The sequence below is a fragment of the Rhinoderma darwinii genome, chromosome 4 (assembly GCF_050947455.1).
Source record: "Rhinoderma darwinii isolate aRhiDar2 chromosome 4, aRhiDar2.hap1, whole genome shotgun sequence".
Classification (NCBI taxonomy): Eukaryota; Metazoa; Chordata; class Amphibia; order Anura; family Rhinodermatidae; genus Rhinoderma; species Rhinoderma darwinii.
Genome location: NC_134690.1, coordinates 131,237,454 through 131,309,379, shown reverse-complemented (window position 1 = coordinate 131,309,379; position 71,926 = coordinate 131,237,454). Strand labels below are relative to the sequence as shown.

Here is a 71,926-nt window from a genome sequence, read left to right as displayed (position 1 = left end):
CGTAGCTCTCAGTCTGTTACCTCTCCTCCACTCCTGTCCTCCAGAACACCTTCACATGATTGGCAAGTCACCACGTAATGGTAAGAGCAGAGTTCACAGCAGCACAGAATATTTCAGGAGATGAGCGTGCAGATCTTGTGCGGGGTGGTGACTTGCCAATCATGTGAAGGTGTTATTGAGGACAGGAGTGGAGGAGAGGTAACAGACTGAGCTACGTAATGGTAAGAGCAGAGTTCACAGCAGCACTGAATCTGCACGCTCCTCTCCTGAAATACTCTGTGCTGCTGTGAACTCTGTTCTTACCATTACGTAGCTCAGTCTGTTACATCTCCTCCACTCCTGTCCTCTATAACACGTTCACATGATTGGCAAGTCACCACCACGCACAAGATCCGCACGCTCATCTCCTGAAATACTCTGTGCTGCTGTGAACTCTGCTCTTACCATTACGTGGTGACTTGCCAATCATGTGAAGGTGGTGTTCTTGAGGACAGGAGTGGAGGAGAGGTAACAGACTGAGAGCTACGTAATGGTAAGAGCAGAGTTCACAGCAGCACTGAATCTGCACGCTCATCTCCTGAAATACTCTGTGCTGCCTTAAACTCTGTGGACAGGTCAGGATCCTGTTTCTTTTAAATGCTGCACTGTAGCGTAGCCTTATATAGTGGATCGAGCGGGTTCCCTAGCAGCACTTAAAAGAAACAGGATCCTGACCTGTCCACAGAGTTTAAGGCAGCACAGAGTATTTCAGGAGATGAGCACGTGCAGCCGTTCGTTTTTCCGAGCCGTGCTCCCATTATGCACACGACCGTAAAAACACCCGTTATTGCGGGTCGTAATTACGACCCGCAATAACGGGCTCATAGACTTCTGTTACCCACGGGTACCTTTCCGTTTTCTCACGGGAAGGTGCCCGTGCCGTTAAAAAAATAGAACATGTTCTATTTTTCTATTTTACGGGCCGTGCTGCTATAATTATAATGACAGCATGGTTCGCAAAAGCGGCCAGCTGCCCGTGGTCGGCCGGCCGTGCTCGTAGTTACGAGTCGTAATTACGAGCACGGCCCGTAAAATAAAAAAATAGAACATGTTCTATCTTTTTAACGGCACGGGCACCTTCCCGTGAGAAAACGGGAAGGTACCCGTGGCTAACAGAAGTCTATGGGCCCGCTATTTCGGGTCGTAATTACGACCCGTGATAACGGGTGTTTTTATGGTCGTGTGCATGAGGCCCCGTAATGACGGGTGGCTACATGTGTGCACCCGTCATTACGGCAGCGTAGCTAGGCGACGTCAGTAAGGGTATGTGCACACACACTAATTACGTCCGTAATTGACGGACGTATTTTGGCCGCAAGTACCGGACCGAACACACTGCAGGGAGCCGGGCTCCTAGCATCATACTTATGTACGATGCTAGGAGTCCCTGCCTCTCCGTGGAACTACTGTCCCGTACTGAAAACATGATTACAGTACAGGACAGTTGTCCTGCAGAGAGGCAGGGACTCCTAGCATCGTACATAACTATGATGCTAGGAGCCCGGCTCCCTGCACTGTGTTCGGTCCGGTACTTGCGGCCGAAATACGTCCGTCAATTACGGACGTAATTAGTGTGTGTGCACATACCCTAAATAGTCACTGTCCAGGGTGCTGAAAGAGTTAACTGATCGGCAGTAACTGTTTCAGTACCCTGGACAGTGACTACCGATCACAGTACCTGTAAAAAAAAAGACGTTCATACTTACCGGGAACTCCCTGCTTCCTCCAGTCCGGTCTCCTGGCCGTTGCCTCAGTGACGCGTCCCTCTCGACATCCGGCCCGACATTCCTTGATGACGATGCAGCCCATGTGAGTGCTGCAGCCAATCACAGGCTGCCGCGGCCTCTGCAGCCAATCACAGGCTGCAGAGGCCTCTGCAGCCAATCACAGGCTGCCGCGTCAGAAAAGGTCGGACTGGAGGAAGAAGAGGGACTCGTCACCAAGACAACGACCGGGTACGTATGAAATGCTTTTTATTTTATTTTTAATCAGCAGCCTCTTTTCTCTATCAGTGATTGATAGAGACAAGTGGCTGCCGATTTGTATAATGTTTTTGACCGGGTTCGGTCAAAACGGGTTCGGCCGAACCCAGTGAAGTTCGGATTCGCTGCGAACCAAACTTTTCCGGAAGTTCAGACCGAAACCGGGTTCGGTTGTCCCGGTTCGCTCATCTCTAACCACCACCCTTGCTGTCCGTTGGCTACCTCTACTACCACCAATACACCTCCACTGCCGTCTGCTACAAGCAGGCCTGCCGCACCACAGGGCTTTGTCTGTGACTGTCCAGTCTGTTTTAATTTGCTGCTACTACTACTACTACTACTACTACTACCACCACCACCCGTGCTGTCTATTGGCTACCTCTACTACCACCAATACACCTCCACTGCCGTCTGCTACAAGCAGGCCTGAGGCCTGCCCCACCACAGGGCTTTGTCCTGTGACTGTGCCGTGTCTTTTAATGTGCTGCTACTACTACCACCACCCTTGCTGTCCGTTGGCTACCTCTACTACCACCAATACACCTCCACTGCCGTCTGCTACAAGCAGGCCTGAGGCCTGCCCCACCACAGGGCTTTGTCCTGTGACTGTCCAGTCTCTTTTAATGTGCTGCTACTACTACTACCACCACCCTTGCTGTCCGTTGGCTACCTCTACTACCACCAATACACCTCCACTGCCGTCTGCTACAAGCAGGCCTGCCCCACCACAGGGCTTTGTCTGTGACTGTCCAGTGTCTTTTAATGTGCTGCTACTACTACTACCACCCTTGTTGTCCGTTGGCTACCTCTACTACCACCAATGCACCTCCACTGCCGTCTGCTACAAGCAGGCCTGGAGGGCTTGTGAAAAGCCATTGCTTGTTGCTTTTACATCCATGTATGGATGAACCCCGGCAGGTATCTGCCAATAAAAAGGGTACATTTTTGGAGGGCTTGTGAAAAGCCATTGCTTGTTGCTTTTACATCCATGTATGGATGAACCCCGGCAGGCATCTGCCAATAAAAAGGGTAAATTTTTGAGGGCTTGTCAAAAGCCATTGCTTGTTGCTTTTACATCCATGCATGGATGAACCCCGGCAGGCATCTGCCAATAAAAAGGGTAAATTTTTTGAGGGCTTTTCAAAAGCCATTGCTTCTTCTTTTACCACCTTATATGTATGAACCCTGGCAGGCATCTGCCGACAAAAAATGGTTAATTTTTGTACCTTTTTTAACAATGCATTAAGCATACAACATGCACAAGTGCAGTGGTTTCTGTTAGTTATCACCGTGTCCCATCCGTTTTCCTATAGCCATACATGTTGGCGTAACTTTGACACTAAGCCTTAAAGACAGCTCAAAAGTACTTGGATACACTCATGGGTGTCCTAAGATTGTTATACAGGGCTTCTGGGGCTTTAAAACAGTGTTATACACGATTTTTAGGGGCTTTCTTGTATTACAAGTTCGGTCAGGATCAAACTTTTTTGCTCATCTCTAATTATGGCCCTATATGGACAGCTAGAGCGTTCCTCACGTCAGCAGGCACACCTATCAAAAACTCAGACCTGGTAAAAGTCTTAATGGAAGCCCTAATGGAACATACTAAGGTAGCCATTATAAAAATAAAAGCAAACACTAAGGTGAACAGCATGGACTTAGCAGATAGAGCAGCAAAAACATCTGCCCCCCTTGCTGCCACAATGACTGTACTACACCCGGAGGATGTGCGTGACTTTGTTAACCCTAAACTGTTACAAGTTCTACAGAATCAAGCCAGCCCAGAGGAACAGCGTACATGGCAGGAAAAAGGTACCATCCAAGGAGGAGATGGGTCATGGACTTTGAAAGAAGGCTCTGCCTACCCAGAACGTTACATCCTATGATGGTCCAGGAAACTCACGGTAAGACACATCAGTCAAAAACAGCCATGAGCGACTTGGTAAATAGACATTGGTTCGCCCCTGGTTTCAGTCTGATGGCCTCAAAATACACCCAGGGATGTATGCTATGCGCTCACAATAATGTGGGAAGAACTGTAAAAGTACCTCAGAAACAGACCCCAAGACCTTTGTATCCTTTTCAGAGACTACAGATCGATTACATCCAATTACCAAAGGTTGGAGTTTATGAATACGTACTTGTGGGCATTGACTTGTTTTCAGGTTGGCCAGAAGCTTTCCCAGTGGCCAAAGCGACTGCAATATCCACTGCCAAGAAAATAATGGCTGAAGTGGTATGTCGGTATGGAGTACCCGAGGTAATTGAGAGTGACAGAGGCTCTCTCTTTACAGGAGAAATAATGATTCAGCTCATGACAGCTTTAGGAATAGATCAAGCATTCCACACACCAGACCATCCACAAAGTAGTGGGAAGGTCGAGAGGTTAAATGGGACTCTAAAATTAAAAATCCAAAAGGCAATGGTGGAAACCGGGAAACCATGGACCGAGTGTTTACCATTAGTCCTCTTTTTGGTGAGATATACAACCAACAAAAGTACAGGGTTGAGTCCCTATGAAGTTTTATTTAGCTCGGTACCTAGGATAGGATGTTATTTTCCACAGTTGCTCCAGATGCAGTACGGTAGGTTAACCGATTATGTACAATCTTTACATGGGCACCTCACTAAAATACATTCTCCAGTTCTCTTAGATTCCAGATCCCACGTGAAGGCATAATAAGCTTCAGCCTGGAGAGTGGGTTGTGATAAAGAGATCTCGACCCCAGATGCAAAGGTCCTTTCCAGGTATTGCTAACCACAAGTACTTCGGTGAAACTTGAAGGAAAACCCAACTGGATTCACGCCAGCCACTGTAAAAAGGTTCTACATCCCGAGGAGAAGGACACGGAGGAACTCTAAAATTGTGAAATTGTTATTTACTTACAAGTGCAATGTCTTCAATATAACGGGCTCAAGATCTGATTGCCCCTGGTACATTGGGAGAAGAGACAAACAAGGAGCCAAAATAGACCAAGGAGTATTTACTTTAACTTATACCCTGCATGTTAATATGACTTGTTGTGATTTCACCTATAGTCAAACGATAGCGCAGTTGAAAGTCACTTCAGCATTGACATTTGCTGAACTAACACAGGTGTGTCTGAATCACTGCATACCAAGTCCCCTATTATTGAATGAGACCATACAAATATTTATGGGCACCCATATTGACACCAACAAGACGACACATAACATAGACTTGTGTAAGCTAACAGACCAGGGTATGTAAGTAACTAACAATCCTCTCTGTATGAACCTTGTGTAATGGAACACGTAGATAACGTATGTGCATTCACAATAATACCTAGTGAATAACTACATGTATATGTCGAAATCAGTCCACAGCATATATGTATAATAACTAACACACCAGAAATTCTGTCACCCGTCTGTAAAACCGGAGCCTTTTCAGGATGTATGTATATTACACACATACAGTGGAACAACCAAACTGTTGTGTTTCTTCCTAACTAGAGGAAACTATTAGTACAGTATGGGTAGCAGAACCTTTACCCTACCAAAATCATGTTTTGCCCTTGAATAAACTTAGGGAAACATTACAAGGGTCTGACCAGGTAAGGAAAATGGAGACAGCGCACAATGTGACTCTACAAACGGTAAAAATGGCAGCCACTATTACTGGAGGACATTTAACATATTTGGCATCGCAACTTCAGGATGCCACTACACATCATTGGTCTGACATCTTTACAGGGTTCTCACCCACGGCCCCCACAATATTAACCCCTTCACGACCAGCCCACCTAGATGAAACGGGCTGCAGTGCTGAGCTTTTGTCCTGCAGCCCGTTAATCTATGTGCTGTCAGAACAGTGTGCACAGAACTCTCCCTGTGCTCTGAATCTCTCAGCACACGCTGCTACTAGCAGCCTAAGTGCTGAGAGAAGACATCAGGACTGGATTGGTGTCGATCCCAATGACGTGATCACCATGATAAACCTATCATGGTGTTCACAGCAAAGTTTGTTGCAGCAACAAACATTTGTGCTGTTTGTTACAATGTTTCTCCTCCCTCCCTGTCAGATCATTCTGAGCAGTGGCGGATCCTCATATGGGCGGTTCGGGCGGCCGCCCGGGGCCCAAGGCTGTACGTGTGCCCATAGCCGCCCAAACCGCACACAAGTTAAAAAAAACTATCCAGGGCTGCTGCCGGCCGCATTCTAGCGGTCATCGGTCCCACGTGCGGATGAAGAGGAGGAGGAGGGGGGATGTGCAGGGGGAGTCAATTGCGGCCAGGGAACAGGGGCACAGCACATCAGCTGTAGAGAGCAGACTGTCAGAGATTGTGATTGGCAGGTGCTGGAGTCTTCCTGACAGTCTGCTCCTCTGTGCTGCTGTACACTCTCCCTCCTGTCTAAACCTCCAGCAGCTGCCTGATAATGGCAAAACTGCAACCAGAAGGTGAAGGGCCTGTGGTGACGTCACAGTCACATGATTAAGGTCCTGAAGGCTGCCAGAGACAAGCACCGCAGAGGAAGAGGCTGTGGTAAGTGTGTGTGTGTGTGTGTGTGTGTGTGTTTGTGTGTCATAATGTAAGTCTATTTAGTGTGTGCTGTGTATATAGTCTGTGCTGTGTATATAGTCTATATAGTGTGTACAGTGTTTATAGTGTCTAAAATGTAAGTCTATATAGTGTGTGTGCTGTGTATATAGTGTGTGCTCTGTATATAGTGTGTGCTGTGTATATAGCCTATATAGTGTGTACAGTGTTTATAGTGTCTTTAATTTAAGTCTATATAGTGTGTGCTGTGTATATAGTGTGTGATGTGTATATAGTGTGTGCTGTGTATATAGTCTATATAGTGTGTGCTGTGTTTATAGTGTCTATAACGTAAGTCTATATAGTGTGTGCTGTGTATATAGTGTGTGCTGTGTATATAGTGTGTGCTGTGTATATAGTCTATATAGTGTGTGCTGTGTTTATAGTGTCTATAATGTAAGTCTATATAGTGTGTGCGTGTAGTGTGTGTGGTTTGAATATATAGTGTGTGGTGTTAATGTGAATTGTATATAGGGTGTTTAATTTCACATTTTTTGTGTGCAAAATAATTTCCCACCCATAGAGCCCTCTGCAGTACGTCAGATGCTCAGAACCCCCCCTGCAGTATAATCTCCCCCATAGAGCCCTCAGTAGTTATTATACTGCAGGGGGGGGGGGTCAGAGCGTTTGATTGACTGTTGAGGGTTCTATAGGGGAATAACTCTTTCCCCCCTAGAGCCATAAGGGCGGATTTACACGAACGTGTAATACGTCCGTGAAACGCGCATGATTTTCACGCGTGTCGTACGGACCTATGCTAGTCTATGGGGCAGTGCAGACTGTCAGTGATTTTCACGCGCTTCGCACAGACCTATGTTAGTCTATGGGGCAGTGCAGACTGTCATTGATTTTTGTGCAGCGTGTGTCCACTGCGTAAGACTCACGACATGTCCTATATTTCTGCGTTTTTCGCGCATCACGCACCCATTGAAGTCAATGGGTGCGTGAAAATCATGCATGCCACATGGAGGCACCTCCGTGGGACGTGCGTGATTTGCGCAACAGCAGGCAAACTATGATTGCAAACAGAAAAGCACCACGTGCTACAAATATACAAACAGAGTGTCACGAAAGGCATCATATGGCATCATATGGTGATGACACACTGAGCTGTTAAGTGCCTTTTGCGCGCGCAAAACGCCGCATTTTTTGCGCACACACTCGTGTAAATCCGCCCTAAGTGTCAGACGCTTAGACCTTCCCATAGGGCACTCAGCAGTCAGTCAGATGCACTGGGGAGGGGTGTCTGACTGCTTAAAGGGTAACTTACTAAACTTTTTAAAAAAAAATACATGTCATAGTGACATGTCAAATGTTCTAATCGGTGGGGGTCCGGGCACTGAGACCCCACCAATCGCTGAAACAAAGTGGCAGAAGCGCTCAGGTGAGTGAGGAGCCACTTTGTCTCTGATCGTCTTTCCTCTGATAGCCGAGCAAGCGGTGTACGGGCACAACAGAAAGTCTATGAGTCCGTATACCGCGCCGCGGAAAGACAATCAAAAATTAAGTGGAACAGCGCTCACCCGAGCACTCCTGCTGCTTAGTTTTAGTGATCGGTGGTGGTCTCAATGCTGGAACCCCCATCGATCAAAACTTCTGACATATCACTCTCACTATGACACGCCAAATGGTTTTTAAAAGTTTAGTTACCCCTTGGGGACTGAAGTTATTGGTTTGAGTTAATGTATGGGCCTGGGTCTTAATTTGCTTAGGGGTCTGGGGTATAAGACAATATATGGTGTTTATTTCTGAATTTTTATGTTGCTATAGATGCTGAAAATGGCTACAGAATCAAGGGGAAAAGATTTCTCATCAGGAAACCCTGCAGTCATCAGGAGAAGTCGCCATAACGGTCTGTGTCAGATGGAGAAGAAAAGAGAACGACCCATCAGTGAAGACATAACCTGTGAGTCATTGCATTTATAGATCTGTCTCCTTTCCTGACATGTCTGTTATCGGAAATCCTTGTATTCCACATAAAGTCTTTGTGTGCCCAGGACTAAAAGACAAATGCGTGTTACCATTCCCCTTGTCAGAAGGATATGCCCCTACACAGTGTGATACTGTCAGCGATGTTTGGAGACTGTCAGTATGTAGGGACACAGCCCTTTGACAAGGGGAATCGTAGCACTCATTTGTCAATGCTTGCACAGAAAGGTGGTGTTTAATATAGACACGGCGTGGCAGGGCGGTGGTGGAGAAGGGGGCCCTAGCTTGTGGAACAGCCCAGGGCCCATGGTTTACTTAATCCGCCACTGGTTCTGAGACAGTGGGGGAGAAGCAGCACTGTGCCGAGCAGCTGCTGTGTGTCTCCTATAAAGACACACCGACTGTGAAAAACACAAAAAACACCTCCACATAGATAGTTTAGTGTAGGCAGCTAGTTATAGTTTAGGTAGATAGTACTCAGACTGGGACAATTAATTAGTTAATTAATAATCAATTAGGGCTTATAATGTGTGTGTATATATATATATATATATATATATATATATATATATATAAATATATATAAATCATATAGATATTTATATATATATATATATATATATATATCTATATATATATATATATATATATGTATACACACACACGTCTATATTATATATATATATATATATATATATGTATTCACACACACACACACACACACACGTAATATATATTATATATAGACATATATTTGAAATTTGTTAATACTAAAAATGTATAATTAGGGATGTTATATATCTAGAACATCATATAGATATATACGTACATGTAATATATACGTATACACATACACTTCTATAAATCTCTTCATATATTTTACACGTAAATTCTAAATACATTGATTCATTGTTAGGCTATGTTCACACTGAGTTTTTTGCAGGAGGAAAATTCCTCCTGCAAAAACTGCTCCAGACGTTTTTTGCACAGTGGTTTGACAAAAACTCGTCAAAACACTCGTCGAGGTGTTTTTTTTACCCTTCTGACTGATTGAAATGGCGTTTTGGACGTGGAAACCACCTCAAGATAGGTCATGTCGCTTTTTTTTACCGCAATGTGTTATTTTTTGCTCACGGTAAAAAAAGCTCGTCCAACTCCCATTGAAATCAAAGTTTTGCGGAGCGGTTTCAATGCCGAAAAACTCGTAAAAAAACTCTGTGTGAACAGGGCCTTAGGGTTGTTCATAAATTTATTGATCAATGGATTAGTGGACTTTTTCTTTGTTACTTGGTCTAAAGTAAAAATACGCCCACTTGGGCATTAAGCAACTCATTAGCATAAATCAAAAAACGCTAATAAAGTGGTAAAAATAGATAGTTTTTTTTAAATAAAAAGCACTGCTGTCACCTACATTATAGCGCCCATCTCCTTATGTAGGAGATAGGCCACTTATAATGTGGTGACAGAGCGTCTTTAATTCCTGTGAAACACCTAAAGGGTTAATAAACTCTGCTAAATGCTGTTTTGAATATTTTGAGGAGTGTAGTTTTTGAAATGGGGTGATTTATGGAATGTCTAGTTGTAGTGGTAATTTTCTTGTACATTTGAAAAACTGCCATTAACCCTTTCAGGACAAAGCGTCATCGATGCCTCAATGACCAGCCCCAATTTTTCAAATCTGACATGTGTCATGTTATATGGTAATAACTCTGGAATGCTTTTGCCTATCCAAGCGACTCAGAGACTGTTTTCTCATGACATATTGTACTTTATGTTAGTGGAAAAATTTGGTCAATAAATTCATAGCTTATTTGTGAAAAACACGAAAATGTAAAGAAAATTTGCAAAAATTATAATTATTCTAATTTAAATGTAATCTACTTGTAAAACAGATTGTAATACCACACAAAATTGTTGCTAATTAACATCCCCCATATGTCTACTTTATATTTGCATTGTTTTTTGAACATTATTCTATCTTTCTAGGATGTTAAAAGGCTTAGAACTTTAGCAGCAATTTCTCACATTTTAAAGAAAATTTCAAAAGGCTATTTTGTCAAGAACCAGTTCAGTTCTGAAGTGGTTTTGAGGGCCTTATGTACTAGATGGACCCCATAACTCACCCCATTTTAAAAACTGCACCCCTCAAAGTATTCAAAACAGCATTCAGAAAGTTTATTAACCCTTTAGGAGTTTCATTGGAATTAAAGCAAAGTAGAGGTGTAATTTACAAATGTAATTTTTTTTTGCCAAAATTAATTTGTAATACATTTTTTTCTGTAACACAGAAGAAATGCAACACAACATTTATTGCCCAGATTCTGCAGTTTTTAGAAATATCCCACATGTGGCTCTTGTGTGATAATGGACTGAAACACCGTCCTCAGAAGCAAAGGAGCACCTAGAGCATTTTGGGGTCTCCTTTTTTTAGAATATATTTTAGGCATCATCTCAGGTTTGAAAAGATCTTGTGGTGGTAAAACAGTGGAATCTCCCAAAAAGTGGTATTGGAAACTACACACCTCAAGGAATTTATATAGGGGTATAGTTAGCATCTTGACCCGACAGATCTTTTGCTATATTTATTGGAATATGTCCAGGGGCGTAACTAGGAAAGACTGGGCCCCATAGCAAACTTTTGACTGGGGCCCCCCCTCCCCTGGGTGTCACACAACCCCCCCCCCCTTGTAGATAGTGCCTTTTTTACAGCCCCCCCTGTAGACAACGCTATACAGCCCCCCCTCTGTAGATAACACCATAAATCCCCCTGTAGAGAACGCCATACAGCCCCCCTGTAGATAACGCCATACAGCCCCCCTGCAGAGAACGCCATACAGCCCCCCCCCTGTAGATAACACCATAAATCCCCCTGTAGGGAACGCCATACAGCCCCCCCTGTAGAGAACGCCATACAGCCCCCCCTGTAGGGAACGCCATACAGCCACCCCCCCTGTAGGGAACGTCATACAGCCACCCCCCCCTGTAGGGAACGTCATACAGCGTCCCCCCTCCCAAAAAAATGCGACCTACAGTGTGTCCTACAAAATACATGTATCCCCTCTCCACAGGATCTCCACAGGATAGGGGATACATGTGTGATCGCTGGCAGCGATAGGGAGAACGGGGGACTGAAAGTCCCCCTGAACTTCTCCATGACAAACCTCTGACTTCCGGCGCTCCATTCATTTCTACGGAGCTGCCAACACAGACCCCGGAAGTCCGAGGTTTGTGATGGAGAACTTCAGGGGACTTTCAGTCCCCCGTTCTCCCTATCAATGCCAGCGATCACACATGTATCCCCTGTCCTGTGGAGATCCTGTGGAGAGGGGATACATGTCCTGTGGAGAGGGGGGGATACATGTCCTGTGGAGGGGATACATGTCCTGTGGAGGGGATACATGTCCTGTGGAGAGGGGATACATGTCCTGTGGAGAGGGGATACATGTCCTGTGGAGAGGGGATACATGTCCTGTGGAGAGGGGATACATGTCCTGTGGATATCCTGTGGAGAGGGGATACATGTCCTGTGGATGTCCTGTGGAGAGGGGGATATATGTCCTGTGGAGAGGGGGGTATACATGTCCTGTGGAGAGGGGGGGATACATGTATTTTGCTCTATTTTGAGCCTTCAGGACCAGACACCGTTTAGCCATTTTTAGCACGTGTTCGTTAAATGGCTATAACTTTTTTTTTGTTGGGCTAACGATGTGATTTTTGCAACGTTTTCTCCGTAGACAATGCAGGATTCTTTTTTTATCGTTTTCATACGCACCTTTTTTGCTATTTTAGAATTTTTATTCATAAAGTTTGAAAATAATAGTAAAAAAATAAGCTTTTTTACATTTCAGCTATTTATTTTTTTGGTAATAACATAGTTTTACCCTAAAATAGACCTTTTATTTGTGATCGCCATTGTCTACCGTAAATTTTTATATATTACATGTCTATATTAGGGTAATTGGGTCAGCACTAGCGTTACAACAATGATTTGCGGGGGGGGGGAACGTTTTTTTTTGGGGTGGGTATTTTCTGTGTGTTTATTATTTACATTTTTTTTGCACTTTATTATTTTTTTATTACTATGGTCTGTCTCCCAAAGGTCAAAGAAGACCTTTGGGGAACTTTATATTTTTTTGTTCTTGCTTTTACACCATGTTTTTCCACTGTAACTGGAGCTGCACAGCAGCCTCAGTTACAGGGGAAATCAGCCCTCTCATAGTGACAATTGTCACAAATAGGGCTGTGCTGGGTCTAGTAAGACCCAGCAGCAGTCTGCTACTAACGGCACCTGGCGATCATGTGACCAGTCACATGATCACCGGGAGGAATAGAGACAGAGCCGCTGCTGCTGTCTCTATTCCTGTACACAGCGCTTTCAGCGCTGTGTACAAGTGATCAGAGAAGACAGAAGCAGCGAAAGCTGCTTCTATCTTCTCCTCAGGGTCCCCGGCAGTCACTGACAGCCGGAGACCCGACATTCAGCTGCCCGATCGCGCGGGCAGCAAGTTAAAACCCGAGCCGTAGAAAGTCTATGGCTCGGGTTTTAAGGACCCTGACCGCTGGCCGTAAAAATACAGCCAGCGGTCTGGAACCAGTTAATGGCAGAGCGGGGAGATACACGGGTCCCCTCATGCCGCGGGCCCCGTAGCAGCCGCTACTGCTGCTACGGCGGTAGTTACGCCACTGAATATGTCTGTGAAAATGAAAATCTACTTTTTTTATGAAAAAATATTTAAAAAAATTAATTTTTTACAAGGATTAAAGAATAAAAAGCACCCCAAAACTTGTAAAGCTATTTCTCACGATTACGGCAATACCCATATGTGGTCATAAACTGCTGTTTGGACCAACGGCATTGCTCAGAAGGGAAGGAGCGCCATTTGGCTTTTGGAGAGCAGATTTTGCTTGGTAATAGTTCTGTTTGGGGTTTTGCTGGTATTTCAGTTTATAATGTGGAGGCATATGTAAGCTGGGCAGAGTACATCAGGGCATAATAAGAGGGTATAATAATGGGGTAAATAAATAATCCATAGATGTGTGGCCGGTGTCGCACTGAAAAATGGTGCCCAATCTTATCCGCTTTTGGACACTCTGCACAATTTCTGTCGCTATATTCTGAGCGCCAGAACTTTTTTTTATTTTTTCTCCACTGGAACCGTGCGAGGGCTTATTAGTTACGTTACAATCTGTAGTTTTCATTGATACCATTTTAGGGTACATGTGATTTTTGATCACTTTTTATTTGATTTTTTGGCAAGCAAAGTGACAAAAAAAAGCATACATTTTGACAACGTTTTTTGTCTTTTTTTTTACATTAATCACTGTGCGCTATAAATGACATTTTACTTTATTCTGCAGGTTGGTACGATTACGGCGATACAATATGTATACAGTTTTTTTATGTTTTGTGGCGTTTGAACAATAAAATCACTTTTCTATAAAATTATTTATTTTTTGTGTTAACATATTCTGAGAACCATAATTTTTTTTATTGTTAAGTCAAAAAAGCTGTGTTAGGGCTTGTTTTTTGCGGGACAGGTTGTAGTTTTTATTGGTATTATTTTGGGGTACATGCAAATTTTTGATCACTTTTTATTCTATATTTTGGGAGGGGTGATAACCAAAAAAATAGTGATGCTAGTATTGTTTTTTAATTATTTTGTTGTGGTGTTCACCGTGCGGGAAAAATAATATAATAGTTTTATAGTTGGGGTCGTTACGAACACGGTGATACCAAGTATGTGTACTTTTTTTTAACGTTTGATTTTTTTCCCCTATAATAAAAGGCTTATTATAGGAAAAAAAGCATTTTTTGTTTTTGTAACTTATAATTTGTTTTTACATTTTCATTACTTTTTTTTTTTACTTTTTTTACTTGAATACCTGCAGCACTGATGACTGCTATAATACATTCTACTACCTATTTAGTGTAACGTGTTATAAACTGTCAGTGTGACGTTGACAGTCATACTGACAGGAAGACTTTGAGGACCAGCTGGTCCTCATAGGCTTCCGTGAATGGCAGACCGGAGGCCGTTGTATGGCCTCCGATTTTGCCATGCAACCGACGGCAGCACCCGCAATCGGTCCTCGGGAATGTTTGTTGTAGCAACAAACTTTCCAGTTTGTTGCTACAACAAACTTTCCCTGCGATCACATGACCGGGACCTGAACCAATCAGGTCCCGATCATGTTTCCGGGACCAGAGGCAGGGGTTAACAGCATGATCCAAGTGTCAGCACTACTCTGAGACACCCTGATCGCGCTTTTAACACCCACTGTGAATTCACGTCGGCGCTGCACAGGGCACAGCAAGCGCCGACGTGCAAAAGCGCTACTTTTTTAGATGGTGGTGAAACATCGGTTTCACACTGAAAAAAGAGATCTGTAATGACGGGGGTGGGGAGACAGACAAGTGAGCCCTAATCTACTCACCACTAGGTCCCTGCCAACTTGCAACGATCCGCCCTAGGCGACGGGGTACAACTGGGCGACGATCCCTACACTCAATAAGTGCACGACAGACAAACAGACAAGGGTACACAGAGCTAGGGGGAGAAAGGGGCAGTTGCCCACGGCAACACCGTGAGCAACAAGAGAAGTGAACAAGCCGAGTCAAACAAGGAGAGTACGAGGTGCCAAACTCAGAGCAGAAGAGCAGTAAACAAGCCGAGTCAAACCAGGAGTGTACGAGGTACCAAACGCAGAGCAGGAGAGTAGTCAGCAAGCCGGGATCAATATGAAGCAATGACAATGGTACAAGAAGCTGCAGCAGGGCCAGGAAACCAAACGAGAAGAATCACAAGCAAAGGAGGAACAGGAAAGGCAGGTATAAATAGACAGAGGGCGGTAGCTAGCTCCGTCTGGCCAGGCTGTGTTAGGTTCTCCCACTCCTAAGCCTGCCACCCTAAATGGTGGAAGATGGAGTCAGTCTCACAGACATAGAAACAGGTGCAGACTGATTATCTATGGGCGTTAACCCCGAAGCTGTGCCTGGCAGATCCTTTATAGTACCCCTCCTTTTATGAGAGGCCACCGGACCCTTTCTAAGTGGACGTGGTTTACTGGGGAAACGAAGGTGAAACCTCCTGACCAATATCCCAGCGTGAACATCCCGAGCGGGTACCCAAGTCCTCTCCTCAGGACCGTATCCTCTCCAATGGACCAGGTACTGGAGGGAGCCTTGGACCATCCTGCTGTCCACAATCTTGGCCACCTCGAATACTGCCCCCTCAGGGGTGAGAACAGGGACCGAAGGTTTCCTCGAGGGAGCCAAGGACGGGGAGCAGCGTTTAAGGAGGGAGGCATGGAACACGTCGTGTACTCGAAAAGATGGGGGCAACTCCAGTCGGAAGGAGACAGGATTGAGGACTTCAATGACCTTGTACGGCCCTATAAACTGGGGAGCAAACTTCTTGGACGGGATATTAAGGCGAAAATTTTTAGACGATAGCCACACCAGATCCCCGACCATAAACAAGGGGTTAGCAGAACGTTTTCTATCTGCCTGAGTTTTTTGTATGCTCTGGGAGGCCTCTAGGTTCTTCCGAACCTGAGTCCAGACTGTGCACAGTTCTCGATGAACGACCTCTACCTCGGGATTGTTGGAACTACCAGGTGAAACGGAAGAGAACCGTGGATTAAACCCAAAATTACAGAAAATGGGCGAGACCCCTGATGAGTTACTGACCCGGTTATTAAGGGAAAATTCGGCGAGGGGAATGAATGAGACCCAATCATATTGACAGTCAGAGATAAAACACCTTAAATATTGTTCTAGAGATTGATTAGTCCTCTCAGTTTGGCCATTAGTTTCAGGATGGAAGGCAGAGGAGAAGGACAGATCAATCTCCAACTTTTTACAGAAGGCTCTCCAAAACAATGAAACAAACTGTACCCCTCTATCAGAAACAATATTGACAGGGACCCCATGGAGACGCAGGATGTGTTTGACAAACAAGGTAGCTAACGTCTTAGCATTGGGTAGTTTTTTGAGGGGCACAAAGTGGCACATCTTACTGAAGCGGTCTACTACAACCCACACCACCGACTTGCCTTGAGATGGAGGCAAATTGGTGATAAAATCCATGGAGATATGGGTCCAAGGTCTCTGGGGAATGGGCAAAGAACATAGTAAGCCCGCTGGTCGGCACCTGGGACTCTTGGACCTAGCACAAACTTCACAAGCGGCGACGTAGGCCTTAACGTCTTTAGGCAACCCAGGCCACCAATAGTTTCTGGCAATTAGGTGCTTGGTACCCAGGATGCCTGGATGACCAAATAGTGCAGAGTCATGATTTTCCCTAAGTACCCTTAGCCGGAATTGCAGGGGAACAAACAGCTTGTTCTCAGGAAGGCTCCCGGGAGCTGAACCTTGATCAGCCGCAATTTCAGAGACTAAATCAGAATCAATAGCGGAAATGATTATACCTGGAGGCAAAATACAAGCAGGATCTTCCTCCGAAGGAGGGCTGGCCATGAAGCTACGTGACAGTGCATCAGCCTTAACATTTTTAGACCCAGCCCTATAGGTAACCACAAAGTTGAATCTGGTAAAAAATAACGCCCAACGAGCTTGTCTCGGGTTTAGCCTCCGGGCAGATTCTAGGAAAACCAGATTCTTGTGGTCGGTAAGGACCGTTACCTGGTGCCTAGCCCCCTCCAGGAAGTGGCGCCACTCTTCAAATGCCCATTTAATGGCTAAGAGTTCGCGGTTGCCAATATCATAGTTACTCTCAGTGGGTGAAAACTTCCTGGAGAAGTAGGCACAGGGACGGAGATGGGTGAGGGACCTGGTACCCTGGGACAAGACAGCCCCCACTCCCACCTTGGACGCGTCAACCTCCACGATAAATGGCTCAATTTGGTTGGGCTGAACCAGCATCGGGCCGAGATAAAGCACTTCTTAAGGACCTCAAAAGCCTGGACAGCCTCAGGAGGCCAGTGGAGGAGATCAGCACCTTTGCGAGTGAGGTCCGTAAGAGGCTTAGCGATGACCGAGAAGTTAGCAATAAATCTCCTGTAATAATTAGCGAACCCAAAGAAACACTGTAACGCCTTCAGGGAGGCAGGTTGGACCCATTCCGCCACAGCCTGGACCTTGGCGGGGTCCATGCGGAATTCATGAGGAGTGAGGATTTGGCCCAAAAATGGTATCTCCTGCACCCCAAACACACATTTTTCGGTCTTTGCAAACAGTTTGTTTTCTCGAAGGACCTGGAGCACCTTCCTGACATGTGGGAGGACCAGTCCTTGGAAAACAGAAGTATGTCATCAAGGTACACTACAAGAAATAACCCCAGGTAGTCTCATAAAATCTCATTTATGAAATTCTGGAAGACCGCGGGAGCATTACACAACCCAAAGGGCATGACGAGGTATTCGAAATGACCTTCGGGCGTGTTAAACGCAGTCTTCCACTCATCCCCCTCTTTGATGCGGATAAGGTTATACACCCCCCGTAGATCAAACTTAGAGAACCATTTGGCCCCCTGAACCTGATTAAAGAGATCAGGAATCAGAGGAAGGGGATACTGGTTCCTTACAGTGACCTTATTCAAGCTTCGGTAGTCAATGCATGGCCTAAGACCACCATCCTTCTTCCCTATGAAGAAGAAGCCAGCACCTACCGGAGAAGTAGAGGGGCAAATGTAACCCTTGGCCAGGCATTCCTGGATATACTCTCTCATGGCTTCACGTTCGGGACAAGAGAGATTAAATATCCTACCCTTAGGGAGCTTAGCTCCTGGTACCAAATTGATTGCGCAATCATATTCTCTATGAGGAGGTAACACTTCGGAAGCCTCCTTAGAGAAAACATCAGCGAAGTCCTGAACAAACTCAGGTAGCGTGTTCACCACCTCAGGGGTAGAATTAGAATTAACAGAAAAACATGACGTCAAGCATTCATTACCCCATTTGGTAAGGTCCCCAGAATTCCAGTCAAACGTGGGATTATGCAACTGCAACCAGGGAAGGCCTAAAACCAAATCGGACGATAATCCCTGCATTAACAGTACAGAGCACTGCTCCAAATGCATGGAACCAACAAGGAGTTCAAAAACAGGGGTATGCTGTGTAAAATAACCATTAGCAAGAGAAGTGGAGTCGATATCCACTACCGGGACAGGTTTAGGCAAATCAATCAAAGGCATAGCTAGAGACATAGCAAATTCCACAGACATGATATTAGCAGAAGACCCTGAATCCACGAAGGCACTGCCGGTAGCAGACCTACCACCAAAAGAGACCTGAAAGGGAAGCAAGATTTTATTACGTTTCATATTTACGGGAAATACCTGTACGCCCAAGTGACCTCCCCGATGATCACTTAGGCGTGGAAGTTCTCCGACTGCATTCTTACGCTTGTCATCCCCACAGTAGAAGCAGAGACCATTCTTCCTGCGGAAATCTCTACGTTGTTGGGGGGACACGGAGGCCCCGAGTTGCATCGGTACCTCCGAGTCTTCCGGGGAGCAACGAAGCAACGGAAACTCGGGATGCATCATGGGGGAGTCAGAGGAGAAAACATCAAGACGTTCAAGTCGTTGTTCCCTGAGACGTCGGTCAAGTCGTACCGCTAAAGCCATAACCTGGTCTAGGGAGTCAGAAGAGGGATAACTAACTAGCAGATCTTTCAGGGCGTTCGACAGACCCAACCTAAACTCGCACCTTAAGGCAGGGTCATTCCACCAAGAAGCTACGCACCACTTCCTAAAGTCAGAGCAATACTCCTCAACAGGTCTCTTACCCTGACGTAAGGTCACCAGCTGACTCTCGGCAAAAGCAGTCTTGTCAGTCTCGTCATAGATGAGTCCGAGAGCAGAAAAGAAAAGATCAACGGAGGAAAGTTCAGGGGCGTCAGGAGCCAAGGAGAAGGCCCATTCTTGGGGCCCTTCCTGGATCCGGGACATAATTATACCCACCGGCTGGCTCTCAGAACCTGAGGAGTGGGGCTTCAAACGAAAATAGAGCCTACAACTCTCCCGAAAGGAGAGAAAAGTCTTCCGGTCCCCTGAGAACCGGTCGGGCAACTTGAGGTGGGGTTCAAGAGGTGAGGTGAGGGGGACTACCATGGTAGCATTCAGGCTGTTTGACCCTCTGAGCCAGGGCCTTGACCTGTAGGGAGAGACCCTGCATTTGCTGAGCCAAGGTCTCAAGGGGGCCCATAGTGGTGTCAGGGACCAGGGTAGACTAGGTATGGGCTAGTGATTATGTAATGACGGGGGTGGGGAGACAGACAAGTGAGCCCTAATCTACCCGCCACTCAGTCTCTGCCTACTTGCAACGACCCGCCCTAGGCGGCGGGGTACAACTGGGCGACGGTCCCTACGCTCAATAAGTGCACGACAGACAAACAGACAAGGGTACACAGAGCTAGGGGGAGAAAGGGGCAGTTGCCCACGGCAACACCGTGAGCAACAAGAGAAGTGAACAAGCCGAGTCAAACCAGGAGAGTACGAGGGGCCAAACGCAGAGCAGAAGAGTAGTAAACAAGCCGAGTCAAACCAGGAGTGTTCGAGGTACCAAACGCAGAGCGGGAAAGTAGTCAGCAAGCCGGGGTCAATATAAAGCAAGGGCAATGGTACAAGACGCTGCAGCAGGGCCAGGAAACCAAACGAGAAGAATCACAAGCAAAGGAGGAACAGGAAAGGCAGGTATAAATAGACAAAGGGTGGGAGCTAGCTCCGTCTGGCCAGGCTGTGATAGGTTCTCCCACTCTTAAGCCTGCCACCCTGAGTGGTGGAAGATGGAGTCAGTCTCACAGACATAGAAGCAGGTGCAGACTGATTATCTATGGGCGTTAACCCCGAAGCTGTGCCTGGCAGATCCTTTACAAGATCTTTGTCAAAAAGATAGAAACCTCAAGTATTCAATGGGGGGTTATTGTAAAATTCAGGGGGGTTTTTTGGTGAATTTTTTTTTGTAGGATTAAAAAAAAATATTCCATTCGCTTTTCCCCGGGGTATTAAGTATATAGATACATTTTAAATCATTCAGCAATGCACAGGGCTGGCATGGATGGACAATTTGGGCAAAAGTAGCGGCTATCGCTTCTTATGCCTTTTTTGGGGATATCTCTGTCTTGGGGTTGAATGGATTGTGGCCAAATAGTGCCTCTCTTTGAGCCTTCGCACATCTTCTGATTCCAGGGGAAGCATTGGGCCTTGGTTCTGGAAAAAGGAGCTGTTCACAAATTATTTCCTGGTAAGCCAAAAAAGTATAAGTGCCACAGGCATGTTTATACAAAATAAAGAAATTGTATATTGTCATTTGAATAATGTAAACAGAAAGTTTTTTGTACCAGGTGTATGATCTTCTCATGACCTCATAGGGTTTTAAAAATGTACAGCAATGTATGGCTAGAAGAATGGAGCTCCTCGAATATGCCCTAATGAGCACAATGATTAATGTGTATGCACACGATGACATAAGGCAGCATTTAGCCAATAGGGATATAGCTGAAGAAATCCCTGTATAGACACTGATAATCCGGCCCACTGGGGAGGGAGTGAGGAGGCGATGTTAATGTGAGACTGATGACGTATAAGTGCTCGCGACTAATTGGATGTCCAACGACCGAGCCCCTGGAAGAGGCGGGGTTACCTGACATATAAAAGGCGTGTGTTTAGAAGCACTCGCTGCCACTGCCATATGATCTACTACACTGCTATGCTCAATACCTCCCTGACGAACCAGTATGTAACTGGGGAAACGCGTAGGAGCTGGAGCTTCAATTAGGGAAACAATCACAATATTAGGGATAGGTTCCAGAGACAACAGAGTCGTTCTTTTCAGAATGAGTGCTCAGTGTGTTGTCAACAGTGAGGGTTGAGAGTGAGGCTTAACCCCTTCCCGCACCTTGGCGTAACTGTACGTCCAGATAAGCAGTAACTTCGCGCACCTGGGCGTACAGTTACGTCCGCGCTTTAAAAGTTAACCGCCGCGCGGCGCTACACTGCAGCGGCGGTTAACTGTGCAGGGTGTCAGCCCTGCTCTCCCCGTTGCCGATCAGTGGCCTGTCGCCGCTGAAATCAGCAATTAACCCCTTCGATGCGGTGGTCGATTGCGATCACCACATCGAAGAGGTTTACAGCGGATCGGCAGCCCCCCACATGTATTTGCGGGGGCTGGCGATCCTTATCATGGCAACCAGAGGCCAGACAATGACCTCCGGGTTGCCATGTACGGAAGCCTCGGAGGATCAGCCTCCGGCCGTTCCTCCTCTGCTTCCTGTCAGTGTGACAGTTACGTCACAATGACAGTTAGAACACATTACACTACGTGTGTAGTGTAATGTGTTCCAGCAGCGATCAGAGCTGCCAGTCTAAGTGTCCCCTAGTGGGACAAGTAAAAAAAGTAAAAAAAAGATAATAAAAATGTTTTGAAAAAGTGTAAAAATCAAAGTTAGAAGTGACATAAACAAAGAATGCTTTTTTTCCTATAATAAGACTTTTATTATAGGAAAAAAATTAACACATTAAAAAAAGTACACATATTTGGTATCGCCGCGTTCGTAACGACCCCAACTATAAAACTGCAATATTATTTTTCCCGCACGGTGAACACCGCGAAAAAAATAAACGAAAAACAGTGCCCGAATCACAATTTTTTGGTTACCAACTCTCCCAAAATATACAATAAAAAGTGATCAAAAAGTCGCATGTACGCCAAAATGGTACCAATACAAACTACATCCCGTCCCGCAAAAAACAAGCCCTTACACCGCTTTTTTGACTGAAAAATAAAAACGTTATGGCTCTAAGAATATGGTGACACAAAAATTAATTTATTTTATAAATAAGTGATTTTATTGCACAAACGCTGCAAAACATAAAAAAATTCTATACATCTGGTATCGCCGTAATCGTATCAACCCGCAGAATAAAGTATAATGGTCATTTATAGCCCAGGGTGAAGGCCATAAAAAAAACAAATAAAAAACATTGTCAGAATTGATGGTTTTTGGTCACCTTGCTTGCCAAAAAATGGAATAAAACGTGATCAAAAAAATTTCTGGTACCCCAAAATGGTACCAATGAAAACTACAGATTGTCCCGCAAAGAATAAACCCTCACACGGCTCCGGTGGAGAAAAAATAAAACAGTTCTGGCTCTCAGAATATGGCGATGCAAAATGTGCAGAGTGTTCCAAAAGCAGATAAGATCGGGCACCATTTATAAGTGCGACACTGGCCACATATCTGCGGATTATTATTTATTTACTGGATTATTATACCCTCTTATTATACCCTGATGTACACCGCACAGATAACATGTACCCTGATGTACTCCGCACAGATAACATGTACCCTGATGTACCCCGCACAGATTACATATGCCCCCACATTATAAACTGAAACACCAGTAAAACCCCAAACAGAACAACTATCAAGCAAACTCTGTGCCCCAAAAGCCAAATGGCGTCCCTCCCTTCTGAGCCCTGCAGCGTGCCTAAACACCAATTTACGTCCACAGATATGGCATCGCCATACCCGGGAGAACCCGGTTAATATTTTGAGTTATTTGTCTTCAGTGGCACAAACTGGGCATAACATATAGTGCACTAAAATGGCATATGAGTGGAAAATTTTAATTTTCACTCCGCACCATGCGCTGCACATTAACCCCTGCGTGCACCATGACATAGCATGTCGTAGTGTGGGGGGTGATGTATGGAGCGTCTCACGTAAAAAATAAAGAATTTAGAACGACAAAATCGCTGTTTTTTTGGTCACCTTGGCTCTACCTAAAAATGTAATAAAAAGTGCTCAAAAAGTTGTATGTACCAAAAAGTTGCACCAATAAAAACGACCGCTCGTCCCTCAATAAATAAGCCCTCATACCGCTCTATTGACTGAAAAATAAAAAAGTTGTGGCTCTTGGAACGCGGGGAGGAAAAAACTAAGAAGGAAAAGAAAAAAATGGATCACTCCAGAAAGGGTTAATTACTTTCTAATGAAAAACCATTTATGACCACACGTGGGGTATTGCCGTACTCGGGAGAAATTGCTTTACAAATGTTGGGGTGCTTTTACCCCCTTTATCCTTTGTGAAATTGAAAAAAATGCAACATTTTAGTGGAAGAAATGTCGATATTCATTTTCACGGCCTAATTCTAATAAATCCTGCAAAAGACTTGTGGGGTCTAAATGCCCACTATATCCCTAGATAGATTCTTTAAGTGGTGTAATTTCCACTTTTGGGGGGTTTCCCCTGTTTTGGCCTCTCAGGGGCTTTGCAAATGCGACATGGCACCCAAAAACCATTTCAGCTAAATTTGAGCTCCAAAAGCCAAATAGCGCTCCTTTCCTTCTAAGCCTTGCTGTGGGTCCAAACAGCAGTTTATTACCACATATGGCATATTTCCGTAATCGGGAGAAATTGTTTTACAAATGTTGGGGTGCTTTTTCTCCTTTATTCCTTGTAAAAATTAAAAATGGCTACCTTTTTTCAGAAAAAAAGTCGATTTTTACCTTTACAGAATAATTTCAATGAATTCAGCAAAACAACCGTGGGGTCAAAATGCTAACTTTACCCCTAGAAAATTTCCTTGAGGGGTGTAGTTTCCAAAATGGGGTCACTTTCCGGGGGTTTCCACTATTTTGTTCCCTCCAGTGCATTTCAAACGCGACATGGCACTGAAAACCATTCCAGCAAAATCAGAATTTCAAAATCCAAATGGTGCTCCTTTCCTTCTGAGTCCTGCTGTGGGTCCAAACAGCAGTTTATTACCACATATGGGGTATTGCTATAATCAGGAGAAATTGCTTTACATATGTTGGGGTGTTTTTTCTCTTTTATACCTTGAAAAAATTAAAAATTTCTACGTTTTTTCAGAAAAAAGTAGATTTTCATCTTCACAAACTAATTCAAATAAATTTAGCAAAAAAACTGTGGGTTCAAAATGCTAACTATACCCCTAGATAAATTACCTGAGGGGTGTAGTTTCCAAAATGAGGTCACTTTTTGGGGTCTTTATTGTTTTGGCCCCACAAGACCTCTTCAAACCTGACATGGTAACTAAAATATATGCTAAAAAAAGAAGGCCCCAAAATCCACTAGGTGCTCCTTTGCTTCTGAGGCCTGTGTTTCAGTCCATGACCGAACTAGGGCCACATGTGGGGTATTTCTAAAAACTGCAGAATCTGGGCAATAAATAATAAGTTAAATTTTTTGGGAAAAACCTTCTGTGGTATAGAAAAAAATGTATTACAAATGAATTTTGTATAAAAAAAATGAAATTTGTAACTTTCAGCTCTACTTTGCTTTAATTCCTGTGAAACGCTTAAAGGGTTAATACACTTTCTGAATGCTGTTTTGAATACTTTGAGGGGTGCAGTTTTCAAAATGGGGTGATTTATGGGGATTTTCTAATATATAAGACTCTCAAAGCCACTTCAGAACTGAACTTGTCCTTGTAAAAATCGCCTTTTGAAATTTTCTTGAAAATATGAGAAATCGCTGCTAAAGTTCTAAGCCTTGTAACGTCCTAGAAAAATAAAATAATGTTCAAAAAACGATGCCAAACTAAAGTAGACATGTGGGGGATGGTAACTAGTAACTATTTTGTGTGGTATTACTATCGGTTTTACAAGCAGATACATTTAAATTTAGAAAAATGCTAATTTTTGCAATTTTTCGCTAAATTTTGGTGTTTTTCACAATTAAATACTGAATCTATCGGGCAAATTTTGCCAGTAACATAAAGTCCAATGTGTCACGAGAAAACAATCTCAGAATCGCTTGGATAGGTAAAAGCATTCCGGGGTTATTACCACATAAAGTGACACATGTCAGATTTTAAAAATCGGCTTCGTCCTGAAGGCCAAAACAGGCTCAGTCCTGAAGGGGTTAAGGGACAGACAGAATGCCATTGTGCAAGTTCATATGATCCAAGCCTACCCTGCTGTAAATTCAAGGAACTATAACCCTGTATTCATAACTGTGAATAGATATTGATGTGTATGTCCAATAATACAACAGTATAAACAATACTATTTTGATATTCCATTTTATATGGGTTATATTAAAAGCTAAGTTTTAAAATACTAATCCTCCCTCTACTATCAAGTTTCAAATTTGGAAGGTCTAATGGGAACCAGCCCGTCGGTCATTAACTTGGAACTATAATTTTAAAACGTAGTCGTGCAGTTACGTCCGCGCATTAAGAGTTAACCACTGCGCGAAGCTACACCGCAGCAGCAGTTAACTGTGCAGGGTGTCTGCCCTGCTTTCCCCATTGAGGATCAGCGGCCCATCGCCACTGAATTCGGCAATTAACCTCTTAGATGCGGCGGTTAATTGCGATCGGCAGCTCCCACATGCAATTACCGGGGCTACCGATGGTTGTCATGGCAACCGGAGGCCAGACGATGGCCTCCGGGCTGCCATGTACGAAAGGAGTCTGGTCCTCATAGGGTTCCTGTCAGAGTGACTGTCACGTCACAATGACAGTTGGAATACATTACACTATGTAGGTAGTGTAATGTGTTCCAGCAGCAATCAGAGCTGCAAGTCCTCAAGGCCCCTAGGGGAAACAAAAAGTAAAAAAGGTAATAACAATGTTTTATAAAAGTGTAAAGATAACATTTATCTGTTACACAAGCAAGAAATGCTTTTTTTCCTATAATAGTACTATAGGAAAAAAATGAAAACGTTAAAAAAAAGTACACATATTTGGTATCGACACGTTCGTAACGACCCAAACTATATAAATATAATATTAATTTCCCCGCATGGTGAACACCGCAAAAAAAAAAAAAGTAAACAACAATGCCAGAATCACTATTTTTTTAGTCACCACCCTTCCCAAAATATAGAATAAAAAGTGATCAAAAAGTTGCATGTACCCCGAAATACTACGAATAAAAACTACAACCCGTCCCGCAAAAAACAAGCCCTTAGGAAGCTTTTTTGACTAAAACGTAAAAAAGTAACGGCTCTCAGAATATGGTGATACAAAATATTTCTAATTTTATAAAAAAGTGATTTTATTGCGCAAATGCTGCAAAACATAAAACAAAACTATATACATATGGTATCACCTTAATCGTATCGACCTGCAGAATAAAGTAAAATTGTAATTTATAGTCCAGGGTAAATGCCGTAAAAAAAACCACAAAAAAAACATTGTCAGAATTGATGGTTTTGGTCACCTTGCATGACAAAAAATTGAATAAAAAGTGTTTAAAAAATCGTATGTACCCCAAAATGGTATCGATGAAAACTACAGATTGTCCCGCAACAAATAAGCCCCCACACAGCTATGGTGGATAAAAAATAGAAAATTTGTGGCTCTCAGAATATGGCGACGCAAAATGTGAGTGTTCCAAACGCGGGTTTCCATTGTTTTGTTCCCCCCAGTGCATTGCAAGTGCGACATTGGACTGAAAACTATTCCAGCAAAATCAGTGCTTCAAAAGCCAAATGACTCTCCTTCCCTTCTAAGATCTGCTGTGGGTCCAAATAGCAGTTTATTACTAAGTATTGGGTATTGCCGTAATCGGGAGAAATTGCTTTACAAATGTTGTGTTGTTTTTTCTCCTTTATTTCTAGTAAAAATTTAAAATTTCTAATTTTTTTCTGAAAAAAAGTAGATTTTCAACTTCACAGACTAATTCCAATGAATTCAGCAAATTAACTGTGGGGTCAAAATGCTAACTATACCCCTAGATAAATTCATTGAGGGGTGTAGTTTCCAAAATGATGTCACTTTTGGGGGTTTTCACTGTTTTGGCACCAGAAGACCACTTCAAACCTGACATGGTGCCTAAAATATATTCCAATAAAAAGGAGGCCCCAAATTCACTGGTGCTCCTTTTCTTTTCTGATTCTGAGGCCTGTGTTTCAGTCTAGTAGCACACTAGGGCCACATGTGGGATATCTCTAAAAACTGCAGAATCTGGGCAATAAATATTGAATGCATTTTTTGGGTAAAACCTTCTGTGTTACAGAAAAAAAATGTATTGCAAGTTAATATTGGCAAAAAAATTACATTTATAAATTTCACCTCTACATTGCTTTAATTCCTGTGAAACACCTAAGGGGTTAAAACACTTTATGAATTCTGTTTTAAATACTTTAAAGGGTGATGTTTTCAAAATGGGGTGATTTATGGGGATTTTCTAATATATAAGGCCCTCAAAGTCACTTCAGAACTGAACTGGTCCCTGAAAAAATAGCCTTTTGAAATTTTCTTGAAAATATGAGAAATTGCTACTAAAGTTTTAAGCCTTGTAACGTCCCAGAAAAATAAAAGGACGTTCAAAAAATGATGCAAACATAAAGTAGACAGATGGGATATCTGACATAGTAACTATTCTGTGTGGTATGTCTATCTGTTTTACAAGCAGATACATTTAAATTTAGAAAAACACAAAATTTTTCAAATTTTCTGTAAATTTCGGTGTTTTTCACAAACAAATATTGAATTTATCTACCAAATTTTTTCACTAACATAAAGTGCAATATGTCATGAGAAAACATTCTCAGAATCACTTAGATAGGTAAAATAATTCCAAAGTTATTACCACGAAAATTGACACATGTCAGATTTGAAAAACTGGGGCTGGTCCTAAAGACCAAAATAAGCTTGGTCCTGGAGGGGAGAAATATTTATTTTCTACTTACACCAGCAGCAGCAGATTTTTTTCATCCTCACCAAATTTACTTCCATACACATTTCCCTCTGCAGCATCATGAAGATGGCCCAGCTTCAGTCATTGGGCTTGTCTGGAAGATGTAGCCCAGCACTCCTTACCTCCTCCTATATCTGAAGTCATGCCCCCTCCATAGTGGAAGCTCAGGAGCACAAAACCTTTCCTCTCCACAACTCACACCTGTTTAAGTGGTTGTCACCCCCCCCCCCGCAGTGTGTAATGTCAGAGAGGAATACGGCCGGCCCTACTGCTCTAATGAATGCAGATATTGGTTTGACACCAAGTACGACCAGGCCTGTATCTCAGCAAATACCGGCTGCAGGAGCAGGCGGGTGCCGGCATGCAATGAAAGTACCCGGTTAATTAAAGCAAAGTAGGCTGCGGTCCCACAGTTAGTGCCGCAGCGTATGTATCCGGGCCCAGTACCCTCCCCATGAATCAACTTGGAAGCCTTTGCAATGCCGAAAGAATGCCTGAGGAATCCATCAGAGAGGGGATTGTCTAGAGCTTTTTGGGCAAAAGTTGCTGGGGATGGGTCCAGGGACAGCTGGGTGAATGTACTACCTTTTCTTCTGCAGATACGTTATTGGGAGGTAATTTTAGCATAAAAGGTTTGCAGGGGTTCCTTAAGTGTATGCTAGGGCTGTTTACCAAGCATTTACCTGGGGGTGTTGGGACCATTCGGTTATACAGTACATTCCATTGCGCAGGTAGTGGGGGCAGAGTCCAAAGATAGTCCGGTTGTGGAAGAGGGTGCGGTAGTGTAAAGGATCTGCCAGGCACAACTTCTGTGTATACGCCCATAGGTAATCAGTCTGCACCTGAGTCTATGTCTCTGAGACTGACTCCATCTTCCACCACTCAGGATGGCAGGCTTAGGAGTGGGAGAGCCTATCGCAGCCTGGCCAGACGGAGCTAGCTCCCGCCCTCTGTTTATTTATACCTGTCTTTCCTGTTCCTCCTTTGCTTGTGATTCTTGTCGTGTGGTTTCCTGGCCCAGCTACAGCTTCTTACTATTTGATCCTGCTCCATACTGACCCTGGCTTACTGTCTACTCTCCTACTCTGCGTTTGGTACCTTGTGCACTCCTGGTTTGACTCGGCTCGTTCACAACTTTTGTTGCTCACGGTGTTGCCGTGGGCAACTGCCCCATTTCCCTTAGCTTTGTGTACCCTTGTCTGTTTGTCTCGTGCACTTACTGAGCGTAGGGACCGCCGCCCAGTTGTACCCCGTCGCCTAGGGCGGGTCGTTGCAAGTAGGCAGGGACAGAGTGGCGGGCAGATTAGGGCTCACTTGTCCGTTTCCCTACCCCCGTCATTACATAATCACAAGCCCATATAGCTAGTCTTCCCTGGTCCCTGACACTACTATGGACCCCCTTGAGACCCTGGCCCAGCAAATACAGGTCCAGGCCCTGGCTCAGAGGGTCAACCAGCCTGACGCTACCATGGTAGTGCCCCTCACCTCACCTCTTGAACCCCACCTCAAGTTGCATGACCGGTTCTCAGGGGACCGGAGGACTTTTCTCTCCTTTCGGGAGAGTTGTAGGCTCTACTTTCACTTAAAGCCTCACTCCTCAGGTTCTGAGAGCCAGTGGGTGGGTATAATTATGTCCCGGCTCCAGGAAGGGCCCCAAGAGTGGGCCTTCTCCTTGGCTCCTGACGCCCCTGAACTTTCCTCCGTTGATCGTTTCTTTTCTGCTCTCGGACTCATTTATGACGAGACTGACAGGACTGCCTTTGCCGAGAGTCAGCTGGTGACCTTACGTCAGGGTAAGAGACCTGTTGAGGAGTATTGTTCTGACTTTAGGAAGTGGTGCGTAGCTTCTCGGTGGAATGACCCTGCCTTAGGGTGCCAGTTTAGGTTGGGTCTGTCGAACGCCCTGAAAGATCTGCTAGTTAGCTATCCCTCTTCAGACTCCTTAGACCAGGTTATGGCTTTAGCGGTACGACTTGACCGACGTCTCAGGGAACGACAACTTGAACGTTTTTGTGTTTTCCCCTCTGACTCCCCCATGATGCCTCCCGAGGTCCCGTTGCTTCGCTCTTCCACGGAAGACTCGGAGGTACCTATGCAACTCGGGGCCTCCGTGTCCCCCCGACAACGTAGAGAGTTCTGCAGGAAGAATGGTCTCTGCTTCTATTGTGGGGATGACAAGCATCAAGTGAACACCTGTCCTAGGTGTAAGAATAAACAGCCGGAAAACTTCCGCGCCTAAGTGATCATCGGGGAGGTCACTTGGGCGCACAGGTATTTCCCGTAAATATGAATTGTAATAAAATCTTGCTTCCCTTTCAGGTCTCTTTTGGTGGTAGGTCTGATACCGGCAGTGCCTTCGTGGATTCAGGGTCTTCTGCTAATATCATGTCTGTGGAATTTGCTATGTCTCTAGCTATGCCTTTGATTGATTTGCCTAAACCTGTCCCGGTAGTGGGTATCGACTCCACTCCTCTTGCTAATGGTTATTTTACACAGCATACCCCTGTTTTTTAACTCCTTGTGGGCTCCATGCATTTGGAGCAGTGCTCTGTACTGTTGATGCAGGGATTATCGTCCGATTTGGTTTTAGGCCTTCCCTGGTTGCAGTTGCATAATCCCACATTTGACTGGAATACTGGGGAGCTTACCAAATGGGGTAATGAATGCTTGACATCATGTTTTTCTGTTAATTCTATTTCTCCCCCTGAGGAGGTGAACACGCTACCTGAGTTTGTTCAGGAGTTCGCTGATGTTTTCTCTAAGGAGGCCTCCGAAGTGTTACCTCCTCATAGAGAATACGATTGCGCTATCGAATTGGTACCAGGAGCTAAGCTCCCTAATGGTAGAATATTTAATCTTTCTTGTCCCGAACGTGAAGCCATGAGAGAGTATATCCAGGAATGCCTGGCCAAGGGTTACATTCGCCCCTCTACTTCTCCGGTAGGTGCTGGCTTCTTCTTTGTAGGGAAGAAGGATGGTGGTCTTAGACCATGCATTGACTACCGTAACTTGAATAAGGTCACTGTAAGGAACCAGTATCCCCTTCCTTTGATTCCTGATCTCTTTAATCAGGTTCAGGGGGCCCAATGGTTCTCTAAGTTTGATCTACGGGGGGCGTATAACCTTATCCGTATCAAAGAGGGGGATGTGTGGGAGACTGCGTTTAACACGCCCGAAGGTCATTTCGAATACCTCGTCATGCCCTTTGGGTTGTGTAATGCTCCTGCGGTCTTCCAGAATTTCATAAATGAGATTTTAAGAGATTACCTGGGGGTATTTCTTGTAGTGTACCTTGATGACATACTGGTGTTTTCCAAGGACTTGTCCTCCCACATTGAGCATGTCAGGAAGGTGCTCCAGGTCCTTCGGGAAAACAAACTGTTTGCGAAAACCGAAAAATGTGTGTTTGGGGTACAGGAGATACCATTTTTGGGTCAAATCCTCACTCCTCATGAATTCCCTTGCCCCCTGCCAAGGTCCAGGCTGTGTCGGAATGGGTCCAACCTGCCTCCCTGAAGGCGTTACAGTGTTTCTTGGGGTTCTCTAATTATTACAGGAGATTTATTGCTAACTTCTCGGTCATCGCTAAGCCTCTTACAGACCTCACTCGCAAAGGTGCTGATCTCCTCCACTGGCCTCCTGAGGCTGTCCAGGCTTTTGAGGTCCTTAAGAAGTGCTTTATCTCGGCCCCGGTGCTGGTTCAGCCCAACCAAATGGAGCCATTTATCGTGGAAGTTGACGCATCCGAGGTGGGATTGGGGGCTGTCTTGTCCCAGAGTACCAGGTCTCTCACACATTTCCGTCCCTGTGCCTACTTCTCCAGGAAGTTTTCACCCACTGAGAGTAACTATGATATTGGCAACCGCAAACTCTTAGCCATTAAATGGGCATTTTAAGAGTGGCGCCACTTCCTGGAGGGGGATAGGCACCAGGTAACGGTCCTTACCGACCACAAGAATCTGGTTTTCCTAGAATCTGCCCGGAGGCTAAACCCGAGACAAGCTCGATGGGCGCTATTTTTTACCAGATTCAACTTTTTGGTTACCTATAGGGCTGGGTCTAAAAATATTAAGGCCGATGCACTGTCGCGTAGCTTCATGGCCAGCCCTCGTTCGGAGGAAGATCCTGCTTGTATTTTGCCTCCTGGTATAATCATTTCTTCTATTGATTCTGATTTAGTCTCTGAAATTGCGGCTGATCAAGGTTCAGCTCCCGGGAACCTTCCTGAGGACAAGCTGTTGTTCCCCTGCAATTCCGGCTAAGGTTACTTAGGGAAAATCATGACTCCGCACTATCTGGTCATCCAGGCGTCCTGGGTACCAAACACCTCATTGCCAGAAACTATTGGTGGCCTGGGTTGCCTAAAAAACGTTAAGGCCTACGTCGCCGCTTGTGAGGTTTGTGCTAGGTCCAAGACTCCCAGGTCCCGACCAGCAGGCTTACTACGTTCTTTGCCCATTCCCCAGAGACCTTGGACCCATATCTCCATGGATTTTATCACCAATTTGCCTCCATCTCAAGGCAAGTCGGTGGTGTGGGTTGTAGTAGACCGCTTTAGTAAAATGTGCCACTTTGTGCCCCTCAAGAAACTACCCAATGCCAAGACGTTAGCTACCTTGTTTGTCAAACACATCCTGCGTCTCCATGGGGTCCCTGTCAATATTGTTTCGGACAGATGGGTACAATTTGTTTCATTGTTTTGGAGAGCCTTCTGTAAAAAGTTGGAGATTGATCTGTCCTTCTCCTCTGCCTTCCATCCTGAAACTAATGGCCAAACTGAGAGGACTAATCAATCTCTAGAACAATATTTAAGGTGTTTTATCTCTGACTGTCAATATGATTGGGTCTCATTCATTCCCCTCGCCGAATTTTCCCTTAATAACCGGGTCAGTAACTCGTCAGGGGTCTCACCTTTTTATGTAATTTTGGGTTTAATCCACGGTTGTCCTCCATTTCACCTGGTAGTTCCAACAATCCCGAGGTAGAGGTCGTTCATCCGGAACTGTGCACAGTCTGGGCCCAGGTTCAGAAGAACCTAGAGGCGTCCCAGAGCGTACAAAAAACTCAGGCTGATAGAAGACGTTCTGCTAACCCCTTGTTTATGGTCGGGGATCTGGTGTGGTTATCGTCTAGGAACTTTCGCCTTAAGGTCCCGTCCAAGAAGTTTGCTCCCCGTTTTATTGGGCCGTATAAGGTCATTGAAGTCCTCAATCCTGTCTCCTTCTGACTGGAGTTACCCCCATCTTTTCGAATACACGACGTGTTTCATGCCTCCCTCCTTAAATGCTGCTCCCCGTCCTTGGCTCCCTCGAGGAAACCTCCTGTTCCCGTTCTCACCCCTGAGGGGGTGGAATTAGAAGTGGCCAAGATTGTGGACAGCAAGATGGTCCAAGGCTCCCTCCTGTACCTGGTCCATTGGAGAGGATACGGGCCTGAGGAGAGGACTTGGGTACCCGACCGGGATGTTCACGCTGGGGTATTGGTCAGGAAGTTCCACCTTCATTTCCCCAATAAACCAGGTCCACTTAGAAAGGGTCCGGTGGCCCCTCATAAAAGGGGGGGTACTGTAAAGGATCTGCCAGGCACAACTTCTGTGTATACGCCCATAGGTAATCAGTCTGCACCTGAGTCTATGTCTCTGAGACTGACTCCATCATCCACCACTCAGGATGGCAGGCTTAGGAGTGGGAGAGCCTATCGCTGCCTGGCCAGACGGAGCTAGCTCCCGCCCTCTGTCTATTTATACCTGCCTTTCCTGTTCCTCCTTTGCTTGTGATTCTTCTCGTGTGGTTTCCTGGCCCAGCTACAGCTTCTTACTATTTGATCCTGCTCCATACTGACCCTGGCTTACTGACTACTCTCCTGCTCTGCGTCTGGTACCTCGGGCACTCCTGGTTTGACTCGGCTCCTTCACCACTCTTGTTGCTCACGGTGTTGCCGTGGGCAACTGCCCCATTTCCCTTAGCTTTGTGTACCCTTGTCTGTTTGTCTCGTGCACTTAGGGGCCGCCGCCCAGTTGTACCCCGTCGCCTAGGGCGGGTCGTGGCAAGTAGGCAGGGACAGAGTGGCGGGCAGATTAGGGCTCACTTGTCCGTTTCCCTACCCCCGTCATTACAGGTAGCACATGGAACGGAGGAATATACTCTTTTTAGCCTCCTCTAAGGCTAAATCGACTGATAAGTGCACCTGGCAGATGCAGAAAAGTGAGAAATATTTGTCTATTTGCAACGGGCTGTTAGGGGCACACTTGAAGGTAGAGGTTAAAGAGAAAATATGAAAGGAAGAGTATGTGGAGATAATTTTTATCTTGACGTGTTAAACTGGACAAGAGTGAAAGGGAATAGGTAGCGCGTATGCAGTATAGGCTTTTCCCATGTACTTTTTCTTATTGCTAGCCCCTGAAGACGCCTAATGTGGCGAAACATGTCGGGGGTGCTGTGTTGTTATTTATATTAGTGTTGCATCCTATACCTGTCCTTCTGATGCACTAAATAGACAACATAGTGATTGAATACATATCACAATATTCCTGAAATGTAGACTGCTAATTACCGTATCTAGTAATACCAGTAGATGCATTTGGTCAACTAATTTTAAATATTGCTTCTATGGTGTAGGGAACCTTTTTGAATTTTAAATTTGCCAGATACAATTTGTTACGTTTTAAGTCATTTAGTGAGGTGGAAAATAGGCACTTCTTTTGTCTTTGGGAAATCTGTAGAGAAATAGTGATCGATACAGAGCTTACTTTTAGGGCATGTTCACACAGCTTATTTTCGGTCGTTTTTCGGGCTGTAAACGGCTGAAAAATTACCGAAAAATCGAAAGCAGAATGCCTCCAAACTTCTGCCCATTGATTTCAAAGGGAAAAACAGCGTTCTGTTCTGTAAAAAAAAACGTCCGCAAATAAGAAGTGCATGTCACTTCTTGAGACGTTTTTGGAGGCATTTTTCATTGACTCTATAGAAAAACTGCTCCAAAAACGGCCGTAAGAAACGCAGCGAAAAATGCTTAAAAAACGGCTGAATCTCAGGAGCTATTTTCCCTTGAAAACAGCTCCATATTTTCAGCCGTATTATGTTAATCGTGTGAATATAGCCTGATAGTGATCGATACAGAGCTTATGTTTATCCTTCTTTGCCAGAGGATAAACTCAGGGAGCTAAAGCTCGTGGTGTAGCGGGCAATCCAGGTTAGAAAAAACAGTGCGGACAGTAGCACCAACAGCATCAAACAGCTGTCTGCTCTATCTGCACCTTACTGAGTGCTGTTGGCATGGCTGATCTGCTGTTTTGACACGCAATACCTTCTTCTTATTGGGAGAGTGATGTGCCCTGTGTAGTCGCAGGGGTCACACTCTAAGGCCGGATTCACACGGGTGTGTGTGTTTTGCGCACGCAAAAAACGCTGCATTTTGAGCGCGCAAAAGGTACTTAACAGCTCCGTGTGTCAGCCCCGTATGATGCGCGGCTGCGTGATTTTCGCGCAGCCGCCATCTTTATGACACTCCGTTTGGATGTTTGTAAACGTGGTGCTTTTCTGTTTTCATTCATAGTTTGACAGCTGTTGCGCAAATCACGCTCGTCCCACGGAAGTTCTTCTGTGTGGTGCGCGTGATTTTCACACACCCATTGACTTCAATGGGTGGGTGAAATGCGCGAAATACGCACAAAGAACGGACATGTCATGAGTTTTTCGCAGCGGACTCACACTGCGTAAAAATCACGCAACTGTCTGCACGGCCCCATAGACTAATATAGGTCCGCGCGACACTCGTGAAATCATGCGCGTTGCACCGACGTATATCCCGTTCGTCTGAATAAGCCATAAGGCTGGCCCAGTTGACCACTCACATTTAACTAGAAGAGGAAAGTAGTGTTAGGGTATGTGCACACACACTAATTACGTCCGTAATTGACGGACGTATTTCGGCCGCAAGTCCCGGACCGAACACAGTGCAGGGAGCCGGGCTCCTAGCATCATACTTATGTACGATGCTAGGAGTCCCTGCTACTCCGTGGAACTGCTGTCCCGTACTGAAAACATGATTACAGTACGGGACAGTTGTCCTGCAGAGAGGCAGGGACTCCTAGCATCGTACATAACTATGATGCTAGGAGCCCGGCTCCCTGCACTGTGTTCGGTCCTGGACTTGCGGCCGAAATACGTCCGTCAATTACGGACGTAATTAGTGTGTGTGCACATACCCTTAATGGAACAGGGAGGATCTGCGTATTTAGCAGCTGCTGTATTTTAGGGGGCACATTGTGGGTGGTACTGTTCAGAGGCCTGGACACTTTGCCTGGCATAATATAGTGGGCACCATGGCTAGCATTTTTGGGGAGTTATAATCAAAGAAGATTGTTGCCCTGTAAGAAGAGCCTATAGTAAATATCATATTTCACAGAAAACAATGTTTCTTAGATGTTTCCATGTCTTGTTATTGCTCTGTTGAAATGTTGAGTATAATTGGGAGAAACCAACCACTTTTACAAATAGTCACTTATGAAATTAATTGTCAGTGCTAACCCCTGCATATGATTTCCTAGACTGGCTTTTAATTTAAGTGGCTGTAAACTCACACGTACTGTTTCAATTTACTAATTACTCAGCTAATCAAAGACAAGCACAGATGTACTTGGGATAAGTGTGTTTTTTTATCAGATAACAATCAAACAAGGCTAATGCAATCAAAATGTATTCATTTTAGACCATAATTCAAAGTTTTGCAACACAATTTAGCTATTGTAAGGAATTTCTCAATTTTAGAATTCATATATGCTAAAAAAAAAAAATTAACTCAAGCAGCAGCTACTGAAAGCCGTTACAATTGGCATGAATAAATGAATAAATACATTTTTGAAGAGCCAGCTTTATTTGCTTGAATTAATTAAAAAATAATTTAGAATAGATGGGTGACATTTAGCTACTTAGGCTGGGCGCTTGCACATGCAAAGCACATTTTTATGTATTTTCCCTATACACTTAGTGTGAGCAAAAACCGCATTGCACAACCACAATTTGTGGTAAAACAATGTTCTTGGCCGCATGGCCCACAACCTATATGTTTACGGGCATCCTTACAGAAGTACCAACAGTTGCTCTTAAGAATACATGCACACTTTGCAGAATTTGGTGCAGAAAATACATATAAAAACCACAGGTAAAAGCAGGCAATGCCGAAGGTAAACTCTGCACCTAATAGTGCCCTTTTTGATGCGTTTTTAGGTGCGGTTTTTACATTTTGATGCGCAAATAGGTGCCGGTGGGCAGAACCCTGTACTTTCTTTTTTGGCTGGGCTTGTGAAGAAGGGCCCCAGCACCCGAGGAGAAGAGGAGGCGCCCAGATGGAAGTGGAGGAAAAAGGACTCAAGTACAGTAAGTACATAGGGGGTCTAAATTTTTTTGGGGGGGTCTGTTCTGGGAAGTAAATTAATTTAGGGGTCTGATTGGGGGGAGCAAATTAAAGTAGGGGTCTGGAATTCTAAATTAATTTAGGGGTCTGGTTTTGGTTCTGATTAAGGTAGGGGTCTGATTGGGGGTGTAAATTAATTTAGATTTCTGGTCGGTGGTCTGAATTCATTTAGGTGTCTGCTCTGGGGTCTGAATTAATTTAGGGATCTGGTTGTGGGTGTAAATTAACTTAGGGGTCTGAACCAGTTTAGAAATCTTGAAAGGAGTCTGAAATAATTTAATTGTCTGGTCAGGTTTATGAATTCATTTTGTATCTAGTGTCTACGCAGGTGACGTGTGCGATGTGTGAGGAGTAGGTAAAGACCTTGTCCAGGTGTGCCGTGGCAGTGGAAGATCGTAGATTCTGCAGGAAAGCAGCAGTCCATACTGCAACTTGGTGAGTGAGTCTACTATGTAAAAGCAACCGCTTCAGTGCGATGATTTGATGTTACCCCCCGTGCACACCTACTGTCTCCCCCTTGGCCTTCCACAGAGCCCCTGCTAATCTGTCTCCCCTCTGCCCATCCACAGAGCCAGAGCCCCTGTCAGGATGAATATCCCCCCTGGACCCACTTCCGCCCCTGTCACTTTCTGCTCTCTTAGCCATCTCCCCCGCCACAGAGCCCCTGCCACCTAGTCTCTCCCCCTTGTCCCTTGCCCCGCCACTGACTGTATGGGGTACAGAAATTTCTGATGGAGGTCCTGCAGGCAAGCCACAATATTATGAGAAAGATTGTACAGAAAACAAAATACAGAATACTCTCACACACCTACAATTGGGGGGGGGGGGTAGTTTCTCAGTATAAGGCCATTTCTACAAGAGCGTAGTACAGGCCTATTTCTGCGCCTGTATTCCAGCTGCAAATCCTGGCATGACCGTGGGTCTGATGACCCGTAATGTAGCTTTATCGTAGCTTTTAAGTGAAACTAGCTTTATCGTGTATTTACAAAAGTCATCTGGTTTCTTTGTTTTTATCTAATTGATTTGCAGTGATTTTGTGGTTTAGAAAAAGAAATGAATGAGGTGGTTTTATTTTTTCCTTCATTTCTTGATCTACTGTTGCGCGAATCATGTGCAGCACACGGAAGTGCGTCCGTGTGCTGCGCCTGATTTTCACGCACCCATTGACTTCATTGGGAGCGTGATGCGCAAAAAATGCTTGAGTATAGGACATGTCGTGAGTTTCACCCAGCGGACACACGCTGTGTGAAAAATGTCTAAATGTCCCCATTGCCTTACATAGGTCCGTGTGACGCGCGTGATTTACGCGCGTGATTTTCATGGACGTGAACTACGCTCGTGTTAATAAGGTCTTAGTGTGCATTCACATGTATCAATAGTTTGCCATGTGGTTTTACTGCAAACTACTACAGATTTAAAAGCAGTTTTTGTCTACGTAGTTTTTACAGGTTTTGAATGTTTCATAGTCGATAATAAGTATGATGACTGAAAGCCAATTATGTGGTTTTAAATATTATCTAAACAATTTCCACAATAAACACATGAGAGAAAACATCTAAGCTAAGCTCTCGAGATAAACTGGGTGACATAAAAGCTGACCGTCCTAGAAAGAAATGCCTTCTTGTTCACACCTGCTAGAAATTAATTCATGTTGGATGATATTTACAGGAATAAGACCAGCACACACGTACATTCACCTAGTCGGTTAGGCAGCTGCTTCCCGATATGCCATCGGGACAACGGAAGTGGATTGACCCATGCCACGTTCAGGTAACCCCAGTCTCACAATGGTGCGCAACTGGCTGGAGTCAGAATTTATTTCCAGGATGTGAGTTGACTGACTTTATTGAACAAAATACTTTTCAGAAGTGGGAGTTGAACCCACACCTCCATTCAGAGCCCAGAACACCCAACTAGGGAAATATTTTCATCTCCAGTCTGGTGCCATAGACCACTCGGCCATCCTCATCTAACATCTGATTTAAGCTCTCGAGATAAACCAACTTTATTATATGTACTTGATATATATTTTTTTCTTTTTAGAGAATTTCAAGATTTTAAAAGAACTTATTCAAGTACAAGTTGATTTCTCATATGTTTGACTTATTGAACTCTAAGATCATTGGCTCTTCTGGGTGACATAAAAGCTGACCGTCCTAGAAAGAAATGCCTTCTTGTTCACACCTGCTAGAAATTAATTCATGTTGGATGATATTTACAGGAATAAGACCAGCACACACGTACATTCACCTAGTCGGTTAGGCAGCTGCTTCCCGATATGCCATCGGGACAACGGAAGACCCATGCCATGTTCAGGTAACCCCAGTCTCACAATGGTGCGCAACTGGCTGGAGTCAGAAGTTATTTCCAGAATGTGAGTTGACTGACGTTATTAAACAAAATACTTGTGAGAAGTGGGGTTTGAACCCACGCCTCCATTCAGAGACCAGAACACCCAACTAGGGAAGGATATTAATCTTGAGTCTGGCACCTTAGACCACTCGGCCATCCTGACACCCTGAGTGCTGAGAGAGAAGACTGAAAGGTAGATGCAATCACAGTGAATATACAAGTCATTTTGTCTATGAAAAACTTCAATAGTCGATAATAATTATGATGACTGACAGACTGATCTCTATATATTTATATTCAACTTGTGTCCATAAGGAGGACATTGCCATTTTACTTTGACCGGATAATGTCTCCTAGATAGAAGACAAAGAGTCTGGTGCCATAGACTGCTCGGCCATCCTAACTCCCTGAAGAGATAGGCTAGTAGACTGAAAGGTACATGCAATCAACCTGAATAAACAAGCCAATTATGTGGTTTTAAATATTATCTAAACAATTTCCACAATAAACTCATGAGAGAAAACATCTGATCTAAGCTCTTGAGATAAACCAACTTTATTATATGTACTTGATATATATTTTTTTCTTTTTAGAGAATTTCAAGATTTTAAAAGAACTTATTCAAGTACAAGTTGATTTCTCATATGTTTGACTTATTGAACTCTAAGATCATTGGCTCTTCTGGGTGACATAAAAGCTGACCGTCCTAGAAAGAAATGCCTTCTTGTTCACACCTGCTAGAAATTAATTCATGTTGGATGATATTTACAGGAATAAGACCAGCACACACGTACATTCACATAGTCGGTTAGGCAGCTGCTTCCCGATATGCCATCGGGACAACGGAAGACCCATGCCATGTTCAGGTAACCCCAGTCTCACAATGGTGCGCAACTGGCTGGAGTCAGAAGTTATTTCCAGAATGTGAGTTGACTGACGTTATTAAACAAAATACTTGTCAGAAGTGGGATTTGAACCCACGCCTCCATTCAGAGACCAGAACACCCAACTAGGGAAGGATATTAATCTTGAGTCTGGCGCCTTAGACCACTCGGCCATCCTGACACCATGAGTGCTGAGAGAGAAGACTGAAAGGTAGATGCAATCACAGTGAATATACAAGTCATTTTGTCTATGAAAAACATCAATAGTCGATAATAAGTATGATGACTGACAGACTGATCTCTATATATTTATATTCAACTTGTGTCCATAAGGAGGACATTGCCATTTTACTTTGACCGGATAATGTCTCCTAGATAGAAGACAAAGAGTCTGGTGCCATAGACTGCTCGGCCATCCTAACTCCCTGAAAAGATAGGCTAGTAGACTGAAAGGTACATGCAATCAACCTGAATAAACAAGCCAATTATGTGGTTTTAAATATCAAAACAATTTCCACAATAAACTCATGAGAGAAAACATCTGATCTAAGCTCTCGAGATAAACCAACTTTATTATATGTACTTGATATATTTTTTTTTTCTTTTTAGAGAATTTCAAGATTTTAAAAGAACTTATTCAAGTACAAGTTGATTTCTCATATGTTTGACTTATTGAACTCTAAGATCATTGGCTCTTCTGGGTGACATAAAAGCTGACCGTCCTAGAAAGAAATGCCTTCTTGTTCACACCTGCTAGAAATTAATTCATGTTGGATGATATTTACAGGAATAAGACCAGCACACACGTACATTCACCTAGTCGGTTAGGCAGCTGCTTCCCGATATGCCATCGGGACAACGGAAGACCCATGCCATGTTCAGGTAACCCCAGTCTCACAATGGTGCGCAACTGGCTGGAGTCAGAAGTTATTTCCAGAATGTGAGTTGACTGACGTTATTAAACAAAATACTTGTCAGAAGTGGGATTTGAACCCACGCCTCCATTCAGAGACCAGAACACCCAACTAGGGAAGGATATTAATCTTGAGTCTGGCACCTTAGACCACTCAGCCATCCTGACACCATGAGTGCTGAGAGAGAAGACTGAAAGGTAGATGCAATCACAGTGAATATACAAGTCATTTTGTCTATGAAAAACTTCAATAGTCGATAATAATTATGATGACTGACAGACTGATCTCTATATATTTATATTCAACTTGTGTCCATAAGGAGGACATTGCCATTTTACTTTGACCGGATAATGTCTCCTAGATAGAAGACAAAGAGTCTGGTGCCATAGACTGCTCGGCCATCCTAACTCCCTGAAGAGATAGGCTAGTAGACTGAAAGGTACATGCAATCAACCTGAATAAACAAGCCAATTATGTGGTTTTAAATATTATCTAAACAATTTCCACAATAAACTCATGAGAAAAAACATCTGATCTAAGCTCTCGAAATAAACCAACTTTATTATATGTACTTGATATATATTTTTTTCTTTTTAGAGAATTTCAAGATTTTAAAAGAACTTATTCAAGTACAAGTTGATTTCTCATATGTTTGACTTATTGAACTCTAAGATCATTGGCTCTTCTGGGTGACATAAAAGCTTACCGTCCTAGAAAGAAATGCCTTCTTGTTCACACCTGCTAGAAATTAATTCATGTTGGATGATATTTACAGGAATAAGACCCGCACACACGTACATTCACCTAGTCGGTTAGGCAGCTGCTTCCCGATATGCCATCGGGACAACGGAAGACCCATGCCATGTTCAGGTAACCCCAGTCTCACAATGATGCGCAACTGGCTGGAGTCAGAAGTTATTTCCAGAATGTGAGTTGACTGACGTTATTGAACAAAATACTTGTCAGAAGTGGGATTTGAACCCACGCCTCCATTCAGAGACCAGAACACCCAACTAGGGAAGGATATTAATCTTGAGTCTGGCGCCTTAGACCACTCGGCCATCCTGACACCATGAGTGCTGAGAGAGAAGACTGAAAGGTAGATGCAATCACAGTGAATATACAAGTCATTTTGTCTATGAAAAACTTCAATAGTCGATAATAAGTATGATGACTGACAGACTGATCTCTATATATTTATATTCAACTTGTGTCCATAAGGAGGACATTGCCATTTTACTTTGACCGGATAATGTCTCCTAGATAGAAGACAAAGAGTCTGGTGCCATAGACTGCTCGGCCATCCTAACTCCCTGAAGAGATAGGCTAGTAGACTGAAAGGTACATGCAATCAACCTGAATAAACAAGCCAATTATGTGGTTTTAAATATTATCTAAACAATTTCCACAATAAACTCATGAGAGAAAACATCTGATCTAAGCTCTTGAGATAAACCAACTTTATTATATGTACTTGATATATATTTTTTTCTTTTTAGAGAATTTCAAGATTTTAAAAGAACTTATTCAAGTACAAGTTGATTTCTCATATGTTTGACTTATTGAACTCTAAGATCATTGGCTCTTCTGGGTGACATAAAAGCTGACCGTCCTAGAAAGAAATGCCTTCATGTTCACACCTGCTAGAAATTAATTCATGTTGGATGATATTTACAGGAATAAGACCAGCACACACGTACATTCACCTAGTCGGTTAGGCAGCTGCTTCCCGATATGCCATCGGGACAACGGAAGACCCATGCCATGTTCAGGTAACCCCAGTCTCACAATGGTGCGCAACTGGCTGGAGTCAGAAGTTATTTCCAGAATGTGAGTTGACTGACGTTATTAAACAAAATACTTGTCAGAAGTGGGATTTGAACCCACGCCTCCATTCAGAGACCAGAACACCCAACTAGGGAAGGATATTAATCTTGAGTCTGGCGCCTTAGACCACTCGGCCATCCTGACACCATGAGTGCTAAGAGAGAAGACTGAAAGGTAGATGCAATCACAGTGAATATACAAGTCATTTTGTCTATGAAAAACATCAATAGTCGATAATAAGTATGATGACTGACAGACTGATCTCTATATATTTATATTCAACTTGTGTCCATAAGGAGGACATTGCCATTTTACTTTGACCGGATAATGTCTCCTAGATAGAAGACAAAGAGTCTGGTGCCATAGACTGCTCGGCCATCCTAACTCCCTGAAAAGATAGGCTAGTAGACTGAAAGGTACATGCAATCAACCTGAATAAACAAGCCAATATGTGCTTTTAAATATCAAAACAATTTCCACAATAAACTCATGAGAGAAAACATCTGATCTAAGCTCTCGAGATAAACCAACTTTATTATATGTACTTGATATATATTTTTTTTCTATTTAGAGAATTTCAAGATTTTAAAAGAACTTATTCAAGTACAAGTTGATTTCTCATATGTTTGACTTATTGAACTCTAAGATCATTGGCTCTTCTGGGTGACATAAAAGCTGACCGTCCTAGAAAGAAATGCCTTCTTGTTCACACCTGCTAGAAATTAATTCATGTTGGATGATATTTACAGGAATAAGACCAGCACACACGTACATTCACCTAGTCGGTTAGGCAGCTGCTTCCCGATATGCCATCGGGACAACGGAAGACCCATGCCATGTTCAGGTAACCCCAGTCTCACAATGGTGCGCAACTGGCTGGAGTCAGAAGTTATTTCCAGAATGTGAGTTGACTGACGTTATTAAACAAAATACTTGTCAGAAGTGGGATTTGAACCCACGCCTCCATTCAGAGACCAGAACACCCAACTAGGGAAGGATATTAATCTTGAGTCTGGCGCCTTAGACCACTCGGCCATCCTGACACCATGACTGCTGAGAGAGAAGACTGAAAGGTAGATGCAATCACAGTGAATATACAAGTCATTTTGTCTATGAAAAACATCAATAGTCGATAATAAGTATGATGACTGACAGACTGATCTCTATATATTTATATTCAACTTGTGTCCATAAGGAGGACATTGCCATTTTACTTTGACCGGATAATGTCTCCTAGATAGAAGACAAAGAGTCTGGTGCCATAGACTGCTCGGCCATCCTAACTCCCTGAAGAGATAGGCTAGTAGACTGAAAGGTACATGCAATCAACCTGAATAAACAAGCCAATTATGTGGTTTTAAATATTATCTAAACAATTTCCACAATAAACTCATGAGAGAAAACATCTGATCTAAGCTCTTGAGATAAACCAACTTTATTATATGTACTTGATATATATTTTTTTCTTTTTAGAGAATTTCAAGATTTTAAAAGAACTTATTCAAGTACAAGTTGATTTCTCATATGTTTGACTTATTGAACTCTAAGATCATTGGCTCTTCTGGGTGACATAAAAGCTGACCGTCCTAGAAAGAAATGCCTTCATGTTCACACCTGCTAGAAATTAATTCATGTTGGATGATATTTACAGGAATAAGACCAGCACACACGTACATTCACCTAGTCGGTTAGGCAGCTGCTTCCCGATATGCCATCGGGACAACGGAAGACCCATGCCATGTTCAGGTAACCCCAGTCTCACAATGGTGCGCAACTGGCTGGAGTCAGAAGTTATTTCCAGAATGTGAGTTGACTGACGTTATTAAACAAAATACTTGTCAGAAGTGGGATTTGAACCCACGCCTCCATTCAGAGACCAGAACACCCAACTAGGGAAGGATATTAATCTTGAGTCTGGCGCCTTAGACCACTCGGCCATCCTGACACCATGAGTGCTAAGAGAGAAGACTGAAAGGTAGATGCAATCACAGTGAATATACAAGTCATTTTGTCTATGAAAAACATCAATAGTCGATAATAAGTATGATGACTGACAGACTGATCTCTATATATTTATATTCAACTTGTGTCCATAAGGAGGACATTGCCATTTTACTTTGACCGGATAATGTCTCCTAGATAGAAGACAAAGAGTCTGGTGCCATAGACTGCTCGGCCATCCTAACTCCCTGAAAAGATAGGCTAGTAGACTGAAAGGTACATGCAATCAACCTGAATAAACAAGCCAATATGTGCTTTTAAATATCAAAACAATTTCCACAATAAACTCATGAGAGAAAACATCTGATCTAAGCTCTCGAGATAAACCAACTTTATTATATGTACTTGATATATATTTTTTTTCTATTTAGAGAATTTCAAGATTTTAAAAGAACTTATTCAAGTACAAGTTGATTTCTCATATGTTTGACTTATTGAACTCTAAGATCATTGGCTCTTCTGGGTGACATAAAAGCTGACCGTCCTAGAAAGAAATGCCTTCTTGTTCACACCTGCTAGAAATTAATTCATGTTGGATGATATTTACAGGAATAAGACCAGCACACATGTACATTCACCTAGTCGGTTAGGCAGCTGCTTCCCGATATGCCATCGGGACAACGGAAGACCCATGCCATGTTCAGGTAACCCCAGTCTCACAATGGTGCGCAACTGGCTGGAGTCAGAAGTTATTTCCAGAATGTGAGTTGACTGACGTTATTAAACAAAATACTTGTCAGAAGTGGGATTTGAACCCACGCCTCCATTCAGAGACCAGAACACCCAACTAGGGAAGGATATTAATCTTGAGTCTGGCGCCTTAGACCACTCGGCCATCCTGACACCATGACTGCTGAGAGAGAAGACTGAAAGGTAGATGCAATCACAGTGAATATACAAGTCATTTTGTCTATGAAAAACATCAATAGTCGATAATAAGTATGATGACTGACAGACTGATCTCTATATATTTATATTCAACTTGTGTCCATAAGGAGGACATTGCCATTTTACTTTGACCGGATAATGTCTCCTAGATAGAAGACAAAGAGTCTGGTGCCATAGACTGCTCGGCCATCCTAACTCCCTGAAAAGATAGGCTAGTAGACTGAAAGGTACATGCAATCAACCTGAATAAACAAGCCAATTATGTGCTTTTAAATATCAAAACAATTTCCACAATAAGCTCATGAGAGAAAACATCTGATCTAAGCTCTCGAGATAAACCAACTTTATTATATGTACTTGATATATATTTTTTTTCTATTTAGAGAATTTCAAGATTTTAAAAGAACTTATTCAAGTACAAGTTGATTTCTCATATGTTTGACTTATTGAACTCTAAGATCATTGGCTCTTCTGGGTGACATAAAAGCTGACCGTCCTAGAAAGAAATGCCTTCTTGTTCACACCTGCTAGAAATTAATTCATGTTGGATGATATTTACAGGAATAAGACCAGCACAAACGTACATTCACCTAGTCGGTTAGGCAGCTGCTTCCCGATATGCCATCGGGACAACGGAAGACCCATGCCATGTTCAGGTAACCCCAGTCTCACAATGGTGCGCAACTGGCTGGAGTCAGAAGTTATTTCCAGAATGTGAGTTGACTGACGTTATTAAACAAAATACTTGTCAGAAGTGGGATTTGAACCCACACCTCCATTCAGAGACCAGAACACCCAACTAGGGAAGGATATTAATCTTGAGTCTGGCACCTTAGACCACTCGGCCATCCTGACACCACGAGTGCTGAGAGAGAAGACTGAAAGGTAGATGCAATCACAGTGAATATACAAGTCATTTTGTCTATGAAAAACTTCAATAGTCGATAATAATTATGATGACTGACAGACTGATCTCTATATATTTATATTCAACTTGTGTCCATAAGGAGGACATTGCCATTTTACTTTGACCGGATAATGTCTCCTAGATAGAAGACAAAGAGTCTGGTGCCATAGACTGCTCGGCCATCCTAACTCCCTGAAGGGATAGGCTAGTAGACTAAAAGGTACATGCAATCAACCTGAATAAACAAGCCAATTATGTGGTTTTAAATATTATCTAAACAATTTCCACAATAAACTCATGAGAGAAAACATCTGATCTAAGCTCTTGAGATAAACCAACTTTATTATATGTACTTGATATATATTTTTTTCTTTTTAGAGAATTTCAAGATTTTAAAAGAACTTATTCAAGTACAAGTTGATTTCTCATATGTTTGACTTATTGAACTCTAAGATCATTGGCTCTTCTGGGTGACATAAAAGCTGACCGTCCTAGAAAGAAATGCCTTCTTGTTCACACCTGCTAGAAATTAATTCATGTTGGATGATATTTACAGGAATAAGACCAGCACACACGTACATTCACATAGTCGGTTAGGCAGCTGCTTCCCGATATGCCATCGGGACAACGGAAGACCCATGCCATGTTCATGTAACCCCAGTCTCACAATGGTGCGCAACTGGCTGGAGTCAGAAGTTATTTCCAGAATGTGAGTTGACTGACGTTATTGAACAAAATACTTGTCAGAAGCGGGATTTGAACCCACGCCTCCATTCAGAGACCAGAACACCCAACTAGGGAAGGATATTAATCTTGAGTCTGGCGCCTTAGACCACTCGGCCATCCTGACACCATGAGTGCTGAGAGAGAAGACTGAAAGGTAGATGCAATCACAGTGAATATACAAGTCATTTTGTCTATGAAAAACTTCAATAGTCGATAATAAGTATGATGACTGACAGACTGATCTCTATATATTTATATTCAACTTGTGTCCATAAGGAGGACATTGCCATTTTACTTTGACCGGATAATGTCTCCTAGATAGAAGACAAAGAGTCTGGTGCCATAGACTGCTCGGCCATCCTAACTCCCTGAAGAGATAGGCTAGTAGACTGAAAGGTACATGCAATCAACCTGAATAAACAAGCCAATTATGTGGTTTTAAATATTATCTAAACAATTTCCACAATAAACTCATGAGAGAAAACATCTGATCTAAGCTCTCGAGATAAACCAACTTTATTATATGTACTTGATATATTTTTTTTTCTTTTTAGAGAATTTCAAGATTTTAAAAGAACTTATTCAAGTACAAGTTGATTTCTCATATGTTTGACTTATTGAACTCTAAGATCATTGGCTCTTCTGGGTGACATAAAAGCTGACCGTCCTAGACAGAAATGCCTTCTTGTTCACACCTGCTAGAAATTAATTCATGTTGGATGATATTTACAGGAATAAGACCAGCACACACGTACATTCACCTAGTCGGTTAGGCAGCTGCTTCCCGATATGCCATCAGGACAACGGAAGACCCATGCCATGTTCAGGTAACCCCAGTCTCACAATGGTGCGCAACTGGCTGGAGTCAGAAGTTATTTCCAGGATGTGAGTTGACTGACGTTATTGAACAAAATACTTGTCAGAAGTGGGATTTGAACCCACGCCTCCATTCAGAGACCAGAACACCCAACTAGGGAAGGATATTTATCTTGAGTCTGGCACCTTAGACCACTCAGCCATCCTGACACCATGAGTGCTGAAAGAGAAGACTGAAAGGTAGATGCAATCACAGTGAATATACAAGTCATTTTGTCTATGAAAAACTTCAATAGTCGATAATAAGTATGATGACTGACAGACTGATCTCTATATATTTATATTCAACTTGTGTCCATAAGGAGGACATTGCCATTTTACTTTGACCGGATAATGTCTCCTAGATAGAAGACAAAGAGTCTGGTGCCATAGACTGCTCGGCCATCCTAACTCCCTGAAGAGATAGGCTAGTAGACTGAAAGGTACATGCAATCAACCTGAATAAACAAGCCAATTATGTGGTTTTAAATATTATCTAAACAATTTCCACAATAAACTCATGAGAGAAAACATCTGATCTAAGCTCTCGAGATAAACCAACTTTATTATATGTACTTGATATATTTTTTTTTCTTTTTAGAGAATTTCAAGATTTTAAAAGAACTTATTCAAGTACAAGTTGATTTCTCATATGTTTGACTTATTGAACTCTAAGATCATTGGCTCTTCTGGGTGACATAAAAGCTGACCGTCCTAGAAAGAAATGCCTTCTTGTTCACACCTGCTAGAAATTAATTCATGTTGGATGATATTTACAGGAATAAGACCAGCACACACGTACATTCACCTAGTCGGTTAGGCAGCTGCTTCCCGATATGCCATGTTCAGGTAACCCCAGTCTCACAATGGTGCGCAACTGGCTGGAGTCAGAAGTTATTTCCAGGATGTGCGTTGACTGACGTTATTGAACAAAATACTTGTCAGAAGTGGGATTGGAACCCACGCCTCCATTCAGAGACCAGAACACCCAACTAGGGAAGGATATTAATCTTGACCCCATGAGTGCTGAGAGAGAAGACTGAAAGGTAGATGCAATCACAGTGAATATACAAGTCATTTTGTCTATGAAAAACATCAATAGTCGATAATAAGTATGATGACTGACAGACTGATCTCTATATATTTATATTCAACTTGTGTCCATAAGGAGGACATTGCCATTTTACTTTGACCGGATAATGTCTCCTAGATTTAAGACAAAGAGTCTGGTGCCATAGACTGCTCGGCCATCCTAACTCCCTGAAGAGATAGGCTAGTAGACTGAAAGGTACATGCAATCAACCTGAATAAACAAGCCAATTATGTGGTTTTAAATATTATCTAAACAATTTCCACAATAAACTCATGAGAGAAAACATCTGATCTAAGCTCTTGAGATAAACCAACTTTATTATATGTACTTGATATATATTTTTTTCTTTTTAGAGAATTTCAAGATTTTAAAAGAACTTATTCAAGTACAAGTTGATTTCTCATATGTTTGACTTTATTCAACTCTAAGATCATTGGCTCTTCTGGGTGACATAAAAGCTGACCGTCCTAGAAAGAAATGCCTTCTTGTTACCACCTGCTAGAGTTTAATTCATGTTGGATGATATTTACAGGAATAAGACCAACACACACTTACATTTACCAAGTGGGTTAGGCAGCTGCTTCCTAATATGCCATCGGGACAACGGAAGTGGATTGAGCCATGCCTCGTTCAGGTAACCCCAGTCTCACAATGGTGCGCAACTGGAGTCAGAAGTTATTTCCAGGAAGTGAGATGACTGACTTTATTGAACAAAATACTTGTCAGAAGTGGGATATGAACCCACAACTCTATTCAGAGACCAGAACACCCAACTAGGGAAGAATTTTCATCTTGAATCTGGCACCTTAGACTGATGCCATCCTGACATCCTGAGTGTTAGGAAAGAAGACTGAAAGGTACATGCAATCACCCTGAATATACAAGGCATTTTGTTATTCAAGTACAAGTTTATTTCTCATCTGTTTGACTTTATTCAACTCTAAGATCATTGGCTCTTCTGGGTGACATAAAAGCTGACCGTCCTAGAAAGAAATGCCTTCTTGTTCCCACCTGCTAGAGTTTAATTCATGTTGGATGATATTTACAGGAATAAGACCAGCACACACTTACATTTACCAAGTGGGTTAGGCAGCTGCTTCCTAATATGCCATCGGGACAACGGAAGTGGATTGAGCCATGCCTCGTTCAGGTAACCCCAGTCTCAGAATGGTGCGCAACTGGAGTCAGAAGTTATTTCCAGGAAGTGAGATGACTGACTTTATTGAACAAAATACTAGTCAGAAGTGGGATTTGAACCCACACCTCCATTCAGAGACCAGAACACCCAACTAGGGAAGAATTTTCATCTTGAGTCTGGTGCCTTAGACCGCTCGGCCATCCTGACATCCTAATTGATAGGAGAGAAGACTGAAAGGTACATGCAATCACACCGAATATACAAGTAATTTTGTTATTCAAGTACAAGTTTATTTCTCATCTGTTTGACTTTATTATACTCTAAGATCATTGGCTCTTCTGGGTGACATAAAAGCTGACCGTCCTAGAAAGAAATGCCTTCTTGTTCCCACCTGCTAGAGTTTAACTCATGTTGGATGATATTTATAGGAATAAGACCAGCACACACTTACTTTTACCAAGTGGGTTAGGCAGCTGCTTCCTAAAATGCCATCGGGACAACGGAAGTGGATTGAGCCATGCCTCGTTCAGGTAACCCCAGTCTCACAATGGTGCGCAACTGGAGTCAGAAGTTATTTCCAGGAAGTGAGATGACTGACTTTATTGAACAAAATACTTGCCAGAAGTGGGATTTGAACCCACGCCTTCATTCAGAGACCAGAACACCCAACTAGGGAAGAATTTTCATCTTGAGTCTGGCACCTTAGACTGATGCTATCCTGACATCCTGAGTGTTAGGAGAGAAGACTGAAAGGTACATGCAATCACCCCGAATATACAAGTCATTTTGTTATTCAAGTACAAGTTTATTTCTAATCTGTTTGACTTTATTCAACTCTAAGATCATTGGCTCTTCTGGGTGACATAAAAGCTGACCGTCCTAGAAAGAAATGCCTTCTTGTTCCCACCTGCTAGAGTTTAATTCATGTTGGATGATATTTACAGGAATAAGACCAGCACACACTTACATTTACCAAGTGGGTTAGGCAGCTGCTTCCTAATATGCCATCGGGACAACGGAAGTGGATTGAGCCATGCCTCGTTCAGGTAACCCCAGTCTCACAATGGTGCGCAACTGGAGTCAGAAGTTATTCCCAGGAAGTGAGATGACTGACTTTATTGAACAAAAAACTTGTCAGAAGTGGGATTTGAAACCACACCTCCATTCAGAGACCAGAACACCCAACTAGGGAAGAATTTTCATCTTGAGTCTGGCGCCTTAGACCGCTTGGCCATCCTGACATCCTAAGTGATAGGAGAGAAGACTGAAAGGTACATGCAATCACACCGAATATACAAGTAATTTTGTTATTCAAGTACAAGTTTATTTCTCATCTGTTTGACTTTATTAAACTCTAAGATCATTGGCTCTTCTGGGTGACATAAAAGCTGACCGTCCTACAAAGAAATGCCTTCTTGTTCCCACCTGCTAGAGTTTAATTCATGTTGGATGATATTTATAGGAATAAGACCAGCACACACTTTTTTTACCAAGTGGGTTAGGCAGCTGCTTCCTAAAATGCCATCGGGACAACGGAAGTGGATTGAGCCATGCCTCGTTCAGGTAACCCCAGTCTCACAATGGTGCGCAACTGGAGTCAGAAGTTATTTCCAGGAAGTGAGATGACTGACTTTATTGAACAAAATACTTGCCAGAAGTGGGATTTGAACCCACGCCTTCATTCAGAGACCAGAACACCCAACTAGGGAAGAATTTTCATCTTGAGTCTGGCACCTTAGACTGATGCTATCCTGACATCCTGAGTGTTAGGAGAGAAGACTGAAAGGTACATGCAATCACCCCGAATATACAAGTCATTTTGTTATTCAAGTACAAGTTTATTTCTAATCTGTTTGACTTTATTCAACTCTAAGATCATTGGCTCTTCTGGGTGACATAAAAGCTGACCGTCCTAGAAAGAAATGCCTTCTTGTTCCCACCTGCTAGAGTTTAATTCATGTTGGATGATATTTACAGGAATAAGACCAGCACACACTTACATTTACCAAGTGGGTTAGGCAGCTGCTTCCTAATATGCCATCGGGACAATGGAAGTGGATTGAGCCATGCCTCGTTCAGGTAACCCCAGTCTCACAATGGTGCGCAACTGGAGTCAGAAGTTATTCCCAGGAAGTGAGATGACTGACTTTATTGAACAAAAAACTTGTCAGAAGTGGGATTTGAACCCACACCTCTATTCAGAGACCAGAACACCCAACTAGGGAAGAATTTTCATCTTGAGTCTGGCGCCTTAGACCGCTTGGCCATCCTGACATCCTAAGTGATAGGAGAGAAGACTGAAAGGTACATGCAATCACACCGAATATACAAGTAATTTTGTTATTCAAGTACAAGTTTATTTCTCATCTGTTTGACTTTATTATACTCTAAGATCATTGGCTCTTCTGGGTGACATAAAAGCTGACCGTCCTAGAAAGAAATGCCTTCTTGTTCCCACCTGCTAGAGTTTAATTCATGTTGGATGATATTTATAGGAATAAGACCAGCACACACTTACTTTTACCAAGTGGGTTAGGCAGCTGCTTCCTAAAATGCCATCGGGACAACGGAAGTGGATTGAGCCATGCCTCGTTCAGGTAACCCCAGTCTCACAATGGTGCGCAACTGGAGTCAGAAGTTATTTCCAGGAAGTGAGATGACTGACTTTATTGAACAAAATACTTGCCAGAAGTGGGATTTGAACCCACGCCTTCATTCAGAGACCAGAACACCCAACTAGGGAAGAATTTTCATCTTGAGTCTGGCACCTTAGACTGATGCTATCCTGACATCCTGAGTGTTAGGAGAGAAGACTGAAAGGTACATGCAATCACCCCGAATATACAAGTCATTTTGTTATTCAAGTACAAGTTTATTTCTAATCTGTTTGACTTTATTCAACTCTAAGATCATTGGCTCTTCTGGGTGACATAAAAGCTGACCGTCCTAGAAAGAAATGCCTTCTTGTTCCCACCTGCTAGAGTTTAATTCATGTTGGATGATATTTTACAGGAATAAGACCAGCACACACTTACATTTACCAAGTGGGTTAGGCAGCTGCTTCCTAATATGCCATTGGGACAACGGAAGTGGATTGAGCCATGCCTCGTTCAGGTAACCCCAGTTTCACAACTGGAGTCAGAAGTTATTTCCAGGAAGTGAGAAGACTGACTTTATTGAACAAAATACTTGTCAGAAGTGGGATATGAACTTGTGTCCATAAGGAGGACATTGCCATTTTACGTTGACCTGATAATGTCTCCTAAATAGAAGATAAAAAGTCTGGCGCCATAGACTGCTCGGCTATCCTAACACCCTTAAGAGATAGGGAAATAGACTGAAAGGTACATGCAATCATCCTGAATAAACAAGCAGTTTATGTGTTTTAATTTATATCTAAACACTTTCCACAATAAACACACGAGAGAAAACTTCTGATCTAAGCTCGTGAGATAAACCAATTTCATTATATGTACTTGAGTTTCAAGATTTTAAAAGAACTTATTCAAGTACATGTCGATTTCTCAACTGTTTGACTTTATTCAACTCTAAGATCATTGGTTCTTCTGGGTGACATAAAAGCTGACCCTCCTATAAAGAAATGCCTTCTTGTTTACAGTTTAATTGATGGATTATATTTAAAGGAATAAGACCAACCCACACTTAGTGTGTTAGGCAGCTGGTTCCTGCATGATCAGGTAACCCCAGCCTCACAATGGTATGCAATTGGAGTCAGAAATGTTTTTCCAGGATGTGAGATGACTGAATTTATTGATGTGGGATTTGAACCCATGCCCCCTCTAAGAAGCAAGTACACCCAACTAGGGAAGAATTTTCACCTCAATTCTGGCACCTTAGACTGCTCAGCCATCCGGATACCCTGAGCGTAAGGAGAGAAATCAGTCTGTCAATCATCACAATTATTATCAACTATTGATGTTTTTCATAGACAAAATGACTTGTATATTCAGGGTGATTGCATGTACCTTTCAGTCGTCTCTACTAACACTCCCAAACATGGCAATGGAAAGCAAGCCTAAATCTCTTCAAGTAATTGTCTCCAAGTTCACACTGGAAATGTGGAAAACATACAGTGTTAGTACCGTCCACATTTCAGACGAGTAAAACATATATGACTTCAGTATGTACCTTACATTATGTTTATGCCTGCTTGTTCAATGTACTGTTATTTTGATGCATTATCTAATAAAATTAAAGTTAATTTACTCTCTGGATTCTATTATTTTCTATCATAATAGATAGTCTTTAATTTACCTTGTTCAAAGATTCAGTTTATTTGCTGCTCCAGCTCTTTACCTTAATACTCAGACAGAGTGGCTTGGTGCTACCCTCTTCACACTACCCTCTTCTCTTCACACACAGGGCATATGCCCTGCAATCACCCTCTAACATTGTCTCTGGTACAGTAATCTTTATATATTGTGTAAAAAGATAGATAGATAGATAGATAGATAGATAGATAGATAGATAGATAGATAGATAGATAGATAGATAGATAGATAGATAGATAGATAGATAGATAGATAGATAGATAGACAGACAGATATCACTGTAAAAAAATTCTTAACTTTTTGGGCATTTAACTTATATCACATGTGTTCTGCAAATACTTATGAGCTTGGTGAACTAGAAATATGCTTCATTCAGCACAAGCAAATATAAGCTATTATATAACTGGCAGGGGGGAGTTCTATTAATGTTTATCTCGTAAATTAGAAAAAAATTAAAAACATATAAGTTTTATTGCAATAAAGAAGGTTAGCACTTTTTATATTTGAACATTTTGCTAAAACAGGTATCTCAGATGAGATGTGCATTTTCACTATCTTTACAGTGTATCTGAATGCTTGTGATAGAGGAACTGTAATTTTCCAGACAAAATGTGGTACTGTTGGTCACCATGCAATTTACTATTTAATTTTCCTCAAATGGCTTTCACAGTGACCTTTCGATGGTTAGTGTCTCCAAGTACAAGAGGCGTTGTTATAATTCACAGCCTTTTCTATCCTGTGTTTTTCAGTATTTTGAAAATATTATAAAGATTTATATCATATATTCCTTGGTCAACTGCTTTACTTTTGACAGAAATATATGACTACCATTTCTTCTAAGGCAACCTTTGGTCACCGCTTAAGTAATAAATCAAGTTGTTAAGGAAAAATGTCACCTTAAAACTAAAATAAGAAAGTAGTTCGTTTGTAAAAATATAAAACATTACATAAAGCAACCTCTTCTGTTCTCCATCAGTGCAATGGAGCAGCAGACATGTTGTTGGAGATTGAAAATGTGTGCTGTGTGTGAAGAAGAGCTAAGGCAGGGCACTAGCTTTAATGTGTAGTTTCTCTTAGCTTTAAAGAGGTCATATCACCACTCCTGATATGTCTATTTTAATAGGTTCTTGTATTCCCTATTGTTACAGCTGTGGGGTATGTGGACCCACTAGGCTGCTCCGCTGAGGCGGGGTAGTAGCTAGCAAAACAATAGTCAATGACAGTCTTTGAGGACAATAGTACCTGGATAGATTTGGCAGACACTTGACTTGGCAGACACTTGGCGTGGCAAATACTTGGCATGGCAGACACTTGGTGTAAATTACACTGGGCAGAGATGATGAACTCGACTCCGACACTAGACTTTCACTGGAACATACACAATTACAGGATACTGGATACAGGATAGGTCTCCTGGCTTTTGATGTATAGAAATGTAGCCCAAACTGTTTGTGTCTTTACACTGACCTGATGAATGGACCAGTTCGGTCCTAAAATGTGTTTTCTTAAAAAAACTCAAATGACTGCAGAAAAAGTTTTGACATTTTAACTCACAAGCCAGGCACCGAGACCAGAACACTGCAAGTTTTTTTTCCTAATATTCACAGAATATGTAAGGAGCAGCCCACATTCTCCTCTGAGTCAGAGTATGACATGCCCATGGCCGCGGGCCGTCAGGCTCACTCACCTCCTGACACCCACAGCCATGGATCTGCGAGCGCTGGCCCAGTCTCCTCCTCAGGAGACACTAGCGCTCACATCCGCTCACCTAAGCCAGGTCCAGTAGGGTGCACGCGCACGCTCGTGCCCTCTCTTAAAGGGGCTTTCATGAGTAATTAGCCCATAGCACCCTGGACTATAAGAAGGGCTCAGCCCCTTCCTCCCATGCCTGAGCGTTGTTGTCATACCCTAAGTTTATCTATGCAAATGGTCTCCTAGTGTTTCCCAGTTCCTAGTGTTCCCTGCTCCTGTATCCTGTATCTTGTATCCCGTGCTATCCTGGTCTAGTGCTGTGCTGAGCTTAAGTCGTGCTGTGCTGTATACCACGCCTGTCCTGCTTCACCATGTCTGATGTCTACCTGCTGCCTAGTACTAGCTGAGCCTGCCTTGCTACTGTCCGAGTTGCCACAGGTACCCTATATGAACTATAGACTGTAACCTGTGCCCTCTTGGCCAGCTGCCATACCGCCAAGGCGGTACGGCCCAGTGGGCCCACGTACCCAACGTGACAGTACACTCAGGCCATGGACCCCGTTGGTCGATCCAAGACCAAGATGACGTCACAAGAGGTGCGGACGGATATGCTGGACCTCCGGTCTCGGCAGGACTAACTCCTCCAGGCCTTGAACTTTCTCGCACGTTGGCACAAGCTGTCATTCCTCCAACGACACCTCCTGGCAGTGTTGATCCCCATTTTTCTTTGCCACTTCCTGACCGCTATGATGGAGACACAGGTACCTGTCATGGATTTTTGAACCAGTGCCAGATCCACTTCAGCCTGTATGCAAGGGCATTTTCATCTGATGGCGCAAGAGTCACTTTCATCATCTCTCTACTCACTGACAAGGCTCTTGTATGGGCAAATCCTATCTGGGAGAGACAAGGACCAGAGACCCGTGACTTCCAGGGCATCCTCTGGACTTTTCACATGGTGTTTGAGGAGCCTGGATGAGTCTCATCTGCAGCGGCTTACTTGCTAAACTTACGGCCAAGGAGACACCTCCGTGAGCGAGTACGCCATCCACTTCCGCACCCTGGCGGGAGAACTGTTGTGGAACAATGAGGCCTGGTGGCTACAAACTGGCAGGGTCTGTTTCCTAAATTTAAGGACGAACTTGACGCTCGAGATCTACCGTCTACCCTGGATGACTTCATCCTTCTGTCCGCCCGGATTGATATGAGGATCCGAGAATGGCTCCAAGAGGCTCGTCGGGAGGGAGGCCTTCCTAGTCCGGTCCCACCCTTGCAGCAACCTCTTCTGTCCTCAGGTGCTGATCCTACTAAGGAGTCTGTGAGGAAGGACCAGTGTAAGCTATCCACCCAGGAGCAACAACGCAGACGCATTTCGGGACTCTGTCTATATTACGGCCTCGGAGGCCATCTTGTGCGTCTGTGTCCCAAAATTCCCAAAGCCTAGGGTTGCTAGGAGAGACAACTTTGGATAAAAAAGGACTTCCGTCTAAATTGTCCATACCAGTGACCAAACTGTCCGTCGAGAGAACGCTTCAGGTGTTCATATCTGGATCGGCTGCTAATTTCATTTGTAGAGACCTGGTAGATCTTCTTCAATTACCCACTACACCTCCGGAGAGGCCGTTGACGGTTTCATCTGTGAATGGACTACCTCTGCCAGATCCAGTTATTGCTGTAACCAAGCCACTGAGGCTCCACATGGGAGCACTTCACTCCAAGCTGTTATTGTTCTTTGTCTTGTCCAAGGCCGTTAACCCCGTGCTACTGAGCCTACCTTGGCTCCGATTACATGCCCCAGTCCTGAACTTGAACGCTGGAGAGGCTTTCCAGTGGGGTCCCAAGTGTCGCAAACGTTGCCTAGGACAGATTTGTTCTGCTCAGCCTCCTCTGCCTCAGTCATTTGCAGGATTGCCTGGTCATTATTCTGCATTTTTGGATTTCTTCAGCAAGAGGGAGGCGGAGACGCTGCCCCCACACGGGACGTATGACTGCCCTATAGAGCTGATTCCTGGTGCAACCCTTCCTCGTGGTAGGGTATAACCTCTCTCCTTACCAGAGACTCAGTCCATGTCTGCCTATATTAAAGAGAACTTGGAGATGGGCTTCATAAGGAAATCTTCCTCTCCGGCAGGAGCCGGGTTCCTCTTCGTCAAGAAAAAGGATGGTTCTCTACGCCCCTATAACGACTACCGGGGTCTCAACCAGATCACGGTGAAAAATAAGTATCCGTTGCCACTGATTTCCATACTGTTTGATCGTATACGTGGTGCCAAGGGAGCTCCCTCTGTAACCCCCGGGCCTCCCGCGATGGATCGCGGGTGGCGATTGTTGCTATGGCAACCAGGAAGACGTTACTAGGCTTCCTGGTTGCCAAGGTACGGAAGCCTATTAGGTCCTGCCCGATGCAGGACCTAATACGCTAACTGTCAAATGAAGAATGACAGTTACGATGCACTACACTACATAAGTAGTGCAGTGTATTGTACCGGGGATCAGAAGACCAGATATTCAAGTCCCCAGGTCAGTGTAAAAGAAAACGTAAAAAATGTGAAAGAAAATTAAATAAATAAAAGTTAATAAATAATAAATAAATAATAAAAATAACACTTGCCCTGTTTCCCTGATCAACTCCTTTATTATTAGAAAAATAATGAAAACATGAAAAAAAACTATACATATTAGGTATCGCCGTGTTCGGAACGGCCTGATCTATAAAAATATCACATTATTGTTACAACACGGTGAACACCGTAAAAAGAATTAATAAAAAACAATGACAGCATTTTATTTTTTGGTCATCTTGTCTCAAATTTTTTTTTAATAAAAAGTGATCAAAAAGTTGCAAGTAACGCAAAATGGTACCAATAGAAACTACAGTTCGTCACGCATAAAACAAGCCCTCCCGCAGCGATATAAACGAAAAAAATAAAAAAGTTATGGCTGTCAGAAAATGGTGACACTAAAACATGATTTTTTTTTAGAAAAGAGTATTTTTACTGTGGGAACGTAGTGAAACGTAAAAAAGCTATATAAATTTGGTGTTGCTGTAATCGTATCGCCCCGCAGAATAAAGTTAACATGTTGTTTATACTGCATGGTGAACACTGTAAAAAAAAACAAAAAAGAAACGTGCTAGAATGGCTGTTTTTTGGTTTCCTCATCTCCCAAAAAATGGAATAAATAGTGATAAAAAAATCGGATGTACCCCAAAATGGAACCAATAAAAATTACAGCTCGTTCCACAAAAAACGCGCCCTCACACAGCTCCGTCACCGGAAAAATAACACGTTATGACTCTCAAAACGCAATGATGCAAAATGATTCTAAATCACGGCCCAGACTCATTTTTAGGTCCAGTAGAATTTCACTAAATACCCCACATCGTAATTTGCTGAACCCCACAGGTGGACCCTGTAGATGCAGCGGAGATGAGGAAACTTTAGGACCTTGTGTGGCTTATGGGGCTAGTGAAGAAGTCAAATATAAGGCAACACTGGAGCGCAGATATTCTGTATAATACCCAATAAATCCCGCCTGTGCATAAAGGATTGGTTCAAAGCGTATCACACCAATCCATGGATTATTCATTCTCCCCATTATTACATCATACTATTATGACCTGTTGCACTCCGCCCAGTTTACATATACCCTGATGTACTCCGCCCAGTTTACATATACCCTGATGTACTCCGCCCAGCTTACATATACCCTGATGTACTCCGCCCAGCTTACATATACCCTGATGTACTCCACACAGCTTACATATAGCCTGATATACCCGCACATATTACATATACCCTGATGTACTCCGCCCAGCTTACATATACCCTGATGTACTCCGCACATATTACATATACCCTGATGTACTACGCACAACTTACATATATCCTGATGTACTCCGTGCATATCACATATACCCTGATGTACTCCGCACAGTTTACATATGCCCTGATGTACTCCGCCCAGATTACATATACCCTGATGTACTCCGCCCAGCTTACATATACCCTGATGTTCTCCGCACAGATTACATATACCCTGAAGTACTCCGCCCAGGTCACATATGCCCCCACATTATAAGCTGAAATACCACTAATACACCAAGCAAAATCTGCGCCTCAAAAGCCAAATGGTGGTCCAACTGAGCCTGGCAGTGTACCCAAACGGCAATTTATGACCACATATGGAGTATTCTGGAGAACCCGCTTAACAATTTATGATGTGTGTCTACGGTGGTACAAGCTGGGCACAACACATTGGGCACTGAAATGGCATATCTGTGGAAAACAATCAGACTGCAACATCTATAGTTTACTCATTTTTGCAAAACACTTGTGCGGTCAAAATGCTCACTACACTCCTAGATAAATTATTTGAGGGATCTAGTTTCCAAAATGGGGTAATTTTTCGGGTGGTACCACTGTACTGATACTATAGCTCAATGCAACATGGTGTCAAAAAACGAATCTTATAAAATCTCGACACCAAATACTAAATGGCGCTCCTTCCCTTTAGAGCCTTGCTGTGTGTCCAAATAGAGGTTTATGACCACGTGTGGGGTATATCCCTACTCTGAAGAGAATGCTTTACAAATATTACGGTGCTTTTTCTCCTTTATTTGTAGAGAAAATGATTTTTTTGTAACTAATGCTGCGTCTTATTGGAAAATAATGTAATGTTTCATTTTCACTGCCTATTTCTAATAAAATATATGAGACACCTGTGGGGTCAAAATGCTCACTACACCCCTAGATGAATTCCTCAATGGGTGTAGTTTGCCAAATGGAGTCACTTTTGGGTAGTTTCCACTGTACTGCTACCTAAGGGGCTTTGCAAAAGCGACATGGCGCAGAAAAACCAATCCAGCAAAATCTGCTCTCCAAAAACCAAATGGCGCTCCTTCACTTATGAGCCCTGATGTGTATTCATACAGTACTTTATTACCACATATGGGGTATTTCCGTACTCTGGAGAAGTTGCTTTACAAATGTTACAGTGATTTTTCTCCTTTATTTGATGAGAAAATGAAAAAATTTGACCTAAAGCTACGTCTTAGTGGAAAAAAATGTCATTTTTCATGTTTACTGCACAATTCTAATGAAATCTATGAAACACCTGGGGGGTCAAAATGCTCACTACACCCCTAGTTGAATTCCTATAGGGGTGTAGTTTCCCAAATGGAGTCACATTTGGGGTGTTTCCACTGTACTGGTACCTTAGGAGCTTTACAAATGCAACATGGTGCCGAGAAATCAAACCAGCAAAATCTGTACTTCAAAAGCTAAATGGCGTGCCTTCCGTTCTAAGTCCTGCCGCTTCCCCAAACAGCTGTTTTATGACCACATGTTGGGTATTTCCGTACTCTGGAGACGTTGCTTTACAAATGTTGTGGTGCTTTTCCTCATTTATTTGTTGAAAAATATAACAATTTTGAGGTAAAACTACATCTTATTGGAAAATAATGTAATTTTTAATTTTCACTGCCCAATTCTAATGAAATCTATGAAACACCTGTGCGGTCAAAATGCTCACTACACCAATAGATGAATTCCTCAAAGGGTATAGTTTCCCAAATGGAGTCACTTTTGTGGGGTTTCCTTTGTTTCGGCACCACAAGACCTCTTCTAACCTGACATGGTGCCTGAAATATAATTTAAGAAAATGAAGGCCCAAAGATACTCTAGGTGCTCCTTTGCTTCTGAGGCCGGTGTTTCAGTCCAATAGCGCACTAGGGCCACATGTGGGATATTTCTAAAAACTTCAGAATCAGGGCAATAAATATTCAGTTGTGTTTCTATGGTAAAAACCTTCAGTATTACAGGAAAAATGGATTAAAATGGAATTTCTGCAAAAAAAAAATGAAATTTGCAAATTTCCCTTCCACTTTGCTTTAATTCCTGTGAAACGCATAAAGGGTTAAGAAACTTTCTAAATGCTGTTTTGAGTACATTAAGGGGTGCAGTTTTTTAAATGGGGTGATTTGTGGGAGTTCCTAATATATAAGGCCCTCAAAGCCACTTCAGAACTGAACTGGTCCCTAAAAAAATAGGCTTTAGAAATTTTCTTGAAAATTTGAGAAATTGCTGCTAAACTTATAAGCCTTGTAACGTCCTAAAAAAAATAAAAGGATGTTCAAAAAACGATGCCAATCTAAAATAGACATATGGGAAATGTTGGCTAGTAACTATTTTGTGTGGTATAATTATCTGTCTTACAAGCAGATACATTTGAATTTAGAAAATGCTAATTTTTTGCAAATTTTCTCTAAATTTTGGTGTATTTCACACAAAAATATTGAATATATCGACCAAATGTTTTCACTAACTTAAAGTACAATATGTCACGAGAAAACAATCTCAGAATAGCTTGGATAGGTAAAAGCATTCCAGAGTTATTACCACATAAATTGACACATGTCAGATTTAAAAAAATGAGGCTGTGTCATAAGGTCAAAAAGTGGCTGCGTCCTGAAGGGGTTAAGACTGACGTATGAAAAAATTTGCCACCATAACTGTGACGAACCACTGCCGCCTGTCCTGACCATTTTCTACGTCACCTGTTATGAACCTCTACCACCTGCCTCGACCTTTTGCCTTACCAGACCACGCAACAACTATCATGTCAGCCGTCACCAAGGGAGCTGACACTGGGGATAGTGACCTGGGGTTCCCCACATCCCTGTACAGTGGTTAAAGGGTGGAGATCAGAGGTCCCCTTAGCCCCCACCCCCCGGAGTAGCCCCAGGTCAAATCCCTTGGTGACAAGGTAGGTTCACATTGCCCCCCTGCATGTACATGTCACTCCACATACATCCTGGGAACTTTCTATTCATTTAAATGGGGGCAGAAAAGAGTTATATTAATATGATATGTCATTATGGTTGATTTTACTCTCATCTAGCATCGTCTTAAGTAAATGCATCTCTTCATTTGTCCTTTTAAAAAAAAAAAGTTAAACCAAATGTTTTTAAATAAAATTGCTATTGATCTTTTCAATCTGTAAATTATAAAAGGCCTCATCATGTGTCAACACTTGTTCTTTAGGGAAAATAATTGCATCTTTATTACAGTTAACTTCGGGTTATTATATCTGCAGACAGCATACCTATTCAAGTTTTAACTACACATACAACACTTCTATTGATAAATATGTCATCTTTGATGTTATATAAATCATGATAAATAGTATTTTACTACTACACAGTCATTTCATAACATCAAATTTTGAGAACTACCATTACATTTTATTTTTCAGAGAAATGCAAATACGAGCTGAACTTCCTTAGAGCATTAAGTTGAAATGTGATCGATGAATTTAACTAGATCTTACTTTATCTTTTCTTGAATGTCACTGACCATTAATCTTTTAATGAATGTTTGAATTTACCTAAAACAAAATCAATAGTTGACAAAAGGTTGTAACATTCCTCTGCTCATTCCAAAAGAGGTGTTTTTGTTGTCGTTCTGTATTTTCTTCTTTACATTCTAATGTTGAGAAACAAAAAGAAAACCAATATATATATATATATATATATATATATATATATATATATATATATATATATATATATATATATCACCCCAGCCATAACATTGAAGGGGTTGAAATTAAATTGATGGCCTATCTTCAGGATAAGCCATCAATATCTGTGACCTTCTGCACCCTGAATTGGAGAAAGCTGTAATACTGTGCTCCGTTGCTTTGACTTTGTCGGCGTTGTACAGTATGGAGCTGTATGCGCAATGAAGGGGAAGCAGAGCTCACCAGAGAGCCGTGGCCTTTTTAAATGGTGGATTGGCAGGGGTGCCGAGAGTCAGACCCCAATCAGATATTAATAGTATATACTGAGGATAGGCCATCAATTTTATTTCCCCAGAAAACCCCTTTAAAATCGCCTGCCTAATATTGTGTAGGTCCCCCTTATGCTGCCAAAACAGCTCTGACCCCTTCAAGGAATGGACTCCACAAAACTTCTGAAGGTGTTTTGTGATATCTGGCACAAAGATGTTAGCAGCAGATCCTTTAAAGGTGTTGTCCAGTCATAAAAATGTATGGCCTATCCTCAGGATAGGCTATGAATATCTTATCGGTCGGGGTCTAACTGCCGATCGGCTGTTTTGAAGGGGCGGCAGTGCTTGTAGGAGTGTTGCTTCCCCTTCATTCCTGTCACTGCTCACACTGTGAATCGCGGACACAGCAGTAGCGGGGGTTCACATTATTACAAGCCTCTCCCATTGAGGTGAATGGGAGAAGACTGTAACACTGTGAACTGCTGCAACAAGCGTGTCGGCGATTCACAGTGTGAGCAGTAAGGGAAATGAAGGGGAAGCAGCGCTCGTATCAGCGCTGCGGCACCTTCAAAACAGCTGATTGGCAGGGATGCAGGCAGTCAGACCCCCACTGATCAAATATTGATGGCCTAACCTTGAGGACAGGCTATTCATTTTTAGGGACTGGACAACCCCTATAAGTCCTATAATTTGTGAAATGAGGCTTCTATGGATCAGACTTGTTTATCCACCATATCCCACCGATACTCGACTGCTACAATGTTTAGAAAAGGTGTTACGTGTCAAAGTAAAATTTACATAAATGCCGGGACCCAAGTTTTCTCAGCATCTCAATGCCTTTTTCAGCTAGCATTTTTCTCTATATGCATTATAGTGCCATCTCTTCCCCAGGTAACTGACGCACACACTCCCGGCCATCCCCAGATGTAAAACAAAATGTAAAGCATGATACCAGGCCACCTTGTTCCATTGCTCCATGGTCTAGTTCAAATGCTGACATTTTAATTGTAGATGCCTTCGGTGGGGAACAGGGGTCAGCATGTCCACTCTGACCGCTTTTCAGCTGCATAGCCCTAAAAGCAGCCACTCGGGATGCACAGTGCTTTCTGACACCTTTTTATCATAGCCAGGATTAACTTTTTCAGCACTTGGTGCTACACTATTTCTTTTGTAGGATCGGACCAGACAGACTTGCCTTCAATTCCCATGCACGTTAATGAGCCTTAAAGAGGTTTTCCCACAGGATATCTAAATGAAGAAAAAGAAAAAAGGAGGACAACGGCACTCCTCTAAGGTAATATTGTAAGGAACGGGGAGACAGTGAGAGCAGAGAGGAGAGCTGGTACACTCACCTGGCAGTTTTGTGCAAGGATAGGCACAACACTACTGCTTAGCGTGGAAACAAATGTTGCTGAAGATCGTTGAAGGTGTCGGTTGTCACACGCTGCTATCCCATGGGAGAAAAATTGGTTCCCGGTGAGATCGAACACAGGATGTGGAGAATAAAAGTTGCAGTATTCGGGACATGGCACCTGACAGGTAAGTGTTCAAAACTAAGTATTTTTCAGTAGATTTTATTGTAATAGATACTATGCATTTCAGGACCGGACAGGTCCCTTCCTCAGGTTCATACAGTGATACACAAAAAGGAAGCATCATTTTATGCACAGAAAAAAAAACGTTTTTTTTCCGGGATGGCAATTACACCTCATTTTTCAAACAGGAAGGGAGGAGTGAACTAACCCCAAAGGTCAGTATAGATCAAACAGTGATGTCAGATAATAGCTCCCCTTAATCGTATGCAGGTGAACTATATATACGCATTTGCAATGACGGGTATTTGACCTTACCATCACAACAGTCATACTCATAATAAATATTTACCATATTGGAAAATGACATTAACATGTACATATATATAAATATAATTATAAAATGTATATATCTATAAAAAACAAAACACAATACTGCGTGTTTGTAGTAAAAATCGGAACAATTTTAGATCAGGATAAAGCAAGTGCGTAAAAGCCCATCGTTTTTCAGCATCAGTGGGCAGGATAAAAACTAGCTAATTTTAATAGAAATATAGAAATATAACCTGGTTCGGTACTCAGATTTGTGCTGTTTTTTCTAAGTTACAATAAATGTATAACAAGACTATCTAAAATTAAGTTGATGATGTATAATGCAGATAAAATAATATTCAAAACATAAACTCTAAAAGCAGTTCTGTAAAGGGCTGGAAAATGTTTATAGCACCAACATCCCCCCATAATTTACCATATAGGCAGCTCCATAGATACATAGACTATACGAAAAGTAACCAGAGCATATAGCCGACCGTATGAAAAAATATAAAAAAATGTATTATACAAATACAACAAACAGTTATTAAAAAACATATAAAGACACAACTCTAGTACAGTTTTAATGGAGCAAGACAATTCTGCTGGATGACATGTAAGAAGTATTTAAGGCTGTGCTAGATAACTGCTAGATTTTGTTTCCAACCCAAAATGGGGAATCAAGATAATAAACTCAAATTCCTGTAAACGTATATAAACTATTAGGAAAGGGGAAAGGGGAGAAAGTATCAGTACATGCAGATTTAGTTGAAAACAGCAGCAAGACGAATTTCGCTCCACCACCAGACCCCAACGTGTGTTTCGCTATATTGTTATATTTTTTCATACGGTCGGCTATATGCTCTGGTTCTGTTTCGTATAGTCTAGATAAAATAATATGTCCCAACAATAGCGCTGTCATCCTTCGATAACATCAATCTTTGCATCATATGAGATTATACTGTATATTTTAGAAATTTTGAATGAAGGGTGCTTTAGAAAATTAGAAGAGGTCTACTGTAGATGTTTTGTATTTGGTTGCCCCTGGTTACACTGTATTGCTAGGTCAACCAATAGTACTGGATTTTTTTATATGCTATTTGATACTAAGGACCCCATGTGATATACATTCAGCCCAACCGGAGAGAGACTATAAAATTTATAAATCCAAAAAATGAATATTTGCGTTGGACCTGTGCTTGTTTATTCTGGTTCTCAACACTTGTTTGGTCCTTCCTATGTATTGCAGTCTGCACGTGCATTCCAGAAGGTATACCACGAAATTAGACGCACAATTTAGGAATTGTTTTATTGTAAATATTTATCTCGTTATGTTGCACTTGGATGTCAACTGTCTGTGTTGGATATTAGCACAGCATTGACACCTAGATGTGTTACATCTATAGGACCCCGTTACCTTGGAGAGAAAGCTGATTTTTGTACTTTCATTCCCTTCTATATCTCTCAGGCTACTAGGGGCAAGGATATTTTTGATATTTCGACCTCTTTGATACGTAAAATTTGGTTTGTTTGGTAAAATTGTTTTTAGCACAGGGTCATTCGACAGAACTCTCCAGTGTTTGGTGAAGAGGTTCCTTATCATCCTATGACCACTATTAAAATCCGTAATAAAGTTACATTTTCTTTTGTTGGTTAAAACCGTGGTCCTATCTTTTTGTGTATTTAGTAGAAGCTTTTGCGGAATTTGTAGAGATTTTCGATAGGCTGACTGGACCAACTCATGGGGGTAAGTTTTCTCATAGAATCGTTTTTTGAGAATATTGGCCTGCTGTTTAAAAGTTTTTGTGGGACTACAATTTTTCTTTATACGTTTGTACTGGTTGTTGGGGATGTTTGTGAGCCATGGCTTATAATGGGCGCTAGAAAAATGTATATAGCTGTTGACATCAACGTTCTTGAAATGGGTTTTACTGCTAATTTTCTTATCTTCAATAAATAATGTGAGGTCCAAATAATCTATTGTAATATTGGATATGTTCAATATGAACTGTAGGTCCCAGTAATTATTATTCAAAAAGGCGACAAAACTTGTCGCCTCTTCCTCATCCCCACTCCATAAAAAAATAGGTTGTCTATATATCTTTTTTAATATAGGATCTTATCACCCATTCACGAGATTCTTGTGAAAAATCAAACAATGGTTTTGAACTGTGCCCTTTTCATAGCTTAAACTTTATCGTTTTCTTGCTAATCTTGTCAGACTTAAGTTGTGTAAAAATGCAGTATTGATCTAACAAAGTATCATCACCTTTCATACAGCAGATTGCTTGCGGTTTCTGCTGTGAGTGAATGCTGATTGGGGAAAAACATGTTTACCCTGCTAATAGCAGCAAATTATAGCAAGTCTGGCAAGAAATGTTAAACAGACTGATTTAAAAAAAATCTTCTTTCAGTTTAGGTTCAAAGCCTATGCATACACATATGTCACTGGATTTACAAAATGTACATGTATCACAGCATGCAAAGATGTACATAAATCATTGACATACATTAATTCAGATATTAATATACAAGCGCACTGTAAAGGAATGTACAAAACAGAAAATGTGAAAACATAGAAATAAAATAGTGAGTTGGAATTCGGTATGGGACTGAGCCAGCCAAAATTAGTTAATTAAAATCAGTTATTTTGATGCTTCTTAACAAAAAATGTCCCATGCTGACCACTTATTTCCATTTGTGGTACTGAGACATATAAATGTCAAAGTGGGGGATCCACCGCTCAGGATTTTTCTCTATGAGCAAGAGCAAAGTGCCACTAGGGAACAGCAGTGCTTGCTCTGGCACTACTGGTCTGCCTACAGAGACATAACAAGAAATTGCTTGGTCCCATAGCTAACATTTAATGACCTACCCTTACCCCCCCCCCCACTCTTGAGCATTTACTAGCTCAATCTGAAAGTTATTGTTAGAGAAGCAAATATCATAGCCTGTTACTGTGATCTGTCCTCCTGTACAGCCTTCAGTGACCGTGTGGAGATCAGACCTCAACAGTAATTAAGACTCCAAATTTTATTCAGACCCCAGACCAGACCCCTAAATAATCAGACCCCAGAACAGACACAAAATTAATAAACTCAGACCCCAGAACAGACTCCTAAATTAATTCAGATCCTTAATTCAGAGCCCTGAATTATTTAAGAACCCACATTTAATTCAGACTATTAAATTAGTAAGACCCTAGACCCCTAAATTTATTATACTCCTAAATAAGATCCAAAGCCCCTAAATCAGACTCCATACCCTAAATTAATCAAACCCCAGATGAGACCTCTAAATCAGACCCCAGACCCCTAAATCAGTCAGAATTCTAAAATACAAAATCATATTATACCCCATGCCCAACTACTGTCTGAAAATGGACACCTAGCATTGTGAAAATTCCACCCAGCACTTTACACTTATGACCACCTTCATGCAATTTTGAATCAATGCATAATATTGTGTAAAAGATGCAAAAAAAAGTCATGTTTTTAGGTAAAAGTTTGACCCAAGTAGAGCCTGAGACACACAGCATCTCCAAAAAACAAAGGTATTAGATGTGCAGAGTTTACATGACACTTATGTCAATATCTACATGTCTTCACATAATCACCAGAACTGAATAAACAAGAAAATCACCACAATACAGATGTAGGTAAATATTCAAGTCACAGAGTAAACAAATAGTATAATTAGACACAGAGGGTGGGTGATTACATGTGTATAAGCTCATCTTTTCATAGTAGGAAAAATAAAAAAAGACCCTCCCTAAATGTGACAATCAGAAAACCAGGAAGTAAATCTTTTCATCCTGCTCCCTATCTTAATATATGTGCTTCTCCCTGAATACTGCACATAGCGCTGTATCACCGTATTGCCGGCGGCAGGTGCCACTTCTGCCGTCGGCCTGGTCCCTCTGCTGTTCGTGGCTGCTGGCGCCTCTTGTAGCCATCTCTTAAAAGGCCAGTGCATGAATTCAAAATGCTCCCCAACCAACTCCATAGAGCTTATTTGGGGCAGCTCCTCTGGTCACCTGGTGCCTTTGGCGCAAATTAGATATTTCCTGCGAAGGTTCCTGTTTGCATTTCACTACCTGATACCAGTTAGCATCTCGCTACCTGCTATCAGTCAGTATCCCGCTACCTGCTATCAGTCTGTATCATGTTACCTGCTACCAGTCTGCATCCTGCTACCTGCTACCAGTCAGTATTACGCTACCTTCTACCAGTCCGTATCCTGCTACCAGTTAACAGTCCGTATCTTGTTACCTACTACCAGTCCGTATCATGCTACCCGCTGCTAATGTGCATTCTGCTACCTGCTACCAGTACATATCCGACTACCAGTTACCACTCAGTATCACACTACCTTCTACCAGTCTGTATCTTGCTAACTGCTGCCAGTCCTTATCCTGCTAACTGATATGAGCCTGAGGCCTACTACCTGTTGGCAACCGGTGTCCTGCTGCAAGCCTGAAGACCTGCTACATGTTACTGTGACTTTAAATCTACACCTGACTGGCAGGATATCATCTGCCAGTGCCTGCTCTCACGGTGTACTTCACCATTGTCTCCTGATTCGCCGGGGCATTTGCTACTCACATAGGGACCACCTCAAGAGGAAGCAACATGGAAGCCAAGATTCCTGTATGGGAGTTAAAGGGTGGCCCTAAGTCATATTAGTTGAGTAGTATGGTGGGTCTACAACCCGCTGGTCATTACAATTAGATACGTCATTAGCAGTTGCATGCTTTGGACAAACTCTTTAAGTTAGTAGTTTTCTCCCTTAATATGCTGATCACCCACTGCTGGGACCCCCATTAATCACCTGTGGGTAAACTTAGCAGGAAGTTCCAGTAGTGTAAATGAATCACAAGGAAAATGAAGTATTAACTGGTTGCCGACACAGGACGAGAATGCTCGACCTGAACGGCGAGTACTTGGCGCATTAGGATGAGCATTCTCGTCTTGTGTGACAGCCGTCTGTGCGTGTGATCGAGAGCGGGGCAACGGCTGTAATACACAGCCACAGCCCGGCTCTGACAGCGGAGAGGAGAGAGACATCTTCTCTCCGCCGTTAACCCTTTGAATGCCGTGATAAAAGCTGATCGTGGCGTTCAAGGAAAGGGGACTGCACTTTGATCGCGTCACAGAA

At 42.7% G+C, this 71,926-nt stretch overlaps 13 non-coding genes across 13 annotated transcripts; all 13 read right to left on the bottom strand.

The window, feature by feature from the left end:
- Window positions 1–39,972: 39,972 nt before the first annotated feature.
- On the bottom strand, window positions 39,973–40,081 carry TRNAL-CAA (transfer RNA leucine (anticodon CAA)). The gene is made up of 2 exons: window positions 40,044–40,081; window positions 39,973–40,018 (listed from the first exon to the last, which is right to left on the bottom strand). It is a non-coding gene; the product is annotated as a tRNA-Leu (tRNA).
- A 793-nt stretch (window positions 40,082–40,874) lies between these two features.
- On the bottom strand, window positions 40,875–40,983 carry TRNAL-CAA (transfer RNA leucine (anticodon CAA)). Its single transcript has 2 exons — window positions 40,946–40,983; window positions 40,875–40,920 (listed from the first exon to the last, which is right to left on the bottom strand). It is a non-coding gene; the product is annotated as a tRNA-Leu (tRNA).
- Window positions 40,984–41,774: 791 nt separating this feature from the next.
- Window positions 41,775–41,883, bottom strand: TRNAL-CAA (transfer RNA leucine (anticodon CAA)). The gene is made up of 2 exons: window positions 41,846–41,883; window positions 41,775–41,820 (listed from the first exon to the last, which is right to left on the bottom strand). It is a non-coding gene; the product is annotated as a tRNA-Leu (tRNA).
- Window positions 41,884–42,676: 793 nt separating this feature from the next.
- On the bottom strand, window positions 42,677–42,785 carry TRNAL-CAA (transfer RNA leucine (anticodon CAA)). Its single transcript has 2 exons — window positions 42,748–42,785; window positions 42,677–42,722 (listed from the first exon to the last, which is right to left on the bottom strand). It is a non-coding gene; the product is annotated as a tRNA-Leu (tRNA).
- A 793-nt stretch (window positions 42,786–43,578) lies between these two features.
- On the bottom strand, window positions 43,579–43,687 carry TRNAL-CAA (transfer RNA leucine (anticodon CAA)). The gene is made up of 2 exons: window positions 43,650–43,687; window positions 43,579–43,624 (listed from the first exon to the last, which is right to left on the bottom strand). It is a non-coding gene; the product is annotated as a tRNA-Leu (tRNA).
- A 790-nt stretch (window positions 43,688–44,477) lies between these two features.
- TRNAL-CAA (transfer RNA leucine (anticodon CAA)) lies at window positions 44,478–44,586 on the bottom strand. The gene is made up of 2 exons: window positions 44,549–44,586; window positions 44,478–44,523 (listed from the first exon to the last, which is right to left on the bottom strand). It is a non-coding gene; the product is annotated as a tRNA-Leu (tRNA).
- Window positions 44,587–45,379: 793 nt separating this feature from the next.
- On the bottom strand, window positions 45,380–45,488 carry TRNAL-CAA (transfer RNA leucine (anticodon CAA)). The gene is made up of 2 exons: window positions 45,451–45,488; window positions 45,380–45,425 (listed from the first exon to the last, which is right to left on the bottom strand). It is a non-coding gene; the product is annotated as a tRNA-Leu (tRNA).
- A 790-nt stretch (window positions 45,489–46,278) lies between these two features.
- Window positions 46,279–46,387, bottom strand: TRNAL-CAA (transfer RNA leucine (anticodon CAA)). Its single transcript has 2 exons — window positions 46,350–46,387; window positions 46,279–46,324 (listed from the first exon to the last, which is right to left on the bottom strand). It is a non-coding gene; the product is annotated as a tRNA-Leu (tRNA).
- Window positions 46,388–47,178: 791 nt separating this feature from the next.
- On the bottom strand, window positions 47,179–47,287 carry TRNAL-CAA (transfer RNA leucine (anticodon CAA)). The gene is made up of 2 exons: window positions 47,250–47,287; window positions 47,179–47,224 (listed from the first exon to the last, which is right to left on the bottom strand). It is a non-coding gene; the product is annotated as a tRNA-Leu (tRNA).
- Window positions 47,288–48,080: 793 nt separating this feature from the next.
- TRNAL-CAA (transfer RNA leucine (anticodon CAA)) lies at window positions 48,081–48,189 on the bottom strand. The gene is made up of 2 exons: window positions 48,152–48,189; window positions 48,081–48,126 (listed from the first exon to the last, which is right to left on the bottom strand). It is a non-coding gene; the product is annotated as a tRNA-Leu (tRNA).
- A 793-nt stretch (window positions 48,190–48,982) lies between these two features.
- On the bottom strand, window positions 48,983–49,091 carry TRNAL-CAA (transfer RNA leucine (anticodon CAA)). The gene is made up of 2 exons: window positions 49,054–49,091; window positions 48,983–49,028 (listed from the first exon to the last, which is right to left on the bottom strand). It is a non-coding gene; the product is annotated as a tRNA-Leu (tRNA).
- A 2,158-nt stretch (window positions 49,092–51,249) lies between these two features.
- On the bottom strand, window positions 51,250–51,358 carry TRNAL-CAA (transfer RNA leucine (anticodon CAA)). Its single transcript has 2 exons — window positions 51,321–51,358; window positions 51,250–51,295 (listed from the first exon to the last, which is right to left on the bottom strand). It is a non-coding gene; the product is annotated as a tRNA-Leu (tRNA).
- A 1,958-nt stretch (window positions 51,359–53,316) lies between these two features.
- Window positions 53,317–53,425, bottom strand: TRNAL-CAA (transfer RNA leucine (anticodon CAA)). Its single transcript has 2 exons — window positions 53,388–53,425; window positions 53,317–53,362 (listed from the first exon to the last, which is right to left on the bottom strand). It is a non-coding gene; the product is annotated as a tRNA-Leu (tRNA).
- Between the last annotated feature and the right edge of the window lie 18,501 nt (window positions 53,426–71,926).